At 35.4% G+C, this 72,089-nt stretch overlaps 2 protein-coding genes across 3 annotated transcripts; both read right to left on the minus strand.

The window, feature by feature from the left end:
- Positions 1 to 31,156: 31,156 nt before the first annotated feature.
- On the minus strand, positions 31,157 to 34,089 carry LOC110927730 (protein FAR1-RELATED SEQUENCE 5-like). Its single transcript, XM_022171178.1, has 4 exons — positions 33,993 to 34,089; positions 32,915 to 33,531; positions 31,762 to 31,893; positions 31,157 to 31,672 (listed from the first exon to the last, which is right to left on the minus strand). The coding sequence occupies exons 1-4, from the start codon at positions 34,087 to 34,089 to the stop codon at positions 31,157 to 31,159; spliced, it is 1,362 nt and encodes a 453-aa protein (XP_022026870.1).
- Positions 34,090 to 40,627: 6,538 nt separating this feature from the next.
- LOC110872638 lies at positions 40,628 to 44,608 on the minus strand. 2 transcript variants are annotated; one of them, XM_022121484.2, is made up of 3 exons: positions 44,036 to 44,600; positions 41,076 to 41,261; positions 40,628 to 40,997 (listed from the first exon to the last, which is right to left on the minus strand). In XM_022121484.2, the coding sequence occupies exons 1-3, from the start codon at positions 44,537 to 44,539 to the stop codon at positions 40,707 to 40,709; spliced, it is 981 nt and encodes a 326-aa protein (XP_021977176.1). In that variant the 5' UTR covers positions 44,540 to 44,600; the 3' UTR covers positions 40,628 to 40,706. The 2 variants fall into 2 exon arrangements, with proteins under 2 accessions (XP_021977176.1, XP_021977184.1); XM_022121492.2 differs by lacking the exon at positions 41,076 to 41,261 and having other exon boundaries at positions 44,036 to 44,608.
- Between the last annotated feature and the right edge of the window lie 27,481 nt (positions 44,609 to 72,089).

Raw genomic sequence — 72,089 nt, forward strand, 5'->3', positions numbered from 1 at the left:
TTATTTTATCAAAATTCAATCAATTTATTCAACCTTATTTACGTATGATCAATTTATATAAACAATGTAGTAAATAACTCCAGAAACTTTAACTAATAATTCATCGATTAATTTGGTTCGAGCTCGTTTGTCACGTAAGTATTTAAAAAGATATAAATAACGATATTATTCACGCCATTAAAATTTTTTACCAAAGCTCTCGCGTCGACCTTTCGAGTAGGCTGACTGAGTTGTCCGAGTCAACAGGGTTAACCGAGTTGACTCACTGAGTTGACCGAGTCAACCAGTTAATTGAGTTAACCGGGTTTGACCCGAGTTGAGTTGACTTGTAAGCTGAGTTGACCCGTAAGCAGACCCGAACCGAACTATGACTCGAGCCGAACCAAAACCTCCTGTTGACCATGTTTGATTGATTCTGACCGAAACCCGAAAATTCTAAGCTGAAACTGAAACCCGAACCAAACTCAAGTCGTCATCACCACTTCCGCCTCCGTCGCCGGTAGTGGTGTCGGCCACCAGCACCAACATCATTATCATTAATCATCATCAACATCACCTCGATCATCATAATCATCCTGAAACACCACCAAAAACAACGGAACCGGCCGAAGTATTTGTGGATCTAGAGAGATCTGAAAGAGTGAAGCCTAGAACTTACCGGAAAAGTTTAGTACGACCACCGCTGTCGTTGGTCAGAACCACCGCCGCCGCATCTCTCGGCGGCGCTGTCGTCGGCTGCTCCGCCGTTTCCTCTCGTCGACGCCTCAACTTCTTCAGTCATCTTCTCCGTCTTCATCAGCGAGCAGCTGACATCATCATCATCATCATCATCATCATCACCATCATCATCATCATCATCGTCTTCACGACACAATCAACGTCGGAACAACACACCACCGCCGCAGTCATCGAGAAGAGAGGGGGGGTCGTTGGAGCACGTAGATCGGAGAGGTCGGAGGAGGTGTTCGCCGGCAGCCTCCGGCTTGCCGGCTCCTCTTTGGGGTCCGCCGGATCTTGCATCGAGAGGGAGAGGGAGGTGTGGCTGGGTGAGTTGGCTTGTGGTTTGTCTATGTTATACAGGTGTGTAGGAAGAGAGATGGATGTGTTTTGATTTCCATTCGTGTGTTTATTGTATGTTTATAAGTTACAGACAAGTATTTGGGAGGGGGGTATGGACCCTTTTATAAGGATGTTGAGGAAATCTTGTAAAGATCTTGTGGCTTCCATTTTTTAGACAAGAATCTCTACAAGATTTTGTAGAGATTTTAGAGAGATTTTGTAAGATTTTAAAGAGATCTTGTATAGATCTTCAAGCAACCAAAAATATAAAGTTTGGTTGTGTGTATGTATAGTATAAATGAGAGAGAGTGAGGAAAAATAAAAGAATTGTTTGCTTTCTCTTAACCATTATATATGTGTTCCTTTTCGTGATTTAAAATCTATAAATAAATGTGTAGTCACATGATAAATTATATAAAGCCATGAAATGATACACTAGGCACAAAATCACCAAGGTTTGCGTCTTACACATTATTTATTATCGTTTAAAGCATCTGTTGATCGCGTAATTAAGAGCCATAAAGCACTGGTTGTCACAACAGAGTTCAGAAATAGGGAGTTGGATGAGTTTTGTGTGTCTAAAGGAATTGTAAGGTAGTACAGCATTCCAAGGACACCAGAGCAAAAATGGAGTTGTTGAAAGAAAGAACAGAACATTGATTGAGGCTGCTAGAACCATGTTTGCTGATTCAGGTTTGCCATTAACTTTCTGGGCAGAGGCAGTATAGACTGCTTGCTATGTTCAGAACAGAGTTTTAATCAACCCCAGGCATCAAAAGACTACCTGAACTGCTGTATAAAATCAAACCACTGATCTCATACTTTAAAGTATTTGGCTGCCCATGCTTCATTTTGAATTTAAAAGACTCAATTTCAAATTTTCAGCCAAAGTAGACAGTGGATATCATTTGGGATACTCAACCACTGCTAAGGCCTACGAAGTGTTTAACACAAGGACCAAAACAGTGGAAGAGACTTTGAATGTAAAGTTCAATGAACTTTCTTCGATGAAAATCCCTGCAAACCCTGTAGATTTGTTTGATCTTGATAAATTTACTTTTGAAAATGTTTCTGTCAAGACTAACAGTGCAAGTCCATCTCAAACTACTCCATCAGACAATGGGTATGAAGTGATCCTTCCACAACAAACCTTCAAATCCATTGCCAGAGCAGCAGATGTTCAAAACAGCTGTCAGAGCTCAACCACTGCTACCTCAACAGTTGTTGACCAAAGTAACCCTTTAACCTCTACTTCTACATCATCAAACACTGTTGATAAAAGTCCTCAAATAGTGGATAAAAGTCAACATGTTTCCATACCAATTCTACCTATTCCTCCACCTCCATTTCAAGACATTGTTGGATCATCAAAGTCACCAACAGTTGTTAGCTCAGATGATTCGCATCTGCAACCCTCACCATTAAATGCCATTGTTCCATACAAAGGAGATCTGATCTTCTTGAAATCTCATGCACCAGACCAAATCATTGGCAACATCAGTGAAGGGGTGCTCACAAGAAGCCAATCCCAGAACATCTATCTTTTTGCTGGTTTTCTATCTCTCTATCAGCCAGTCAAGTACCAAGAGGCACTAAAATACAACAGCTGGGTAGAAGCCATGCAAGAGGAGCTCCAACAGTTTAAAAGACAACAAGTATGGGAGCTTGTACCACTGCCAGAAGGTGTGAGTCCTATTAGCACAAAGTGGGTCTTCAAAAATAAAACTGATGAAAGGGGCATTGTTGTCAAGAATAAAGCAAGGCTAGTGGTTCAAGGTTTCAGACAGGAAGAGGGCATTGATTATGATGAAACTTTTGCCCCTGTAGCAAGATTAAAAGCTATCAGACTGTTCCTGGCCTTTGTTGTCAACCACAACATAAAGGTGTTTCAAATGGATATTAAATGTGCATTCCTCTATGGTAAGATTCAAGAAGAGGTATATGTTTGTCAACCTCCTGGTTTTGAGGATCCATTTAATCCAAATCATGTCTATAAGCTAACTAAAGCTTTGTATGGATTGAAACAAGTACCTAGAGCCTGGTATGAAACTCTTTCCACCTTTCTTCTCTCTATTGGTTTCACAAGAGGTAAAATAGACAAAACACTGTTTTCAAAATGGAGAGGGAAAGACTTGATGATTGTCCAGATTTATGTGGATGACATCATTTTTGGAAGCACATGTTTTAAAATGTGTGAAGAGTTTAGACAACTCATGACAGCTGAGTTTGAGATGAGTGCAATGGGTGAACTACAGTGTTTCCTTGGTCTCCAAGAGAAACAACAACAAAATGGAACATTCATTCATCAAAGCAAATATGCTAAATAACTTTTAAACAAATTTGAGATGAATGATTGTAAACCATGTAGTACACCCATGGCAACCACCAAGCTAGTCATAACTGATGAGAAGGATGATTTGGTGGATCAAACATTATACAGAAGCATGATTGGGTCTTTATTGTACCTAACTGCATATAGGCCAGACATCATGTTTGCAACATGTGTTTGTGCAAGATCCCAATCAGCCCCTAGAAAGTCTAACCTAATAGCTGTGCAAAGGATACTCAGATACATAAAAAAGTGCTCCTACACTTGGTATCTGGTACCCTGCTAATGGGAATATTAAGCTTTCAGGTTTCACAGATAGTGACTTTGCTGGGTGCAATGCAACAAGGAAGTCCACATCAGGAGGGTGCCAATTTCTAGGTGATTGCTTAGTATCTTGGCAAAGCAAAAAGCAAGCAGTTGTTTCAACATCCACTGCTGAAGCAGAGTATATAGCTGCTGCAAGCTGCACAGCTCAACTGTTATGGCTTCAAAATCAATTGCTGGATTTTGGTATCACTGCCTTAAAGACACCTCTCATGCTGGACGGTCAGGCAGCAGAAAATATCATCAGAAATCCAGTTTCTCACTCAGCCACTAAACACATTGATATCAGACATCACTTTGTGAGGGATTGCCATGAAAAAGGTTTGATTTCTCTGCATCATGTTCATACCAAGGATCAGGTGGCAGATGTGCTAACCAAAGCATTAGACACATCTATCTTTGATAGCTTGATCTCTAGGATTGGCATGCTTAACATGGAATAACATGCAAAATCCTGCTGTTGTATGAATAAAAAGCATTAAAATATTTTCAGAAAATCAAAAATTCATCCTTAAAAATAGCTAAAAATGAAAATTTTCATTAATCCTTAAACGTCTGCCATAACCAATGTTTTTTGGTTTAAAAATCTGTTCTGTTCCTACTATCCACTGCTGAAAGTCAACCTCTGTTTTCTCATCTCTTTGATAATCACTGTTGTCAAACCTCAGTGTTTTAATCCACTGCTAGGCTATCCACTGATAGCTTAAAGTCAGCCACTGTTTTCATTCTAACCGCTGCAAACCACTAATATTGCTTCATCAGTGGTTTCCTAAACAACTGTCTTCCATTACTCATCAGAGGTTGGCACGTGGACAGTACATAGCAGTCAGATCTTTTGTAACCGCTGCCACGTCAGCATTCATTTTTTCCACCTATAAAACCCTGATCCAAACCCCAAACAGGGTTTTCACTGTCGAATCGAATTCAAAATTCCTTTCTCAGAGCAGTTACCATCAATTTCTCTCGAATCACTCATCTTCTTCATCCGTTCTTCATCACCTTCAAATCACCATGGCTCTTCCTTTCAAAACTCCACATAACTACATGTGTACACTTGCAAAAACAAGTCAAAACACTGATTTTCACTCTATCATTGACGCACTCTCGTCCTCAAAGTACAAAACTTTGTTGACTTGCAATGAAGCCATTTTCATGGAAACCCAGCAAGAATTCTGGAAAAATGCAAAAATCGAGTCTAAGGACAAAAAGCCCTTAGCCATCAATTCTTCAATAAAGGGTGTTCTAGTCACAATAACACCTCAAACAATTTCAGAGGTATTTGAACTCAACGATCTGCAAGGTAAAAACTCATTCCCAAAGTCTGAGTATCAAACTGATTTTCTTGAGAGAGGGTATAAAGAGGAAATGAAAAAAGATACTTTGCAAAAAGGCAGTTTTCCTCCTGCCGTGAGATTTTTGTTTCATACCCTTCTCATGTGTGTTTCCAATAAAACAACAGCTTTTAATGAAATACCATTGAAAATCCAATACCTGGGTTATGCTATTATGTCTGAGGAAAACTTTAACTACTCCCAGGAAATTTTCAATGATATGGTAAAAAATGTTAATAAAAAATCATTTTTGTTGTTTCCCAGATTTCTAAGTTTTTACTTACAAAAGAAATTTTCAAAGGATAATGCACATGTGCTTATCCAGGGAAACCCCATCCAAATAAACAGCCTTTCATCTGAAACATTTACAAGGCTGTCAAAACCTTCTAAAACACAAACAGAGGTTCCTGAGCAGAATTTAGCAGCTACCACTGCTCCTCAGGCATCTGTTGTTGAGCCCACTGCTCAAGGTGATCACAGCAGCACAACCACTGCTGTGAAACCCACACCTAAAACCACCAAAAGACCTAAAAAGAAAAATATCCAAAAGCCCCCCAAACCCAGAAAAACACCACCAACCTCTCCTAAGCAAAAAAGGAGAAGGGTAACCAATGTTGTACTGGAAGATACCTCCTCAACTCAAACATCCACACAACCACTATCCCTTGTCACCATCCCAAACCCTGTTCCATTATTATCAGCACAAGTTCTGAATACAAACACTGCTATTGTTCCTGTGGGCTTACAATACCCATTGGATCTTCTAGCAATCAAAGAGGAGATAAAGTCTTTTTACTCTGAAGATGACCCTGCAAAAAGGAAACTTCCTTCCATCCAAGGTTATCCTTTCCCAAGAAACATTGAAGAGTATCTTAAAATAAAAGCTCAACCAGCAGAAGACATATCTAAAAGAGATACAGGGGGAAAGTCTGATAAAGAGATTCAGAGAAATCTGCAATACCTGCTCACCAAGGTCAGAACTTTAGAACAGTTCTCAAAAGACCTTTGTCAAAAACTATCTGAAAGAGATGATGAAAGCATGAGGAAAGACTATCTTAAATATATCATGGCTTACAAAAAGTACAGGGCAGAAAAGCACCAGTACAAGGAATGGACCATCAGTGAGTTAGAAAAAGAAACAGCCAGAATTCAAGATATGATCAAAAACAAGGTAAAGCAAACTCCTCCAATCTGGGCCAAATATAAGAAAAATATGCCAAAAAGAACCTTGCAGCTGAAGAGAATGAAAGAAGAGCTAATAACAGCTGATTATGGGTCAAAGAACCAAGTAACAAGGTGGTCAGAGGATAAAGTGTTGGCCACTAATAAAAAGTTGGAAGAGTTGAGAAAAAGGGATCCTACTGCTCCTCAAAATCCTGATTACCCTGAAGCAGTGGTTCCAGTCAAGCCACAAAAGTTACCCATCAGAAAACCCACGGTTCCACCTGCTGCTATCCTTTATCAAAGAAGGAAACAAAAGCAGATGGATACAACACCAATATCAAAGGAAGACCAAGTTTCAGAAGAGTATATCATGAAGATGGTTCTTCAGACACTTATGGCAGAGAAACAAGTTTCTACTCAATCTCAAGACACTGCCCAAGTTGTCATCACCAGGCCACAATCTCCAAACTCATCAGCAATAAAAACTCTCCCAAGAAACCCAAAGGATTCAAAAACACTAAAGTGGAAGTCTTATCAAAAGACCCACGTATTGACTTTGCTCAGATCCAATGGAGAAGTGAAGCACATATCAAGGGAACAAGCACTTCTCCTGGGTGTTGAAGATCTACAGGATCTCGTTGAGCTTCCACTTTGTAGGGATGAGGATGACATAGATTCCATGAACTTTGAATTACAATTCAAAGGATAAGTCAGGGAATATTTGATGAGGCAATAAAAATCCAAAATAATGAAGGGTTTTGGCATCATCTTTTCCAGGGGGAGATTGTTGGGATTGAACCCTACAAAGGAACAGTTGATTAAAGCCAAAACTGCATCAGATCAGTGGATTCAGAATAAGCAGATGTTTGCATCAGTCTTTCCCCTTGGAAGTGGCCCTAACATCTGATGACCTCCATCCACTGTTCGTCTACAACAACTGCTGGTCTTCAACAACTGATAAAGACTGCTAAAGACTATTGAAGGCTAAGCACTGATGCTCAATCTACTGTCATGGTTCAGGTACTGCTGAAGACACAAGCACTGCTGGGAGTATAACAGTGGAATGGGAAGCAGTAGTTTAGTTTACTTCTTTGTATTGTATTGTAATCAGTGGTTAGATAACAGTGCTTATATAGATCAGTGGTTGTAGGTTGTTAGGAGGTTAGATGTCACTTTCATGGTGATGTCAGCAAAGATGCTTCAGTGGTTTGTTCGGTACTATAAATAGAGCAGTACCTTGTACTGTTCTATTAGCTCTTTCTTCACAAGTCATTCTGTACGAACAAACCAGTGTGAGCTCAAGCTGAGGGGGAGATTGTATTACATACATGCAAGTGTAATTGAATTATTGTGATGAATATAATCATTCGATTTCATGACAAACATGTGTGTTGAAAGCAATTCTTCCATTTGATTGTGTGTTGAAAGTTTATTTCCATTTTAATTCCGCTGCACTTAATACTCATTCATATTCATAATTATCAAACAAAAACACAATCATAAGAAACTCAGATCCTAACAATATCCGATGAGTTGATTCTATCTTTTTTTAAAGTTGATTCCTTCTTTTTTAAGTTCTACCATTAACAGCTCTTGAAACTGAGAGCTCAATGTTTGTTTTTAGACTATTTAATATAAGAACTTCATGTTCTTTTATTGATTTCTATTTCACATTACACTCGTATGCGGTTAAGCAAAAATTAATTGTTGAATCGTTTTGCATTACGGTATTGTGCAGATTTCTTTTATTGATCTGAAAGATTATGTGTTTCTTTTGAGACAATTTATATTATGTTATATGTTATTTTGGTACAATGGATTGTGTTCGATTCAATTTTTTTGAACATCAGATGTTTAATTTGATGTTTGCTGTGTTGGAAAAGTAGGAACTTTAATTTTGAATTTTTTCTTTAAGAATTTTGGATATCCGTTTCATTGTCTGAATCTGTATCCGAATTTTCGGACATCCAAAATTCGGACATCCGAAAATTCGGATACGGATTCAGATAGCGAAATCCACTATCCGAAATGTTCGGATATCCGAATTTTCAGATATCCGGTTTTGAACACCCCTAACCTCCACATCACCACCTTCCTATTCCCCTTCCCCTTCACCCATCAAGGGGTGTGTCAGCAGCATCCAAAAATCTTAAGAGAGGGAGAGAGAAGCATAACAGAGATAGATAAATAAGCATTTCGGGGAGGACGGGAATGGAGCCCCGATTGTACCGATGACACACCCCATAGTCTTATCACTTTATGATGACTCTCATTCGTTTTACCCTTTGTAAAATAATTTAACAATATAAAATAAAATAGTTAATTACTCTCTCACTTTCTCTCTATTCACACACATGTATGTATAAGAGATAGATTAAAAAAGGATATACTAATAAGAGCACCTGTAGCGGGGTGCTATATGCCTCAAATATCCAAACATAACGTCCAATGGCACCGGGCTTTATGGGAGAAGAAAATGGTGGGGGTGGTATGGTGATAGCGCCGGTATGGAGGGGAGTTTCAAATCTTCCACCAATTAAAAATAATTAATGTTTTTAATTAATTAATAAAAATAAAAATTAATAATTAGGTAATGATGGGTAGGGGTTTTATGACTACGGGCTCTACTGATATAACGCCCCATAAAGCCCCTGTGTGACGTGGCACGACACGTGTCGCATAACGCCCATCCGGAGACTTTATGACCACGAATGACCTAAGATGTTGAGATGTACCCAGTAAGAACTTTCGCCATGGAACTTAGGGTGTCCGGAGTGGGGGCGGTAAACCCACCCGGCACCGCTTAGCATCCCACCGCCAACATGTTGCCGAAAATAGTTTGCCGAAAAGGTGTAGAAAATCGGTGAGGGAACACCGATTCGGGAAGAGGGAGGAAGGAGAGAGAGGGAGGGTATTGTGGTTTGGATCCATTCCTATCTCAACTAATCACACCTTTTTCTTTTTTTAAAAAAAAATAGTTTACCACTTCACCAAGTGTCTAACCACTGCCAACACTTTTCACCAAAGTTTAAACACTTTTGACTCTGATTGGCCGGTTTTTTGGTTTGTCACTCAAAGTGTTTAACCACTTCCTACACCTTTAAGAATGTTGCTGACTTCTTATTGGTTAGAACCTTTTAAAATGCAGAGGGTACAAATCAACAAAACAAAAACAATTTGAATAGTAAAACTTTGGGTGTGAACGTTTTGCAAATTGATGATATGTTCATAATTAATGAGCGTTTCTAGGATTTTATCATATTTAAAATTAAAAAGTATAATTATGAAAGTAAATGGTCACCATAAGTTTTCTTTTAATATGTGAAGTGTCAAGTGTATACTTTATAATCTTGTACCTTTGTATGGGTGTAATGCTATAGTTATTTTAGTTTACCAATCATATATTATATTTTAGGCGTATGGGGGTAATGCTATAGTTGCCAATCATATATTATATTTTAGGCAACCTTAACAAAGTGTCTAACTTTACGAACGAAATGGTTCTTTCTGTAAAATAGAAAAACAATCGTGCTCATAGTTTATATAAAATTAATAATTTTGTTCCTAACTTCTTTTTGTTACTTATATTTTATTCTTAAAAGTGACATTGTTAGGACATATTTGTATTTATGTCAATTTGATAACAACTAAAATTTGTATATTTTGAAACTAGGTTAGAACCCCGTGTATTACACGGGTTGAATAAATATAACTTTATATACTAAGGAATAAAATAGTTACATATTTTAAAAACTCATGTATTGCATGATTTAAATAAACACATGTCTTACACGAATAATGTAATTCGTTAACATGTTTAGTCATCAAGATGTGTTTTCTAACAAAATAAACTTTGAGGTGCTATTTACTTATCCACTATCGTAACATCTCACTTTATTTTTATTAGGTTAGAGAGTTGTGTATTATATGGTTTATAACATTTTACTTTGTTTTTTTATTTATTATTAGGTTAGAAACTTAGGTATTACCTGATAATCAGTAGAAAAAAAAAGAAGAAAAGAAATATTTTAGTAAAAAATATTAAATATACAAGAGATAAGCTGGATATTATGATTTAATATTATTACTTCATTGGAGTGTAAAACGAGATAATGAGATCCTTTATTAAAGTAAGATTCTAAATATATATAGAGTTAATTGCCAAAATCGTCCCTGGGGTTTGGACATGTTTGCCATTTTCATCCAAAATGACTTTCTTGTACTATATTGCCCCCCACATTTGTAACTTTTTGTCATTTTCATCTAAATGTTTTGGGGTATTTTTTGAAATTTATAAATTATAAGGGAGGTAATTTGTAATTATATGATTATAATAATTAATATATTATTATCAGTTATCTTTGTCTTTATCATTAAAATATCTTCTACAAATTTTAAATTTAATATTATCAATAATTGAATTTTCATAATAAATATTTAAAAAAATAATTAAGACCGCCTCATAGAGCGACATGTGTCCCTAACATGGTTTCTTTTATTATATAGTATAGATTAACATAAAAGTAGAGTAAACGTTGGAGACTTGAAGGTATCAATCACTTAGAATTGAGTTTCTTTTTCTCCCAAATATATGTTGTTAGAAAAACAGTATTTACTAAAATTGATGGTTTAAAAAATATTTACCAAAATAAGTGTTTTTTTATTGAGTCCGTTAATGTTGTTTGTTGTTCGATTCCGTTACTGATGAGGGTATAATTCAATTGTTTATTGTTTGTTTCCCTCAACACATTATAAAAAATACTATGGTGGCAATTTGATTTGAAATCCTGTAACGATTTGATTCCAATACAATCCCCATAACAATTTATCTCAATTCAATGGGTACGCAGTTTTGGTTTCCTTTTAATTTGCTCAAGAATTCTATGGGTACATGGTTTTAGACTATTATCTAGTGAAACAACAATGAATTTATTATCCTATAACTTTTAAGATTAGTTGTTGAATATAAATTATTATGCTCTGGTTTGAGCTGTAAACGAATCGAACGTTTAGCGAACAGTTCATGAACCGTTCGGCGAGATGTTCGTTTAGGTTCGTTCGATTAGCTTAACGAACGAACACGAACAAAAAATTTTGTTCGGTTAGCTTAGCGAACGAACACGAACGAAGGTTTCATTCGTTCAACTGCGTTCGTAAACGTTCGGTAATATGTTCGGTTACGTCCGTTCATGTTCGTTTGTTTACCTCTATTCGTGTTTGTTTAATTATAGTAAAAAAAATAATAGACCTTCTAACTAAATATATTGAAAACTTGAAACCGTATTTTTTTTCTAAGTTAGCTAAAATTTGGACATTCAATACATTTTTTAGGATATTTATGTCTAAGTAATTATGGATAATTATGTCTAAGTTAGTTAAATTTGATTCATCGTTTGGTGGTTGTAATAGACTTCTTGTGTTTTGATTTTTCATTTGATGGTTATATTTAACTACTTATGTCAAATGTTTAAGGTTAATAATGTTTTTATTTTTTATTTTCATGCAATGACGGATCTAGAAAATCCTTATAGAGGCAACGTTTAAAAAAGGGGGTAACGAAATCTAAAAAAACGTCAATTTTTTCCAAAATTTATATTACCGTCGGAGCGTCAAGGGCCGCTACCCCTATTAACAAGCTAGGCACGCCCCTGTTTTCGTGTTAAACCTTCATTTACGTTCGTTTGTGTTCGAGACCAGTGTTCACGAACTGTTCGTGAACAACAAAATTTCCTTAGCGAACGAACACGAACATAAAGTTATGTTCGATATGCGTTCGTGAACAGTTCGCGAACATGTTAGTTTCCTTAATGAACGAACATGAACATGGCCTTGTTAATATGCGTTCGGTTCGATTACAACCCTACCTCTGACTTTTAAAACCCACAATTTCTATCCATAGTTGTTAACCCAAAATTTCTAATGTGTTACCTAAAGAGAATTTAAACTGCAAAAGTTGGATTGAATCTAATAGAAATAGTTTAACTGGTCCAACCTAGTGAAGAAACCTTAATGACATTGAACAGAAACCTCTACGGAAGAATTGAGCGACAAGAACCGAACAATGAACTTACGTGATAAACCTTCAATGGCTTAATTGAACAAAAACCTTTAGTGATAAAATTTTGATGTTGATGGTTGAATTGAGCGACAAGAGTCGAACAATGAACTTACGTAGAATTGAACAGAAACCTCTACGGAAGAATTAACTGCAGAAAGTGTATGGAAGAATCGAACAACCAGAAACCTTGATGGCAGAACCAAACAACAAGAATTGAAGGTAAACTCGTTGAACTGAGTTGAGACCGTTTGAACAGAATCGATGAAAAACCGAATCGTCTCCTTAGCTAAAAGAATAATATATTAATAAATAAACAAAGAAATGTAAAACACCCATTTTGGTAAATATTTTTTAAAACACCAATTTTGATAAATATTTTTCAATCAACACTTCAACGGATATTTGAAAAAAGAAAACACATGAGTAAAATGCACGGATAGTCTCTGTGGTTTTGCAAAATAACACATATAGTCTCCAACTTTTAGAAATTACACCAGTGCTCCCTGTAGTTTGACAATTTGTTACTCGGATAATCCCTGGAGTGGACGACGGTTAGTTTTCTCCGTTAAGTGGATGTGAAATGACAAATTTATCCTTTATCTTCTCCACTCTATAAAAACAAAACAACCCCACCCCAACCCCACCTTTCTATCTGTTTCCACCAGATTAAAGTCATCGGCACATTCAGAAAAACACTAGTTCCTGCCTCACAAATTATATTAGGGGTTTTTTTCAAAAATAAGAAACAAATGAGTGTGTGCATATTATACCTTTCTTATATGAAGGAGAAGAGAGATAAAGTGAGGTCTAGCGAATTCCAACTTCCGATGAGGTTGTAGGTTCTCCGGTGAGACTTGCAGAACAGAACCTGAAATGATTTTAAGGTGTGATTCAGAGTGTAAACGTTCAAAGAGGTGCAAGGGGTGCTTTACTTTTATCAAATACTGAACCGGCATCTTTGATTCGCGTTTAGATGAGAAATTCCGATCTTGAAGATTTGGTTTCCCTATTCGATGAATATTCGATAATTAAATGTTGTAATACAGTTCGATTTGAGGTCCAGGTTCATGTGATTGTAATAGGAAACACGATTTCACGTTTCCTACCAAATATTGAACAAGATTTGCATAGTTTTTTGCGTTGGGTCACTATGCATCACTTGGGCGGAAAGCTTTTAAAGTTCTAAAACAGCTTTAGATTTAGGTTAAAATTAATGTTCATAAACACCCAACTAGTGGAGTGTTATATGTGGATGCTTTGGTTTAGTGAGACCCGATGGCGGGAGCTGGACACATCAGCAGCGGCGGAAGAGAAACACGGCGGCTGACCGGTGACTTTAATCTGGGGGGAAACAGAGAGAAAGGTGGGGGTGGGTGGGGTTGGGGTGGGGTTGTTTTGTTCTTATAGAGTGGGTAAGATGAAGGGTAAATTTGTCATTTCATATCCACTTAACGGAGAAAACTAACCGTCATCCACTCCAGGGAATATCTGAGTAACAAAATGTCAAACCACAGGGAGCACCGGTGTAATTTCCAAAAGTTAGGGACTATAGGTGTTATTTTGCAAAACCATAGGGACTATCCGTGCATTTTACTCAAAAAACCTTTTATAACGTATCGAGTTCTTGAGTATTAGTTTCTAGACCCAAGCACTAAATATATGTTAATTCAATGCTTAACTAATATATGTTAATTCAATGCTTAACTCTTTCTATTTTGCTAAATCTTATATCTTGAATTGAGATTCAGTTTTAACAAAATAAAAGCTAAAGTCTAGCATAGTGTATTGAACAACTTGTGACTGCATCTAGATTTAAATACATCCAATGCAAAATCTAAACGACGATAAAACTTGACCCCTTTAGTTGATGGTAACACATTAAACATAACTTCAAGGTGAAAATATAAAATTTGCAAAGCCTAAATATGAAGACCAAGCTTGGTACTCTTAAGTGGTTAAATATCGAGACTTCCTAACAACATTGATAAGTCAATATTAATCTTCCCAACAATCCTAAACATATATGGATAATAGATCATAATGAGTGTCGGATGCGATTATGCGAAGATATGTATTTGTCTATAAAAGCTCATATTCTTCATGAAACAGATAAATCTCTATGTGGTTGTCTAACGTTTCGTATTTTTCATTCTTTTTCATTTTTAATGTAATTCGTATTCTCCATTCAGTCCCTTGTAATTAGAGACTTGATCTTACTGGAAGTCACCTTTTATATTATTTTTGCCTAATTATTCTTGCATGATATGTAAACAATCACGGATACACATTTTTAACTCACAACTGAGCCATACATCGAGATTATATTTTCTTTGAAATGTTATTCATACGTGTTTTATTATAATACATGCTTACATACACCCTAAAATACCATAAACATGCTTAGATATAGTGTTTATGGAGTAAAATGACAACAAAACAACCACAAGGACCAAAACTGATTTTTTTGAAGGATTAGAGGTCCTTGCAGACCGTATGACTCCCCCTTGTGGCAAGGGATCCATCTGCTGTAGAATACGCGAATTTCTTGTTAATTTTGAAGGACTTGTGCTAAAGCCTCAAAGTAACCTACAAACAACAATGTGAGTGAAGCCACACCAAGCCTCCAATCACGCAATGTTGGAAGACTTGTGTTAAGGTGTAAATGTTGTTGTTGAGAACATTGGTTCTACAAATAAGCTTCCCCCATATCTCACTTGGTTACTTAGCAAAATAGTTAGTTACTTATGCATTTTCTTTACTTGTATTCATGACCATCCGAATCGTCAACTATGTTGGTGATTTTATGCAATGGTGAAACTCTTGAGGTTAGTGGATTACTCTACCTCTAATCCTTTACAAATACTTGACTAGACATATAATAATTTCTATATGATACTTATCCAAAACCAAACCATAATATCAACCAATCCATGGTTGAATGTCATGTGTTAAGGTGGAAAATATCCTAGTCTTGGATTCCTTATTTGGATTTCTAATGGGTGTTTAACACTCATGAAAAACACACACCAATCATAGTGTTCAAATAAGTGTCTAAGTGAGATATGTTTTATGTATTTCATACTCATAAATTTCCATTTGTTTATTCCAATCTTCAAATCCATATACTCATACACCTCTGTTTACCATTTTAGGGTGACCTTGGTGTTCCATCCTCCAAACTCGATCACTCGCGTTTTGTGGATTTTCTTCGCAAAACAGTAAGTTCATACTAGACCCTTTTACGCTTTAAACACTATTTGGGTTGCAACATGTATCCATATTAAACACACTTACACACCTACAATCAAACTAAATCAAAAACTCAATCCTTAAACATGCTTATTTGTTATGCTAACTATGATTACATGCTGGATTGTACTTATGCTTAGACATCTATCATTAACCTTGCAACCTTAACATGTATAGCGTTATAGGATTAGCACACCACCTGTTTTGTGGGTCATTGTTAAGTTATTCTTTACAGCCTTATTTACTTCGGTGATAAGATTATGCTGATAAGGTTACGCTAGTGCAAAACTTTGGATTCATATTTAGTCTATTGTATGCTAGTATGTTACATGATTTAGTATGCGATAAACATGCGGATTTGAGACTTATTCTTACTTATGCTATGTAACCAAACTAGTATGCTCACCGACATATTTTTGTATTGCCGGATATTTTATACATGTTGCGGGAAATGTTTGATGATGCTATTACAAGAAAACTACTTAGGGAGGATTTAGATACTCACCAAATTTACTTATGCATTTGATGATTTAGTTATGAAATTTCAAATTGTTTTACTTCTTTTCTTTGAACAATGTAATGTTTAATTCGATGAAATGAAAAGAAAATGAAAATGAAACTTTGAATCTTATTATATATCGCAATTTAGTGTCATGATGTCTTTGAGCAATCTCTTATGTCTCGCCTCAATGTTTCCGCCGTCAGTTGGGTGTAACTGGTTGGTTGTCATCTCATACCATTTGATATATGTTGGGTAATCTTTATGTGAATTCGTTATGTAGCTTGACCCTTCATTAATGCTAAACTTGGGTAATCTTTATGTGAGAGTGTTTAGTAAACTGAGGGGCATGCTGATGAGAATCATTGTCCATTATAATGTTTTATTTTGCAATGAAAGTCAATAACATACAACAAATTATAACGGACCCCTATTATAAATCTTCCCCCATGAAGGTCTTTACAAGTATAATCAAGCAATAACAACCAAATCGTGTTCATCGAAAACAAACCTTATGGACCTTGGTAGACTCGTTGGTGTAGTAGATGAATGACCAGGAGCTTTCAGATAAGAGTCTCCATATATGGCCCAAGGAGTTGCTATTCAAAACCACTGACGTGAAGAAATCGCCTAATAAAACTAGATGTGTTGTTCCTTTCTCTCCAAGCTACATGAGTATATGTGTTGGTTTTATGACTTCTAAAATTCCATCTCTAGTATTGTATTATTTGAAACCATTAGCCAAATGAGAAATTTCAATAAACATTTATTAGAGTTAGTAGGTGTGGAGTACACGCTCGATTAAAACTATTCTGATTTCAAGCATAATAGATACACGATGGTTCTAACTTCAAGCACAATAGATACTCGATGGTTCTGATTCCAAGGTAGTTCCCTCTTGGCGCGGTTCAGGAGAGCCCCCTTGGCAGGATCTAAGGGGCTGAGTGTCGAGGGTCCTCGTTACCTAGTCAGCATGGGAAAAACATTGTTTATGCCTTATACTAACTTCACTGGAAATGCTTCGGATTTGCAAGGCAGGTGGAAAAGTACGTAGAAAATGATATTCGATAGTAACTAAGATAAGTGGTAACCTAGATCATCAATGGCAAGAAAGCTCGGTATTAAGTTAGTACCGAGCAATGACACATCAATGGTTAGTGGTAAATACTAACGAGTACTGGTAACTTAGTTTAGTACTATTGATGCTCAATAGTAACTATGATAGTACTAATACTTAGTTACTACGGAGCAGTGTTGCGCTTATACCGAAGCTTTCCACTAATGCACCTCATAACTGCAAGCAATGATAATTTCCCTCTATTGTGCTCTTTTCATGATTCATAAAGAATTGTTATGTTTCAACCCAGTATTGTGATGGTTCGACCATTATATAAAGGTATTCTCAAGGTCTGTTTAATGTACAAATTTCACAATTGCGTTTTCATAGAAAAGAACATCCTCATTCTTGCAAAAATCCTTTTATCTTATTCAATTATTGATTTCTTATATACACGAAATACTTGAATCTCATAGTAGAACTATACATGATTAAAAATGGTGTCCATGAATTTAAAATACGAAATGTGCAACTCTTGAACAAATGGGTAATTCCAAAGATTGTCGGTAATTAGATGATGTTCAATCTTAGCTTGTATATTTAAAACATTAGACGACTTGTTGGGAATCTAGAATGCTCGCAACAAACTCATATCTTTTGCTAAGCCACTTCAGTTGGAAGTCATAATCGAAGACACAAAATATTAGTCTTTCATCTGGGTTAAAAACAGGTCAAAGATAGCCATAATAGAGTGGGAATCTTAGTGTAAGCTGAATTTCATATAGTTGGCCATTTGTATTCTGTTTTATGTTAGCGTATGTAATGGGTCGGTTTCTAGCTACTTGCTAGTGCCGACTGATCTTGTGTTTGAATGAAATGATTTCGTCGTTAAAAAAAACATTAGACAAAGGAATTCTAGAACAATAGTTAATATCATTAAACAAAATAATTAATAAGGTTTTATCTAGAATTCTACTAAATTTGATACTAAATAAACCATTAATAAGCTTTTATCTAGAATTCTACTAAATTTGATACTAAATAAACCAGATAATGGTTAGTTCTTGATTTGTTGAATCGAAATTAAATAATATTTTTGTTGCAACACATTGTATCCTTTAGGAACTTGTTTTTTAACTGTCCAAATTTATGTTAGCAAGATCCGAGTAGAGACATTATACGTAGGGCTGGCAATTTTACACGAATACACGACACGAACCTACACGAAGTTAACAGGTATCTTGTATCAAACAGGTAGACACGAGATTACCTGTTAATTTTCGTGTATAAACAGGTTAAATACCTGTTTACCTGTTAATACCTATTAGTACACGATAAGAAATTAAATTAAATAAAATTCATCAGCCATGTGCGTGTGTGTTCCTTAATTACTTTCTATATTCATTCCTCATTCAATTAAAAAAAAATAAAACCCTAAACTCCCTCTATAACGCTCAGATAAGATGTTGTGTTCGTGTTTTTGTTCGTGTTTTTGTTCGTGTTTTTGTTCGTGTTAACAGGTATTAACAGGTAATTTTCGTGTATAACAGTCGAACAGTCGTGTTAACAGGTATTAACAGGTAATTTTCGTGTATACGTGTCGTGTTCGTGTTCGTGTTTGAAAAAAAAGACACGATAAGTTATCGTGCCGTGTTCGTGTATGGGATTTCATGTATCGCGTCTTATCGTGTACGGGTATACACGATATGCCAAAATTGTTTTTTTTTGTTTCAACGTCAATATGATAAAATCACACTATGAAAGCATATCAAACTTTACTTTTTTTGAACCGCATATCAAACTTTCGGTTTATTAGTTATTATGTATTAAAAGTTAAGAAATTTCTCCATTGATATATATTTAATTAAATGTGTATATAATTTGTACACTTTACCTAATTATTTTCTACGGAAAGGAATAAAATTAGTTGCCTCATATAATATCAGTACGTAATTGGGGGATGACACTTCATAAATAATTATTTAAACTAAATGGAGTGTGCCACACACAAGCGAGAAAATATAAATTGATATGGCGACAATAATATATTTATCACGTGGTTCCTTTTCTAGAACTTACTTTATAATAAAAGCATGTTGAGACTTTATAAATTGTTAAAAGTTATTTTATATCTCAATACAAATAATAGGAAAAGTATATTTTTATTGAAAGACAAATTTACTTTGATCATATTGTATACCTGGAATTTGAACCCAAGATTTTAAAACATAGGTGTTCTAAGGCTATATAGTGCGGTCATGACCTAAATGACCACCACCACCCTCCATGTCAACGCGATGACACCTCCCCCTTATCCACCAACCTATATTGTGTAGTCATGACCCAAATCACCATCCACTTTCTATTTTTTTAATTTATTTTGTTTCGTCTAATTCATCAAAATCATCAAAGACGGGTCGTGGTTGTCGTGGATTGAACCACGCGAACCATGGTGGTATACCACGAGAAATGTGTCCCGCGTGGCAATTCACGAACCAACCCATGTCCCCCACAGCCCATTGCCTAAAGATTTTACCTTTGCCAATGAGCAACTAACCCCATTAGTAATATGAAAAATATGTAAATCACATTGTAAGTTCATTTTATAATTATCTAAATTTGCATATTGATGACGTGGGTGCTCGAAAGCTCCAACTCAACGAAGGTGGAAGCTACAAGCAGGAAGCAATCACACGAATGACTAGCAGCGGGAAGCTCGGTTAATGTACACATGTTAAGTCCCAAGAGTGCAAAGTCAACTTCATGGGGCTCTATCCAAAAGTATACATAAGTAACCTTACGACACACTGTTGGTGCAGTCATCTGTCGCCTTCGTCTTAGTTTCGAGTCTCGTTCTCGTTGCGGTTCCGGTCAGCCATGACATCACATGTGACATCATCTTGTTGACATCACATGTGATGTCATCACATGTCATCATATGTCAAAAAGACAACAAACGACAAAAGTCATTTAAGAAATGGATATTTTGTGTTCCTTGATGGTGATAGGACCAATATTTGGTCCAATGAGATTTCACCAAACAATCAAACCAATGGTTCATTATGGAGGTTCACTAAAGACAAATTAATATGGAGGACATGAAGATGGTCAACTGTTGGAATCGTATATATGGCATTTGTGTCAAACCGCTTATATGGTCAAGTTGTCAGATCGCGTTTAAGGCTTCATGTGGAACCGCCTTTACGGTTTAGTGTAGGATCGCCTTTATGGCATGTCCTTTTGAGCGGTTCCTAGCATACTATATATAGGCCTGATTGTCAATTCATTTGTAACGTTGTTCGAAACTGCTACCGAGGTGCTGCCGGTATTTCCTCTTACTGTAATTGCTGTTATATCAATATAAAAGAGGATTAAAGTGTAAAACAAGCTGTGTATACGTCCGTTTCTTTGTTTCCGCCGCTGAAACGGATTTGAGCTCTTCCGAACTACTCATTTAGATCGAAGTCCGATCCTACAATTGGTATCAGAGCCAAGGAGGAGGAGATCTCGCATATACAGCTCGTGTTTATCATTTTTTCTGCTTCTACACCTTTCTTTTTCGAAAAACGCAACTTTTTACGGTCAAAATCGCTCCAAATTCTCACAATATGTGCGGAATCATGATTTAACAAAACCTGGAAATTTTCAGACCTTAATTCGGCTTAAATTTGATTAAAATTGAATTTTTGCTTAAAAGCGGTTCGTGTTTGCTGACATCACCTCTGGAACCGCTCGAAAATACTGTCTGGAACCGCTCGAAAATATTGATGTGGAACCGCTCAAAAGTCTCTTTGAATCGCTCATGAAAACATCATGAACCGCTCATATGTTCACATAACATACGTGGATCGCTCATAAGACATCGTTATAACATACGTGGATCGCTCATAAGGATTTTACCACCACCCAATTAATGTGTATTTGACAGATCATTAAAAACAAAAATAACCGCCCCACTTACATTTTTTACCCAATAGAATTTGTTAAGTACCGCCGCCTTGTTTGTTCATATGTTGTCATTATAGAATATGTTGTCAAACTCTTTCATTAAATAGTCCACCGTCCCATATAGCTTTTATTTGCCGCCCACTTTACAACAACCCAACCCTTACGGCCCAATCACATCCTCCACCGCCCATTTGTTGTTTCTTTATTAGTTTTAGTTGCCGCCAATTATGTCACCCAAGATCCATTTGGCCTTATCAAATCACTGATATTCACCACCCTTGAAAAGTTGTTATACTCACTAATTCAACAGCTAATAAAAAAAAATATGTCAATTAGTGGTTAAGTTTTTTACATATGTTAGTTGTACTTTGTGAGAAAGGTTTTAGGGTCATTTGATAGTGTTGATTCGGTTCACACGGGGTGAATTCAAGGAGGGAACATGAAGTGAATATAGGTTTCAAAGCGTCAAGTCGATTGAAGGACGGGCAAAGTTGTTTGAACAGTCAGTTTGTTTAGTGTGGTCAGTTAGAGTGAAATTGTCAGTTGATACAGTTTGGAGTTAAAAAGACTCAAAGGTTCAGTTTGTTTGAAAGTTCCTCAGTTTGTACGAAAAAATGTCAAGTCATCTGTATTTGATTCGAGTCATCGCTGTCCGCTCTATGTGTCAACCCTCAATCCGTACAGAATTGATCATCAGTTCGAGTACCAGTTCGCTTCTATTAATTGATAATACTTTAAACTGATTGTTGTTTTATTTGTGTGTTTGTCAGGTTTCTTACGAGGTGAACCAGTTCGTTTGAAAGCTCGTTTGAGAAATTTTTCATTACCAAATCATGGATACGATTTTCTTTAATATGAATCAAGAAACAATTGACAGGATAAATGTCTTAACGAAAGAATTTGGTTTGTTTTCAGGTTATCCAGGAGAAAAAACAAAGAGTATCATTGAAAGGTATAAACATCTTGTTCGCTCAATGTCTGAAAAAGGTATTCGGAAAAATCCAAGCGAATGGGTTGAAGGATTAGCCAATTCCATACCTCAACAAGAATGGGGTACATATCTGTTGGAGTTAAAAAGAAATGGAGAATACTCTAGATTGTCAATTTGTCAATTCATTAAGAAGCTTGAAGAACAAATGGAGAACAATGATGTGAATAAGAAGAATCAAGAAGAAAAATCCGTTTCATCCGATGAAAGTTCAGAAGAATCAATTGTTGTTGATCAAACATCAACTGATTCTGGTTCTTCAGATGAAAGTTCCGAAAGAGCATTCGTTTTTGATCAAACATCATCTAACTCTGGTTCTTCGGATGATAGTTCTGACAAATTAGTAGAGTTTATTGAAGCAGAGACTGAAGCTGAGAAAGTTGTTGAAGTTGAAAAAATAATAGAGATCGAAAAGATTGTTGAAGTCACAAAACCTTGTCTTACATGTTTAGAGTCTTGTAAACAATGTATAGAAAAAGATGAGAGGTTTAGTGAGTTAGAAAAGTTGAAAGAACAATTGTTATTTGATGTAAAGAACTTGAAAAAGTCGTATGATGTATTGAACAGGCATGTGAATGGTCTGGAAAAGACTAACTCAGAAAGAGAGAAAGCTATGAAGATGTTGAATGCTACCATGATGACAAAGCAAAAAGAGATCAACATGTACATAGAAGAATGTGCAAAGTTGAAGAAAGAGTTGGAGAATGAAGCAGCTGAGAATGAAAGAATCAGAAGATTGCTGCAAAGTTACAAAGGTTGTGACTACGTAATGGATAGAATTTATCCGACAGTTGAAGGTTTCGAGGCATTTAAAGATGAACAACCAAAGAAGAAATCGGATACTGGTAAGAAACAGGGTGTCTGTTATAATAGGTGTCCGCCTCCGATTTGGGAAGGGTACTCGCCTAGAAAACCTAACGAGGAAGAACTAAAACAGGCGGTCAATATTAAACTAGAATCCGAGATAACCGATGTTTTACCGGACAATATTGACGTCACGTTCACAGCGTCCGACACAGATCATGAGTCCGAACTGATAAAACGAGTGGTCGATCAGGTGTTGGATAAGGATGAGGAGTCAGAGTCAAAGTCCGAGTCCGAAAGTGCGTGTCAGTCAGTCAGGAGTTCGAGTTTGTCCGAAAAGAGTTCGAAATCGTCGGGAAAACGGGTGTATAGTAAAGAATTTTTGCTTTCAAAATCTAATTTGAATGACGAAACGTTTGAAGTTGCATATACTTTGAATGGTTCTGACAAATTATATTTTGATAAAGAGTTTCCAATAAGAGGTGTTAAACCAGAAATGCTTAAAAAGGTTTTCAAACTAAAAGAAATTAATATTTCTGAAATAAAAGATGAAAATCTTATTGTAAAACCTAAATTTTACACCTCAAGAGTTCAACAACGACTAAACAAGAAAAAAGGTTACAATTCTGGTTCGGGTTTTCAAAAGAAACCAAACCAATATCGTAGCTACAAAAAGAAAGGTCTTGGTTTTACTCCACCAGAAAATTATAAAAATGAAAAATTTTCTAAAACAAATACACAATTCGTTTCAGGTACAAGCTCGGAAGAGGAGAAGAAGTGCTCATTCTGGAAACAATCTAACCAAGAGTTTCTAGCTGAGAAAAGAAAGAATGGAGCTTACGTGAAGAAAGAAACCAGAACCTGTTTCCGATGCAATGAAGCCGGTCACATTGCATGGAATTGTCCGAAAGCGACGAACACAAAACAGGGAGTTTCTGGAAAATTGAAACAAGTTGTAGTTGATAAAACCGAACCTCCAACTGAACAATTTAAAGTTTTCAAAAATTCGACATTTGAAGTTGGTGAATGTTCGAAGAGATTTTACAAGCGAAGTGTAAAACTTGACAACCAAAAATGGGTTGTTAAGAAATCTGAGGTAAAATCTGGCGATGAATCTGATTCCACAAAATCAGAGGAGCCACAGTTTGATGAGAGAGATGAAAACTCAGTTCCTTCAATGGATGACGAGAACTTTCCACCATTGAAGACTGAGAATTTTAAAAGAAAAGTTGGAAAGACTGAAGTCTCATATCAGAATTATTCTGAAAAGGATAATTTTGATGTTGAGAAAGCTTTTAACGGGAATGTAAAGAAAATTTTCAGTAAAATGGTTGATGGGAAAGTGAAAGGGGTAAAAGACTTCTATGCTAAAAAGACAGCAACATACACCCCAACTAAATCTGAATTGAAATCACCCAAGGCTGGTCAGGCTTGGGTGGACATTTTCTTTGCTTAAAAAACCTGACTTGCCGGAGATCCCAAGTTTGTAATCGTGGATCAGGTATCGGCATCATTCATGTATTTTGAGTTTGTATGAAAAATTCTTAAAATTGTAAAACTTTACAGGTTGAATGACTACGCCGGAGCTTCCAGGTTGGTAAGTGTGAAGCAGGAATCGGCATTTTGTATATACATACAAGTGGTATTGTATGGTTATTTTACAAGTGGTACATGTTGCTTGATTGCAAAATAGTAAATCAGGGACATTGAGTTGTACTTGATTTACTACATTTGATATTACAAAGAACAAGATGATGAACCATATCCCCGATTTTAAACAAGTGATAAACCTACACGTGGTTTTATCTTAACAAACTCATTTTCCGGAAAAATCATTTTGATTAAAACAAACTTAAGTGTTTTGAAATCTAAATGAGAAAATGGTTTGTGACAGGGGGAGTTCAGATTGTTTATGCCTAGTGAATGGCGAATTGAGGCGATTTGATGTTAGTTGTCAAGTTTCTGTACAGTTTGTGTTGTTTTCTATGTTTTCAAGTGGGTCAAGAATCTAGTTATTTTCAAATTTCCTTTGAAATGTGTTTGCATTTTAGGGGGAGTAGGGAAATTTCAGAAAATCCAAAAACATTAGAAAATTTGAAAAAAATCAAAAACATGATAAAATGAAAAATGAGTTTCGTTGTGAAAAGAGGAAATGATAGTACATCAGTGGACTGTCACAACATGCTAAAGAAATGTAAAGATAAAATGTGATAAACAATCTCACTGAGGATGTGCCAGTAGGTTTTTACACATTTAGTAGATTGTGACGAGATATAAACCTAAAATTCAAACTTGCTTGTTATGTGGGTTAACACAAACTTGGATATATAGGTAACCCCTGAAATCTTGTTTGAAAGGTCCCTTATTCTGAGATACTAGGTCTTTATGCTCAGTGATATCTGGGGTATTATCCCGGGACTTCTGCTGTATGGAAGTACTGACCTAGTCCCCGGATAATGCTTTCCGCAAATGCTTGAAACATAGCATCGCCCTCAGCAAGCTGATGAAACAATAAAATTGATAGTCGCTGCTGTTGAAATTAAAAGATCCTCTAAAGGGGACACACCGAAAAGTCGAAGCCGTCATCTCTCTGCGTATACGGAAGTATCGACCTGAGCTCTCACGGCCCTCGCATTTAACCCCTGAACAGATATCATCTGTGGTATACTCACCTGTAAGACTGAATATTGGGATCTGGATACGGGAGTATATTCAAGTAGTGGGACACACGGATAAGTTTAAGTTTTTAAGACATTAATATCGTATCTCGGATCAGTTGAAATTTGTGTGAAAATTTAAGTGGACAAACATACTGACAATCTAGGTGAATTGTTTAGAACTTAAAATGAAATGAAGCTTAACGGTGTTAGTGACATGTCTCATTAACTGATATGATCCTCTTACACGAACTCACAAAAATATTGTTTGTAAATATTTCTTTACTGCATTTTATTTCTCTTATGTCAAAAATCCAAAAAGATTTTCAGTGTGTTTTAGCATAAATTTTTAAAAAATTCAAAAAGATTTTCGACAACTGATATTGAAAAGTTGATTTTCAAAATTCCGAGTGCTAAACATGATGAACTGATGGTTTGGGAGAGTGTGTTGATTTTTTTTAAAACAAAAATGATATATATCTTCAAGTGGTTCTTCAAATTGTAAAATCATTCCGTGATTGTATAATTTCTGTGAATGATTCATTAGATATTTTCATATTATCATCGGGAGATTTATTTTTGGGTAGAGGATGTGCAGGTTTTGAAGACCAGGTTCCGATACCTGAAGTCTTTGTGATTACAACATGCCAGACTGCGATCCCAGCATATCGAAAGGGGGAGTCTGAAGACATCTGAGTGGAGATTGTGCGAGAAGAGTCTGTTGGTGATGATGAAAAGAGAAGAGAAAGATTTGAGGATGCTTTCACTGATAAAGACTGAAGTCGTTGAAGACTCGACACTTAAGACTCGTCAACATCTGAGGGGGAGTCTGTTGGTGCAGTCATCTGTCGCCTTCGTCTTAGTTTCGAGTCTCGTTCTCGTTGCGGTTCCGGTCAGCCATGACATCACATGTGACATCATCTTGTTGACATCACATGTGATGTCATCACATGTCATCATATGTCAAAAAGACAACAAACGACAAAAGTCATTTAAGAAATGGATATTTTGTGTTCCTTGATGGTGATAGGACCAATATTTGGTCCAATGAGATTTCACCAAACAATCAAACCAATGGTTCATTATGGAGGTTCACTAAAGACAAATTAATATGGAGGACATGAAGATGGTCAACTGTTGGAATCGTATATATGGCATTTGTGTCAAACCGCTTATATGGTCAAGTTGTCAGATCGCGTTTAAGGCTTCATGTGGAACCGCCTTTACGGTTTAGTGTAGGATCGCCTTTATGGCATGTCCTTTTGAGCGGTTCCTAGCATACTATATATAGGCCTGATTGTCAATTCATTTGTAACGTTGTTCGAAACTGCTACCGAGGTGCTGCCGGTATTTCCTCTTACTGTAATTGCTGTTATATCAATATAAAAGAGGATTAAAGTGTAAAACAAGCTGTGTATACGTCCGTTTCTTTGTTTCCGCCGCTGAAACGGATTTGAGCTCTTCCGAACTACTCATTTAGATCGAAGTCCGATCCTACACACACAATTCAAACTTACACCAAAAAGGCAAGGCAACCTGCATAAGCAACACCTTGAAGGATAAGACTTACTCCACTGGGTAGATGATCTGCAAGGGAGGCTTCCCCAAAGGTCGAAAGCTCTACCTATATAAAGGGGGATCCACACAAATCTTAAAGGTGTTCTATCTTTCACTCATTCTCTCTCTCTTTCTGGAACTCTCAATTCTTATATATTGACTCTTAAAAACCCTTACTTATACTCACATTGGAGTCCAAACGCAGGAGACCACTCCTGCGTTAAGGCTAACAGTGCTTCTTTGACTGCAGATATCTCCGAGGAAGCTTCTACTGAGGCGGATGCAGGACCTTCCCCCAGCCATACTCTTGTTGTTTTAACAAGTGGTGCACAGCATGGGACTGTCGGTTCTTAAAATAGTTTTGATCTTTTAGTTCCAGTGCATGTTCCTAAGCTTCCACTATTCTTACGGATGGAAAGGAGCCCCATCCGAAAGAAAGTGGGGAACAACGGGGAACCGACTCAAACGAACTCCGATTGGACTCATTCCAACGGCGTTGGAACCTGCTCGTCGAACCCTAATTAGGATCTCTTAACCCTAAACCCTAAATCTTAACTCCTAAACTCTCAACCCTAAAACTAAAAATAAGGCTAAAACCTAATCTAAACTATAAACCCTAAAAGCTAAACCCTAAAGGCTAAACCTAAAGCTAAACCCTAAACCCTAAAGCTAAACCCTAAAAGCCAAAACCTAATATATTTAGGGTTTAGGGGTTATGATTTAGGGTTTAAGGTTAAGAGATCCTAGTTAGGGTTCGACAAGCCGGTTCCAACGCCACTGGAATGAGTCCAATCGGAGTTCGTTTGAGTCGGTTCCCCATTGTTCCCCACTTTTTTAGTGTTCTCCAATGAACCTCACATTATATATATATATATATATATATATATATATATATATATATATATATATAGGGGAAGGTTCATTGGGGAACACTAAAAACGTGGGGAATAGAGGGGAACCGACTCAAATGAACTCCGATTGGTTCCAGCGGCGTTGGAACCGGCTCATCGAACCCTAACTAGGATCTTTTAACCCTAAACCCTAAATCTAACTCCTAAACTCTAAACCCTAAAGCTAAAAAATAAGGCTAAAACCTAAGCTAAACCGTAAAATCTAAACTATAAACCCTAAAGGCTAAACGTAAAACTAAACCCTAAAGCTAAACCCTAAAGTTAAACCCTAAAGCTAAACCCTAAACCCTAAAGCTAAACCCTAAAAGCCAAACCCTAATATATTTAGGGTTTAGGGGTTATGATGTAGGGTTTAGGGTTAAGAGATCCTAGTTAGGGTTCGACAAGCCGATTCCAACGCCGCTGGAATAGTCCAATCGGAGTTCGTTTGAGTCGGTTCCCCACTATTTCCCACTTTTTTAGTGTTCCCCAATGAACCTCACACTATATATATTATATATATATATATATAGAGAGAGAGAGAATATATATATATATATATATATATATATATAGAGAGAGAGAGAGAGAGGCTGGTTAATGTACTATACCACTTATCCTACATTACGTACGCGATATTCTCAGCCGTAGGATCTTCAATCCATCAAACCAATTTAAATCATTAAACTAATCAAATTAATGTATTCATATATTGAAAAAAGGTTAAAATCGTCATTACGATATCTTAATCTCTGTAACCGACGGAGATTTGAATATTAATTTCAAAATCATATTCGAAAATCCAATGATTAATCAAAATTCGATCCATAAATCAAATACAACAACGTAAGATTCTTATTCACCAACCTCCTTCTGCGATTTCATTATCTGCTGATTTTGGAAGTTCATAACTGAAACAAATCGATAGACCGTCTATCGAAGAAGATGATGCAGGATGAAAATTAAAAATATGCGAAATACATATTGAACGTGCGAAAAACCATTGCAGACAAAAAGAAAGGTTTTGTTTTTTACAGTGTGCGAAATCATGTTTAATAAACATGCGATTTTAAAAAAAAAAGGTAATAATGTTTAACATTTCTTATAGTGTGCGACTTCTTGTTTTATATACATGCGATTTTAAAAAAAAAAAGTTAATAATGTTTGAGATTTCTTATAGTATGCGAATTCTATTTTACAGACATGCGATTTAGAAAGTGATGTTGTCTGTGGTTTCTTAAAGTGTGCGAATTCGTTTTCGAATCATATGCGATTTTGAAAAAAATGCTACTGATGATTTCATGTAACTTTGTCCTAAAATGCAAAAACAAAAAATTATGAATTCATAACTAAAATAAATAAAAATTAACTATTTTATATAAAAAAATTAATTTACTACTGATGTGACTGTAATGTGACTTGTAATGATCAATTTTACCGTAAATACTACTGAACTTATCACCCTACCTACATAGTAAATTTACTATTTTAATATAAAATACCCAGGGATAACTACCTTCCATATTAAGACACTGAACATAAAAACACACCAACAAAATGTCATCTGAAGATTCAGAACAAATCAAAAACATTGCAATAAAGGAACTATTGTCAACTCGCACGTTGACTGAAATAAGCACCGATGTCACCTCTTCTCATTTGATTCTTGATGTGCAGGGGAAGATTCTTGAAGAAATCAAGAAAAATCAAGAGATGTGGGAGAGACTACTTGAAGAACCACCATCAAGCTTCAGAGACGCAGCTTTGGATCACATAAAGGAATAGTCTCGAGCTGATGACTTAGCCTTCTCTTTCCTGAAAGATGCTCTAAACACTGTGAAAGAGAAGATGGAGTTCAGCTCGGCTGAACATGAAAAAATCTTTGCTTCAAGTAACTAGAGATCTGTTTAATCGTTTTATGGTTTTAGCTGTGTTAGACAATAACAACTACTTTATATTTATGTTTTGGGTACAAGTTTTGAATATATCTTATGCTTCATTATAATATAAATCGCATGAATGATTTAGACATCTTTGTCACAAAAAAAACAAGATAACTCAAAATCGCATGTACTAAAATGAGAAACAAAGTGAAATCGCATGTTAGACTACTTATAAACTGATGCATATGAAATCGCGTGTTTACATACTAAACCGCATGAATGTATGATATAAACTGATGAATATAAAATCGCATGTTTCTCGTATAAAATCGCATGTACAGTTAACAAATTTAATCTTCCCCGTCTGAAACCTCCTCCCACTCATCTTCTTCACTGCCATCATCACTACCACCACTGTAATCTTCAAACTCATCTTCCTCTTCATTGTCTTCGACCTCGTTGGCTTTATGCCTGGGATCTTTTTCAATCTGGACTCCCTTCATCTTCTTTTGTTATTTGCGTTTCAGTATCTCGCAAATCCGAATATCATGACCTTTTTCGTTGCATACACTACATGTCCTTGACCTTTTTCCTTTGCGGCTGATCATTTGTTCCATCTTCGATTTAATCCTTTTATGTGAGCCACGTCCTTTGTTTCTTACACCAGCCGGCACACGGACCGTAGGAGGTGCATTAGTTACTGGTTGTTGGTAACCAATGAGCTTTGAAAACCGGTCAAACTTTGGATCAAGCTGCTTGGTTATACGACTCTGATCAACTTTTTCTTTAATTCGCTTCATTTGATCCCTGACTAAAACAAGTTGATCAAGGTCAGATATCAAATTGCTAACCAAATACTCCCCTGCGTAGATGATTTCACGAGCAATCTGTTTAGCCTTGTGTTGCTCATCCTTATCATCCACCTTTACATCGAGCGTCGCGTTTAATTCATTCGGGACCACATCCTTTGTCCATCTCTTCATAACATATTTGTTTTGTATTTCTTTAACACCAAACATCTTGAAAAGAAAATAGATATGTTTACATAGCAGCCCATATTGCTCAAAAGCAAACAACTACACTGTGCAGTTACATCATTTTCAAGATTCTTGAACCAAACCTAAGAAAACCAAAAAAAAATTAATTTCGCATGTACACATCAACAATTTCGCATGTCTAAAAAATCATTTTATTGAATTAATTTAAAATCGCATGCGTTCAACACAAAATCGCATATGCAAAATCATGTTCTGTATGAAATTCGCATATGGGTTTTCAAAATCGCATGTTTCAAATATATATGCTATATTACCTCTAACAACCCATCTCCATGAGCTTTAAAGTCTTTCAACGATATCCTTATCTGTGGACCCTCGATTTTGGTGTCCTCGGCAGGCATTCAGTAATAGTTCCATATATCTCTGTTTGCTGATCAAAAAATATAGACCTGGTGTATATCTTAGCAGCATCTTTTTCCAAAGTAGTTTTGCTCCAATCATCAGGCTCAGTATATCTTGAAATATGATCATTCTTTCTGTGACTGAACCTTTGGACATCCATTGCTCCATCAAAATGATTCATAAACTCTACAAGAGTGAGTTGTGAATTTGTCATTTGGCAAAAAAAATGATTATCGCTCTCTGATCTCGAAGTTGTTCGCATGAGTCCAGACATGGACTCATGCAGGTAAAAAGCCGAAATCCACATGTATCTCATCGAAAACATATCATCAATCCATTTATTTTGAGTGAGACCGTACTCAATCATCACCAACTTCCACTGTCTCTCAAATTCTTCAGGTTCAATGGAACCAATCCATACAATATCGCACATCCTCCTTTTAAAATCATCATTATTGCACAACTCGTGTCCAACCTATACCGATAAATGCTTTTTATATCAGCCTATAACGAATCTATATTGTAAAAAAAAACGCTAACGAAAGACAATATAGCATGCTATACATTATCTGCCACTTTTTTCATTATGTGCCACATGCACAATCTGTGTCTGTTGGTAGAAAAAACCTCCTCAATAGCCTGTTTCATCGCAGGGTCTTGGTCCGTTACTACAACCTTTGGCTGCCGCCCAAATGACTTTAAGAATGAAATGAGAAGCCATTTATAAGAGTCAATGCTCTCCGATGCCAACAACCCAGCTCCAAGGGTTACATTCGACAGTGGTTGTCAATCCCAGTGAACGGAACAAACACCATCTTGTACCTGAAATTCCATAATATTAAGGATTTAGTACACATGCGAAGTACAAATTATAACATACGAATTAGACATAATATAACATGCGAAATAGACAGTATAACATGCGATATATTCAACACCTAATATCCAATGTATATTAGCATGCGATATTGCAAGTTTAGGAAATCTTATAACATGCAAAAAAAATTAAAAACCATTTTATGTAATACTTACTTGTTTGTCTTGAAAGTTGCATCGAACGATATCACATTCCCGAACTCCATAAAGTTACGCTTAGGGCTGCAAACGAACCGAACGAACATGAACAAGACCTTGTTCGTATTCGTTTGATAAGGAAAAATATGTGTTCAAGAACACTTACCGAACGAGATTTTCTGTTCGTGTTCGTTTGTTAAGGAAATGAACGTGTTCGTGTTCGTTTGTTAATTTTAGGTAACGAACGTTCATGAACACAAACGAACACAAACTAATGTTCAAGAATACAAACGAACACAAAAAAGCGTTCATGAACAGAATATATAGTACACTGATACTTATTAAATATTTAATTTGTCAGAATTTTGAAGTATTTAAATAAAATATAAAGTTAAAACCACTAACGAACTATCAAATATAAACGAACACGTTACCGAACATTCACGAACATAAATGAACAAACGCAGCCTATGTTCATGTTTGTTCATTTAACTAAACGAACGAAATTTATTGTCCGTGTTCGTTCATTTACTAAACGAACGAACACAAACAAACTTCCCGCCGAACGGTTCACGAACAGTTCGCTGAACGTTCGGTTCGTTTGCAACCCTAGTTACGCTTGCATAACCCATCGGCCCAGAACAAACCAGTTAACCGTTTGTCGTCGTCAACAGAATATTCAAATGAAAAATCAACTAAATACTGTTTTTTTGTCGGTTAACCTATTGATGACCATGTCAGCATCATATTCTCCTATATAGCTGTTAATTCGAGTCCTAAAGTTTTTGCAATCATCAACCGTGGCGCCAACATTCTCAAAACCACCGTAACGTTTTCTCATTATATGAAAAGCTTTCACAGGGCCAAGGTATAGAGTGCCTAGTTCCCATATCATCTCCTCCTGGACATCTGACAACTGCCTGTACGCTGGCAGCATATGAATATCGTGTGGACATACAAACTTATGATTATGGCCATCAACAAATTTCTTTACAGTATATGATCTACCATCCACAGTGCAAATCATAAGTTGAGCTTTGCAGCCAGTTCTAATGGTCCCCCTGTTCCTTGATTTGAATGGCTTTTTTGACTTTGAATAAGCATCATCAATAAACAATGGCATATATCCCTCTTTAGAACAAACAAAATACTTAGTTTTGGTTGTACCACCACTGTGTACTTCACCACCTTTCCGAGTAGAAAAACCAGCTAACTTAGCATATGTTTGGTAAAAGACGTATGCTTGTTCGATAGAGGTAAATTGCATTCCAACCACAGGTATAGCTGATAGTTCAAACTCAGGAGTGTAAATCCTTTCATCTACAAAAAACAAATAAAAAAGGTAAACACATGCGATTTATCGGACTCATAACATGCGATATATTAAAAACTCCATAATTTCATCATAAAAAAACAACACGTGCGAATTGTTTGACTCGTAACATGCGAAAATCACCATTTTGATAAATATGGTTTACACATGCGATTTATATCATCATAACATGCGAAATCAGCATTTAAAATAAACATCACATGCGAATTGCCAGACTCATAACATGTGAAATTATACAGATTGCTTTCATATCAATTATGGTCAACATTCAAACTTCAAATCAGTTACAACAATGCAAAATCATTAATACGATTAAACAAAACATATCTACGAACAATTTAAAGATCTGAATTAACATAATGACCATTCGAACACTCATTTACACCACTTGTATTTGCATTTCGATTTGGATTTGCAGGTTCCGGATTTAAAAAATCGTCAATCATACCTCTCTGATACGCAGATAACTGAACCTGATCACCGATCGATCGAGCTTCTTCAAAATCAACATCTGTGTTTCGTGCGGTGCTGCTCTGTGGATCCATTGAAAAAAACAATTGAATCAAACCCTAACGCAGAAGAACGAAAACTGCAATTTGAGAATTATGAAAAATTTGAAACTGATTCGAATGATAATTACCTAGGTATTAGTGTAACGAACTTCGCGCTGATTGAATGAACAGACGATTTGCCCTCAGATGTTTGAATGAATTGTCTGATTTAACCTTATGAGTGAAAAACGAATCAAGACACGCGTAGGGCTGAGAATATCGCGTATATAATGTACGATTAGAGGATTTGTATCCTACACTTCCTATATATATATATATATATATATATATATATATATAGGGGAAGGTTCAAATGAAAACCACTAGTTATTGTGAAAACTCGAAAACTAATTAAAAAAAGCCAAAAAAACATACAAAAATTTTTTTTTTAATTTCTTTTTTGCAATCAAAATTTCGCAGGTTTTTTAATATAAAAAAATTTTTTTTGTGTAGTGCACATGTGTAATACTGCACATATGTATGTGTACTACACATGTGTATTATTACACATGTGCACTACACAAATTTTTTTTTTTTTTTTTTTGAAAATTTTTTTTTATATATAAAAACTAGCGATTTTTATAAAAAAAAAAATTGAAAAAAAAAATTTTGTGTGTTTTTTAGGCTTTTTTTAGTTAGTTTTCGAGTTTTCACAATAAAAGTGGTTTTCATTTGAACCATCCCCTATATATATATATATATATATATATATATATATATATATATATATATATATATATATATATATATATATATATATATATAGGGAGCCGCTAAAATGAAAACCACCTCCAGTTGTAAGAACCGCAAGAACCAGTCTCAACCAATCAGGTAATGCCAACATAAAGGGTATGTTGATCATTTACCCCAAATGTCAATTCCCCTTATCACTCTTCATTTAAAGTTATTCTCTCTGCTTTTTCATTTGTCAGTTTCATCTTCTACAATCTACACTCTCCATTTATCTCTCATTTCTCTATCTCTTGAAAATGCTTCGACAGATTCTTCATTTGGAGAAGCCCAAATCAAAACTCAAAAACAAACCACCACACACCCTCATCTCCGGCCCCCTCCCCCCACCACACACCGCTGTTCACCGCCACCCAACCGTTCACCACCCAACCACCGCCCAATTCTGGATTTGATGAATACTTGCGTGGGAAACAGTGACAAAACCACGGCCCAAAGCTCCGATTTGGGGTAGTGAGATCCGATTTGGAGTTTAGGGTTAGATGGTGGTGGTTTGACGGTGAACGATGGGTTAGATGGTGGGTTAGGGTTGCTCAGATCTGAACCGGTGGCCCCAAACAGAGGCGGAAGGCGGTGGTGGGGGCAGTGGTTTGGTGGGAGTTATGCAGAGGCGGAAGGCGGTGGTGGTTTTGTGGGGAGACCGGTGGGGTTTTTGTGCAGAGATCGGTGGTGGTTTTTTGGACGACTGGACCTTTTGTCACCACTTGTTGATTTATCTGCTTCAATTGTGATTTTGATGATTTTTGGTAAAGTTGTGAATGCTATTTCTTTTTGGGTTTGTTGTTACTGTCATTTTGTTGCTACTGCCATTTTGAATGTTTAAATCGGTTTGAATGATGTTCAAGTTCCTTTTGAATGTTAAATCGGTTTGAATGATGTCCAAGGTCCTTCTGGGTTTGAATGATGTTCATCTTCCTTTTGAATGTTTAAATCGGTTGAATCTGGTGCCTTTTTGAATCGGCGGTGATGATGCAAAAAAAAACCGGACGATGGCGCGGCAAGGATGGTGGAGGGTAGGTTTTTGAACCCGCAACCCCACTTTGTAGCCTCTGATTATCGGAAAATATCAGCCAAAACTTCGTTTTTTTTCCAGAATCCACTCGTTCTTTTTTATTTTTGTTTGTTGGGTTTATATATATATATTTTTTTGAGGCGTCGATGATGATAGCAAACTATCTGAGACACCTACCGAGTAACGATTTTCTGGGTGCGTTCGTTTTTGTGTAAAAAAAGTTTTTGTAAAAAAAAAGTTAAACCGTAAACTTTTTAACGTAAAACGTAAAATGTAAAAAGTTTACCTAAAACGTAAAAAGTTTTTCGTAAAACGTAAAAAGTTTTAGGTAAAACGTAAAACGTAAAATTTTTTTTAGCAAAACGTAAAAAGTTTTACGTAAAACGTAAAAACCCGGCGCGTAAAACGTAAAAAAACGTTAACGTAAAAAACCGACGCGTAAAACGTAAAAACGTAAAAAACGTTAACGTAAAAAACGTTAACGTAAAAAACCGGCACGTAAAACATAAAAAACGTTAACGTAAAAAACCGGCGCGTAAAACGTAAATAAAGTTAACGTAAAAATGGCGCGTGAAAAAGCCGAGTGTAAAAACGGCGCGTCAAAAAACGGGGCGTGAAAAGGCCGGGCGTAAAAACGTAAAACGTTAAACGTAAAAAACCGGCGCGTAAAACGTAAAAACGTAAAAAATGTTAACGTAAAAAACTGGCGCTTAAAACGTAAAAAAAAAACGTTAACCTAAAAAACCGGCGCGTAAAACGTAAAAAACGGCGTTAAAAATGCTTAAATTGTAAAAAACGGCTTGTTAACTTGTAAAAAACGGCGTGTTAAAAAACGGCGCGTTAAAAAAACGGCGCGTAAAAAACAGCGTTAAAAAAACGGCGCGTTAAAAAAAGGCGCGTAAAAAACGGAAACGGCGCGTAAAAAACGGCGCGTAAGAAACGCCGCGTTAAAAAAACGGCGCGTAAAAAACGGCGTGTAAAAAACGGCGCGTTAAAAAAACGACGTGTTAAAAAAACGACGCTTGAAAAAATCCGGCGTAAAAACGGCGCGCCAAAAAAACGTAAAACGTAAAAAGTTTAACGTAAAACTTAAATTGTAAAAAGTATAAAAAATCTTAAAAAAAAATCTGAATTCAAAAATATTTTTAATAAAAAAATTATGTTTAAAAAATAAAAAGTAATATAATAATACAAAAAACTAATAAAAAACAATAAAGACAAAAAGACAAAATAGAGTCATTTTACTAAATTACCCTTTTAGATTATAATATTAAAGACATAATAAGAAAAAAAGCATTTAATATTATTTTTGGTTATTTTTAATCTCATCCATTGATGTTGAAGATCTAATGGCTAGAAAGTGGTTCTCTCGGTTCTTACAACTGGAGGTGATTTTCATTTTAGTGGTCCCCTATATATATATACTAGGTTATAACTCCGTGTATTATACGGGTTGAATAAATAAATTTTATATACTAAATAATAAAACAATATATCTTTAAAAACCTTCTTTATTGCATGAGTTGAATAAATATAATTTTATATATTAAATAATAAAAAGTTATATCTATAAGAACAATATTGTACAGGTTGAATAAATGTCATTTTATATAATAAATGTAATTTTATATACCAAATAAAAGTTATATCTTTAAAACCACATGTATTACACGAGTTGAATAAATGTAATATTATTTACCAAATAATAAAATAATACATCTTTAAAAAACCTTATTTATTACACGGGTTTAATAAATGTAATTTTATATACTAAATAATAAAAAAAATTACATCTTTAAAAATATGCGTATTACACTGTTTGAATAAATGTAATTTTCTGTACTAAATAATAAAAAAAATATATATATCCTTAAAAAGGCTCGTGTATTGTACGGATTGAATAAATCCAATTTTATACATCAAATAATAAAATTACGTTTTTGGACCCCGTGGTTATATCACTTTTACCTTTTTAACCTAAAAAAGATTTTTTTAACAACTAAGCCCCCAACGTCTTTTTTTCTAACATTTTTGGCCCCTAACATCTTTTTAACCCTTTTGGCCCCTAACATTTAATGGATGAGGTTAGTGTTAGGGGCCAAAAGGGTTAGAAAAGAAGACGTTGGGGCTCAGATGTTAAAAGATTCTTTTTTTGGGCTAAAAGGGTAAAAGCGATATAACCACAGGGGCCAAAATCGTAATTTTCTCTAAATAATAATTATTCATAAGATATTAAACTAAATAATATTTGATAGGAGGATTATCAATAATTAATTAGAAAATATTAAATTAAAATAATAATTATCTATAAGAGATGCCCTAATATAATGACAAGTGTCCCTAAAGTGGTTTCTTTTATTATAACACTATATATAATACTATATAACACCATATAAACACCGTATAACAATATTTAACACCATATAGTACCATATAACACTTTGTAACACTATATGTCATTATATAATAAATATAACACTATAGGTTGTCTGATAGCATGTCTATGATAGATGTATAGTGTTATATTTGTTATATAATGATATATAGTGTTACATAGTGTTATATGCTATTATATGGTGTTACATATTGTTATACGGTGTTTATATGGTGTTATATACTATTATATATAGTGTTATAATACACTTCTCACACTTTAGGCCCTTTTTACACTATCCTTACCCCTATATATATATATATATATATATATATATATATATATATATATATATATAAAAGTTGAAACAAGTTTGGAAACTGATTTTTGAACTGCCTGTTAGAGAGTTGTCCACAAGAAATACACGAGGAAAAATAACAATGGTACTATCAGTCCCACTTACCACACAAGAACTAGCTTGCGAAGAAGAGCTACACAACAATGTTTTGATGACGACTAAACTCCAAACAACGATGACGAAGATCTCGTATAGAATATTTTTGGGTTATGTTTTTAAATGATGACGAAGATCTCGTTTAGAATATTTTTGTTTTATATTTGTAAGCTTAATAATGTGTTGCAATTTTTCTTTCCTAATTTCCAAAATATTTTTGATGATAAAATATTATTGGCTTTTCAAACTGGTTTCATTCAATTCCGATCTGATCCGATTTTAGTCGATTTAGATTTTTTTCTCTTAGAAACAAATTTCAAATTGAGTTAATAGCCAAAATGGTCCCTGAGGTTTGCTCACTTTTGCCACTTTAGTTCAAAATCCAAATTTTTTTACAACTGGGTCCCTGAGGTTAGCATTTTGTTGCCATTTTGGTCCAAATCTCAAATCAGATCAGATTTTTGTCCTTTTCCTCAGGGGTATTTTAGTCATTTTAAGTATTAATATACCCAAACACCCCTAAAATCACTCTGCACACACACACACACACACACACTCTCTCTCTCTCCAAACACCCTTCTTTCTCTTCTCTCTCTCTCATCTCTGTCGAACACCACCATCACCACCACACCGCCACCGCCACCACCACCATCGCCACAGCACCTCCACCACCGCAACCATCTCTGTCTCTCTCTCTTCTCCCTCTCTCTCTTCCGCAACCACCACAACCAACCACCACAAATCAAAAGAAACCCTAAAATTCTCTAATCAGCCGCCACTAATCGGCTATTGATGATTATCTCCAACTATTTAATGAAAGGAGAACACCACAACACTTCCAACAGTTTAAACTTTCAATAACACAATCAAATCAGGAAAACTTTACCGGTCTTCTTCATCAATCATGGCTTCAATGGCTTAGGATCACCACCAACACTTCCCACCGGCAATATCCATCAAATCTGCACCACCACCTCATCCCCCCACCGACCTTCTCTCCACCACCACCGCAACCACCACTTTAATCCTCCGCAGTCGTTCTTCTCTCTCCACCAAGGGGTTTGAATTCAGATGCAGCAACAGACGATGACTGAACAGAAACATCACATATCCAATAGCTCTAGCGACGGTGATGGCAGTTTATAATGGTGGATGGACCGTGGTTGGTGGAGTTTCTTATCTTGCGGTGGTGGTTGTGGTGGTTGCGGAAGAGAGAAAGGGAGAAGATAGAGAGACAGAGATGGTTGCGGTGGTGGCGGTGCTGTGGCGATGGTGGTGGTGGCGGTGCGGTGGTGGTGGTGGTGGTGTTCGACAGAGATGAGAGAGAGAGAAGATAAAGAAGGGTGTTTGGAGAGAGAGAGAGAGAGAGAGTGTGTGTGTGTGTGCAAAGTGATTTTAGGGGTGTTTGGGTATACTAATACTTAAAATGATTAAAATACCCCTGAGGAAAAGGACAAAAATCTGACCTGATTTGAATTTGGACCAATATGGCAACAAAATGCAAACCTCAGAGACCCAGATGTAAAAAAATTGGATTTTGGACTAAAGTGACAAAAGTGAGCAAACCTGGCTATTAACTCTTTCAAATTAAATTAGTTAGGCTAGAATCCAATTTTGAATTCCATTGACCCAATCTGAACTAGTTTTAAAATCAACCTTGTTTGCCCAAAAATCTGGTTTATGCGCCTTTACCAAATTTTAAACCACATCTGGATGAAGTTGAAAAACTTAATCAATTAGATTCGTTAAATGAACAGGATGTGTTCGAGTTAACCTATTTATTAAACGCTTCATGTTTAGGCCAACCTATTTAATAAAACATGTTATGTTAGGTGACCTAAAATCTAATTATTTTCGAGTGTTCGTGTCATGCTTTGGTTCATGTCTTTATAGCCATCCCTGTTTAAGTTAATTGCTATAGGAGAAGACAATGTGATGCTAATTGCTAAAACCAAAAACTTCATATGCTTGATTAAATATATTATTCTGAAGACGGATTACTTTTGCACACTTGCTTGCAATCATAACAAATTACAGAGATTATCAAAAATTAGGGTTTTATGTTGTATATCGTGTGATTTTTTGAGGATTAATATGCACTTGGCACGGTGATGATATTTAAGCCGAATAAGCTTCCCAACAACATGAAATCTTGAACTAAACTTCACATGAATGACCAAAGACAGTCCCTTTCCGGAGTCTAAAATGTCTTGCATACTTCTTCCTGCACCATACATTGGCTTATTTGTTATCCCTGAGTATAACAAGAAAGAAGTTGGGCCATTACTTGATGCATAGAGTGAGTGTTTCTCCTGCCAAAACAAAGTTTAGTCGATCATGGTTAACATTAGTTATGATGGTTTGATTCCCAGGTTGAATAAGTGACTTACGATCGAGTTTGCAAAAGGGATATCGTCAAATGACATAGTTAAGACCACTGGATGAATGTGAAGACCGTAGAGTCTCGATTTGATGTTTACAAGTAGATTTATTGAACAATTACACGTGAGAAATTTGGTGGTAACACCTGTGTTATCTACACCTTCCCCTAGCCGAAACTCGTTCATTCGTTCAATCTATAATCATAAAGATGATATCAACGAAAAAATCCCTTTAAGTCGACGAACTAACAAAAAAAATTATTTTCACTAGAAAAATATAATATATTTTCAAGGGCCTTTGTTATAATATTCTAGAAAATTTGCAACAGAAAAATATTATGTTTTGTTCTCTTTAATTGAGCTCTGTACACAAATGAAGAAACAACCAGATCTCACTTTTTATGTTGATCTTAGTATGCAATGTATGGCACTATATGGATCTGAATTTCTAACATTATTGTTCTATTATTCCTATTGGATCATAAATGAATCAAGTCAAATTGGGCTAAGCCAATATTGTCTAGTATTCTTATTGGATCATAAATAAATCAAGCCAAATTGGGCTAAGCCTATATAACAACACATTAAAAGTTTAATTCCCATGAGACCATGACCCTTGATTGGTTCAAATACAATCATCAAAATCTGGGCTTTGGTTAGTCCTCCATTATCATCATTTTTAGTTTTATAATTTTTTAGGGTGATATACATTTATAAGGTGGGGGTTGTCTACAAAGTCCATTTTTTTACAAAGTGTAAAAAGTCATAAAACACCTAATGTCAACCATAAAACACATTCAGAACCCACAAATAACAAAGTGAAGATTACTAAAACGCAATATTTGTGGGTTTTGTGTTGTGTTTTGGCTGATAAGGCTTTGATTATCGAATGACTAACATTAGTCTGTTTTATGTTGATTATTATGTCGTGATCTATATTCATAGTTCAAAGATGATGTGTTTGATGTTTTTATGGACTGTCAGGGTTTGGATATTGTATTTTAGTTATCTCCACCCTGTTATTTATGAGTTTTGAGTGTGTTTTAAGGCTGAAATTGTGGTGTTTTATGACTTTGTACACTTTGTAGGAAAAATGGACTTTGTAGCCAAACCTCACCTTACATTTATAATCCCCTTGTATCTAATTAGCTATAAGTGGAGGGCTCAAATGAGAAGAATTTTTTTGTAAGAAGAAAAAAGAAGAAGTTTCAACCAATAAGAATGCTTCATTTTACTTCCTTAATATTTGCATTTAATTTTAATATAAGGGTATATTGGTAAACTTACATAAATCATTAATTTGTATTCTTCACCTTTAATATCTAACTAAATTAAATTTGTAACTCCTTTTCAAAATATATACTTTTTCCAAATTAAAAAAAAAACAACTTAATTTAAAGTGTAGAATAAATTACTAGTTGTGTAGGATAAATTACGAGTTTTGTAGGATATATTTCGGGGTGTGTAGGATAAATTTCGGCTGTGTAGGATAAAATTGTATAATGTGTAGGGTATATGTAAGAAAATTTTGATATGTATAGGTTTTGTAGATTGTATGTAGAATAATTAATGATTAGTTGACTAATTAATTAAAGAGAGAAAAATTAATGATATGAGTTATAGATGAAATAGTATTTTACTAATATGTCCTTTCTTTTTTTTTCTTTTCACATTAAATTTTTTCTCAAATGAATCTTCCCCTTAGCTATAAAACAAGTTATAGTACGAAAACCGGGGCGGTATAAACCTTTGAATCAAATTCAATTGGTTAAGTCTTTATATCATCATATGATTAATTAAATACTATTAATCATACACACATATATAATAGATGGAGAATGAGAGTTGGAAACACAACATAATTTGTTTTTGTTTTAGGTCCGGAAAAAGGTTAAGCCGCACTAGCAAAAATATGCTTTAATTAATTAACAGTATACTCGATTGATTTCCGTCTTTAATAATAATGTTTTGCATTCTTTTGTTTTTTTAATTAATGAAATATTGTTTAGAAATTTAAATTAAATATATTCTTTAATTTCGTTAGATGAAAGTCGTACTATTATTAATTGAGGTAGATAACCTAAAACTTTTCTAGGCCAAAAGTAGCTTATAAAAATAAGTTTTTTTTTTTAACTCTAAACAATAAGTCTACTTTTTTTTGTTTATTTTCTTGTAGCATCTTGCTTTTTTTCGGTTGTGAACTTGTGATATAACAGAGGTTCCCATTGACATTCAAAAAGAAAACAATAAGTCTAAACAACTATAAAAGCATAAAGTATTTGGTTTATATTAAGTAAAAAAAATCCTATTATGAAAAATATCTTGAATTTAATTTAAATTTCCTTTAGTTTATCAGCTAACTCACATTTACTCTATTCATATTTCTAAAATTGTCAATTTTAATTTCGTTTTAGATATCAAAATAGATTCAGTCGCTTGCATTAACCACACTAGACCATTCATTCACATTGGAAACTATATCTTCATTTCTAAAAAAATCACATATTTCTTTAAATTTTGTTTAACTTTTAATATCCCTTTCTCCAACTCCATCTCTACACGCTGATTTTTAATTGTCTTACTCTTTCTTTCGTAATATGATTGATATACAAACCGAAATACTTAAGTTACAAACTAAAAATTCTAGTGAATTTCAATATATAGATCTTCACTGTACCAAAATCTTTATTTTTTGGAGATGTAGATTTCATCGAGCCTGGGGTCTCACTGGAAGCAGCCCCTCTATTCATACGAGGTACAGGTAAGGTTGTCTACATCCTACTCTCCTCAGACCCTATCGTAGCTTTGCTATTAGTGGGATTTACTGAGTATAATGATGATGATGAGATGGAGATTTCAATGTGATCAATCTTATCTAATCTTGACTAAATTAACTAATATCAATAAATAATTCAGTTCAAGAAAACCAAGAATCTTGTGTGTGAGAGAGAGAATGAGAGAGATGTGACCTTAACAGAGACAATGGGAGAAGGAGGCTTAGTAATAACATAGAAGAACAACAATGCCACTCCAAAGCTAACCACAAGTCTTAAGCTTATCTGAAATAGTATCCACACACAAGGATCAGAGCGCGAAAACGACACAAAATCCCACATCCTCTTCCTCGTCCCGACGCGATTCTCTTCCTCCTCTTCCTCCTCACTCTCCACACCACCACCACCTTTGCCAAGCACATTCCCTCCACCACCAAAATCACCACACTTTTCACCAAGTTTCACCACCACCCCACCCCCAACACCTCCATGGTCAGGGCTCTCTAGAGGACCATAGGATATCTTCTTCTCATGCAAAGAGTTGTTGGTGGATCCACGAGATGAGGAGTAGTGAGAGAGAGTGAGGCGACGTTGGGTGGTCGGAGAATGAAATGAGACAGTGGTGGTTGGACTTTGGACGAAGTATAGGGTGGTGTATTGTTGTGATCGGAACAGTGCTTCTTCCTCCGATGATTCCATCAAAAGGTTCACAATCCAGACAGAGAGAATGTTATGATATATTATGGTGATATAGGAATGTGAGGGTTTTTATTGGTTTAAAAATTGGCACAAAAGTGGAGAACAGGGTGGTATAGTTTTATTTTTAAAGATTTACCAAAAAAGTGCAACTCGTGACTTCAATTAAAAGTTTGAAGTCGCCATATACACTGTGGTAGGTAGCTTGATATTTATAGTTATAATTATGCTACTTCTCTACACATCCCTATAATCTTATTTTTACATTTTTAGTGTATATGGGTCGTATAAGGTTATACGGCTTGTATAGAATGTTTTTGCACAGAAATAAATGCAGTGAAATCTTTTTTTTTGTTTTACATATATACGAGCCGTATAACCATATACGAGCCGTATACAATCGTATACGAGCAATATAATGTTATACGACCAAATGTGTTTATTTTTGTGAGTTTTGATGAGATTTTTGGGTTTTTAAGATCTGTATACGGGCCGTATAATGCTATACGACCAATATGTAAGGTTTTTTTTTTGTGTAAAACCGAACGACTGCTTAATAAATTTTAGTAATTCTTTAGATAGCATTTTCAGTCTCCGGAGTTTGTTGGGTGGCGACGATGGTGGGTGTAAGAGTGTACTGAGAGTATGATTGCTGAAGGTTTTCGGTATCTGGAGTTTGTTGGGTTGTTTGTAGCTAGGGTTCAAAATGCTTGAATATGGTGATATTAGAACACTGAACACTGCATATAAACACAGGGGCTTTGTGATGATATCTTACAAATTAGGAACCACATATTCGTATGTTGCAGTTTGGAAAGATGACCGAATAGAGATCATAGCCAACCTAAATCCATGAATTCCTACGTCTTGTATTAATCAACAATGTTCTGATATCGAGTTATACGTTCCTTGTAAAAGTTTTCCTAGCTCGCTACCGATGTATGTCGTGTGGGTTGTCGCCAGAACCCTGCCGATGTTCGTTTGTTAACTATTGGATGGAGTACTTTCGTGAACCTAAAAAAGCTTATTACTGGTAATTCCATTGTGTTCATGCGAGCAGATAACGGTGAACTTTATGTCGGAATTAGACGTGCTAAAAGAGCGGGAATCAGTGGGAATAAGTTGATTAACAGAGGATTCATCGTGTATAAGTTGGGTTATGGGAACCGTTTCTAGCTAGGGTTTGGTTGGGTTGTTTGAAGCTAGAGTTCAGAATGCTTGAAGTTTTATTATAAACACCTTGGTGAAAGTTATCATCTTTTGGGTCAAGTGAAGTAATGAATGGAGGAATATATTTTACTTATTTTATGTTTAATGAAGCATATTATATAAGTTTTTAGATGGTGTTTGTAGGGTTTAAATGCCTTTTGTAACTTTGATTGACATCTATCATTAACATCTATCATTGACATCTATATACGGAACGAGATTCTTCGAGAACTAAAAAAGGAGAGAATACCGAACGCGATTCTTTGAGAACTAGAAAAGGAGAAAATACGTTACGAGATTCTTCGAGAACTAGGTATGAAATCGGGTAGCAAGAAGATGAATTGATGAATAGGACTTTCTTATGGTTTGGTATGTTTTATTTTGAAACGTTGTATTTAAGGTTTCTTGCTATGAAAACTCTTTGTTTTGAAGTCTAATCTTGGGTGGAAATGATTTCAGCATTAATTAATGTCCTTGAACCATGAAACAACTCATCCCCCTTTTGTTACACATATATACCCAGCCACCCATCCACACACACCATTTCACCCACACTCTTCACCTTCTTCCACTGGAAAATCAACATTCTTCTGCCGAAAAACAAACTGTCATGGCTGAAGTTTTTGGTATTTATATAATATCCATTATCCCCTTGTTGGCGTCTAAACCCTTGAATCCCAACGCTTCTCCTAACATTCCTTATCATTTCCTGAATTCGAGTTCATTAAGAAGTAATGACTGCTAACTAATTGCAAGACTGTTTGTCGGGCTTCCAATGCTCACACAGGGTGATAAACAACGCTGATCTGGAATTGGAGAACCGTTGTGGTTGATAGTTAACCAGTCATCTCCCGCCTTGGTAGTTGTTACCATATCTATTATCCTGTTGGTAGTTGTTACCATATCCATTATCCCCTTGGTAGTTGTTACCATATCCATTAATTCATTACGTTAAGCTTGATATTATTTCATATTCTGACAATTTATAATGATGTTAGGTAATTAAATGCATGTATGGACATATTATACGAACATTTTTTGATTGTATATAGCTCGTATAAAGTTATACGGGTCGTATACAACATTTATTAGTTTTTTATTCGCTCGTATATTAAATATATGAGCACTGTTTTATGTCTTGTATACGGGTCGTATCACGTTATACGACCCGTATACAATTAACCAACTTTTTTTAATTAGTATATGTGGAACTGACGAAAACGCAGTAACGTTGAGGATTTAGAACTACGAACTTTGTTTGAGTTAGTTAATATTACACCAATCTATACTATATAATAAAAAAAACCATTTGTGGGACACATGTCACCTATTGGAGCTATCTATTTTTTTATTTTTCCCATCTATCTATTTTACCTATTTAATAATAACTAATTTAATTAAAAGATAATTATACAATTGAATTTAATATAAATTTAATTATTAATTTTACACTCATATCTTAACTTCATAAAAACAATTCGTATAGAAGGTAATATAATATTTTAAAATTTTCATCAGATTTAATTTATCCTTGAAATCTAATATTATGTTATTCAATTAATATAAACATGATATAATCACAAATTTCAAATCATCGTTTAGCAATCCTTCGATATTATTATTATTATTATTATTATTATTATTATTATTATTATTATTATTATCTAATCTAATATTTTGTTAAAATAATATAAATATAAATATAATATTCAAATATACATAATTGTGTAATTTTATCTTCATGCACGTTAATATTAACCAAAAACTATAAAAAAAATTAATACCATAGTCCCATGTTAACATAAACATTGTGTATCCTCATTATTGTTAATTTAGTTTTTGGAAAGTGTAATGACATACAAATATAAAAAAAATCAAGAACTATCCACGCAATCACTATATCTATCATGTATCGAGTATATCCGTTAGTTTTTTTTTAAAGATATAACTTTTTTATTATCTTATCTGGTATATAAAATTAGATTATTCAACAGGTGTAATGCACAAGGTTTTTTTAAAGATATAACTTCTTTTATTATTTACTATACAAAATTACATATTTTCAACCCGTGTAATATTTGGGGGTTTTAAAAATAAAACTTTTTATAATTATTATTTGGTGTATAAAATTAGTTTTATTCAACTTGTGAAATATACGTGGCTTTTAATTATTTAATATGTAAAATTATATTTATTCAACCCGTGTAACACACGGGATTCTAACCTCGTATGGTGATATTAGAACACTATACACTACATGTAAACAAAGGGGCTTTGTGATGACATCTGACAAATTGGGAACTACATATTCCTGTGTTACAGTTTGGAAAGATAACCGAATAGAGATCATAGCCAACCTAAATCCACGAATTCCTGCGTTTACCGTGGAATGCATCCTTAAACTTGATAGCAGCTTTTGCATTTATAAAGTTTACAAAAGCAAACCTAGCATTCACTCGACTCCTACCATCCCAAAAGGAACTGAATAACCAATACAGCCCATTTCTAACCCAACTAAAATTTCGTAACTGTGAATCTTTTCCCTCTAAAACCACCACCTTGTCGCGTATGGTCTCCTTGAGCCTAGATTGTTTCTTAAACGATGTTTTGATATCGACTTATAAGTTACTTGTAAAAGTTTTTTGGGTCTGTTAAGAATTTGGGTGATGATGAAGGCTCGTTTGGGGATAATATTCTAGAAATTGAAGGAAAAGGAAGGTTGAAACTGTACAATAATAATGATTCAACTGCTGCCATTGATTCTTCCATTCTTGTTGATTGATGAATGGTTGAAACTGTACCATAATAATGATTCAACTGCTGCTATTGAGTCTTCCATGCTTGTTGATTGATGTACGGTTGAAACTATACAATAATAATGATTCAACTGCTCCCATTGAGTCTTCCATGCTTGTTGATTGTTAAACGGTTGAAACTGTACAATAATAATGATTCAACTGCGGGCAATTTAGTCTTCCATGCTTGTTGATTGATGATCCGTGGGTTTTTTTGTTGTTGTGAAACCCTTGTTTCTTCGTCTTCATGTTTATAAACTGCTTTTGTTGTTGTTAAACCCCCGTTTCTTCGTATAAATGGTAACAAAAATGCACTACTGCTTTTGTTCCTGGCATAGCCTTTGTCAGTTGATTTTATTCTATACGGGTCGTATAACCTTATACAGCCCGTATACACCATGTGAGAATAAGATTTTACCATGTGTTATTTTTAACTTCCTATAATTATAATAAGTAAGGGTGGAACTTCCTAATATGATTTGAAAGACTTAAAAACACACAGGATTTTAGTCAATTAACATGACTCATCTATCTACTATACTAAAAGAATACATCTTAGCCACATGGCCTATTATTAGCCAATCATTTTGTTGATGTGGACACCCTCTTAGGCCAGATAATTGTTGATGAGCGCCAAACTCTTTTCCTCCATTTTCCTTTCACGCAGCTTCTTAGACACGCTTTTCATCCATATCATTCAACAACCCTAATTTTTTCTTTAATCCTCCTGAACATCTCTCCCTAAATCTCTTTCGTTTTCTTACATGGAGATATCATTTGTGGGTTCTAATCGTGTAATTCGATTTACAGAGCATGCCGATGAAGTTTAAACCAAGGGCTTCATCAGATTGGCTTGACAAATCATACGACGGAGAGACAGTGTGTTGGGGCGATTCCTGCTGCTGAAGAAGACGACGGCAGGAAACACTCCGGCGGCGCGTTTAGGGTTTTACCGGGAACCCTAACAGCGCCATTTTGTGCTCCGACTATGTGGAACTACGGCGGTAGCGATGTTTTGGCAGGGGCTAGGGTTCAATTTCTACGATGGTAAGTCTTCAGTTCCGATTTTGGTTATAGGTAACTGATTTTGTATACATAGGCAGCACGAGTTGTATATGGGTTTGTATCTCATGTGGCCCTCAATTTATTCATGTACTTCTACAGTATTGTGTTCACAATGGTTATGTTTCTACTCTGACATCAGTTGTATCTCAGGTTTGTATCCCTGTAAATACTTCTACACAAAGCAATCTCAAGTTATCTTTGACATTTGTAATATGTGGACATTTAAAACTATCCCCTTCATGGGTTAAATCTGTGGTAAACCTAACCATTGTGTGTATGCAGGTTTCTATAACAACTGAAGGTGGTAAAATGGGTGAGCCAAGTGATGCAGGCTACATATAGGTAAAAGGGGTATATTTTGGTACGATTTGGGTTGACCTGAAACAGTTTTGCTAAAACTTTTTCCTTACCTTAACCCTTGAAGGTCACCTGCCTAACTCAAAACATAAGGTTTGATCTATGTATTAGCGTATATAATAGCAATATCTTAGTTGTTTTTGGTAAAATTTGATTATATGCCTGATGTATTGATGTTTTAGCTAGGTTTAGGGAAATATGTATGATTATGATTTTATTAAAAGTGTTAGTTGAGTTGTAATGAATTAACAATGTTTGATTGAAAGTTTGTTTTCTATTACAATGTTGCAGTCCAAGTTGATGGTTCACTTGCTAGCCTCACACCGCCCGTATTAAACGCTCATTCCTGGTGCTAATAATTTTAAGTTTTATCATTGCAGTTGGGACTTCATTTATGCTGAAGATGTTATGGTTGCTGGATATCATCATATGTGTATAGTTTGGCAGGTATTGTTCTTGCTGAGTCCTATCATATTTTATTGTCCTTTCTTTGTTATTCAACAAATAAGTTCTATAACTTTTTTGTTAATTATCATTTTCTGGGTTTTAAACCTTTAATTGGTCACACTTTGGATCAATTTTAGGGTTGGGAACCATAAATCTGCTTACTCGATCAACTTTTTGGCTGCGATGAAGATACTAAATTTTTGTTTGGGTATACATAAATAATCTCGATTCAAACTTATTTAGGGGGTCAAATGATTACTATTATATAATTAAATTCATTCTAGCTAGCTGCTAAGATTGAGGATTTTCATGTTCTTCCAAATTGTTTGATCTTTTATCTGAACATGTATTATTGAGTAGGTGTGAACTCCTAGATTTCCTTATTAAGTGTTACTTCTGTATTATGGTTTAAGTCACTTAAGGTTTATTAGTCACCCCTATAAAGGGTTTTAATTGATAAACCGATCGAATTGGCCTGAGGATTATGTTTTCCGAATGTTTTATTTCTAATAATTAGCCACATTCGACTGCGTATCATTTGCAAACCTCAAAGATCGTATCTTATACATGGGTGAGTTATTTTTGTGTACCGGTCTTCTGTTGGGTTTGACCCAAACTCCTATTATCGAATCTCATAAAAACAATTCTACATGTAGTCTCTTCTTTTCTAAAACCCTAGGTTTTGTTCCTCATTATGGATATTTGTGTGTTACCCATATGGACCTTTTTTTATGCAGGGGATTTTTCACATGCTTTGGGTATCCGGTGATGCTTTTGGCGCTTTTTGCATAGGTGAGTTATCATTGTGTACCGGACTTTAGTTGGGTTTGACCCGAACTCCTATTATCAAATCTTATAAAAACAATTCTACCCGTAGTCTCTTATTTTATCGAAATTTATATAGGGAAGCCACCTTTGAACCCATACCCGAATTTGGTTTCCCTTTCCACCATTTCGACTGCGTATCTTATGCAAATCTCAAAGATCGTATCAATGAGGATACTATCCTGACATTTATATCTCTCTTTTTCAGTGGCCTTTTAATCATGCCAAATTCCATATATAAGCTGTTAAAAAATTTAAACAACTCAAGATAACAATTCTGTATGTTTAATACAATATGTAAAATTTAGATTTCATATGGATTTCTTTCACTTTTTATGTTCATCATACCTGACACCTGTTTGCTATTTAATTTAGGTTTTCAAATTGCAATAAGAGTACAAAAACTGAAATTGGAAGATTGCTTTACTAATTCGATGGATTTGTAAAGTTGTAACTTAAGAAGTAACAATATCATCTTACAGGTTAAGCGTTCACGGGCCATTGAAGTGGAATATTAAAGGTTCTAATTATCTATTTTATGCGATACAGTGATTTTGGGCGGCAAGATCATTTCAACTTGCAGATCTACATATTCAATTGGTCTTGAAGAATGTAGCTTCATTACTAGATGACAACGATCCAACAAACTTAGGAGCCGTGGCTAAGCTCAGATATCTAGAAAGGTACTTTACAACTTTAATAATAATAAGGTCAAAATTGGGGGTTTAGATTATAGAATTTGGGATCACGTATGGCATTTGTCGACCCTTCCAAGACAAACACCATACACACCTGTTTTAAGTGAGAAATTATGTTTTGATTATGCTTTTTAGCCATTAGTACTTTACACTCTTGATACTTTTCTGCAAGTTATTACTATAATATCTTATGTGAATGTATTAGTTTGATTTTTATATTGCAAATTGATGTACTGCATTACTAAATTGCTGACTTTGTGAACATATTGTGTTTGAAGATGTATGTTGTGCTCAAGAGTTAAGCTCTTAGAGCGGTTGTGCCGAATTATTTAACGAAAACAACTCAATTAAGCTCAAGAGTTAAGCACTTAGAGCGCTGATGTTCCCCAACGTTTTAACCACCGGTGTGTCAAGATCCAAGTTCAAATTGGCTGCAGAGATCACTATGTTCGCACCGGCGATACAACAAAAAAAAAACAAAGTAGCGGTCTCTTTAATTTCTTTCCACTATGAAGCACAATATGCAGGATTCATGGCGACATAGGTAAGCTATCTTCACAAAAATTTTACTATTTTGAATTGAGTTTTATTATTATTTAAATAAGATGAAGTTTTATAATATTGGGACTTTATGATTATAAACACCTCTATAAAGTACATGAAATGGAAGGGGTTGGTTATGCCACCTGTCAACTTAAGGGCCTGCTAGGTAATGGGTCAAAGTGGTTTTTAGCCTAAAACAAATAATTTTTCAATACGAGTGAATCAAGACATGGATTGTTATGTGGAGGATTTGGCTGGAAAATATAACAATATATGGCTAAAAATGGGACTGTTAAATAGTGGTTTACAGGTGGAAAATGCAACAATTTGGGCTGTAAAAATGGGACTGTTATGTTGTATTTTATGGCTGGAAAATACAGTTGTACATGGCTGTAAATAGGGCTGTTATACAACCCTATATGGCCGAAAAACCACAGCTGCGTAGGGTTGTGAATTAAGCATGTATAGGGCTTCGAATATTCATGCTTAGGATATTACTATGATACATCATGAAAACATAAATATACGTTTTATATTATCTAACTAACACTAAGTAATAAAAATACATGGCCTGATTGGATGAGTCTTCCATAGTAAGGTAGTTGTTTTTGAAAATTCAGAAAAATAAAAAGTAGAAAACACTAAACTTTGTTACTGAAAGCAATGCAAAATGAACAATTGTACTTGGTATATTTTGCACACATAAATACACACATAAATGGTTTAAGTTTGATTTTTGAGATCGAATAGATTTTATTAAATATGAGTTTTAAACATAATTAACAAAATTGTGATCATCTTTGTTGCTAATAATGCATGTTAGGCTATTTTTGTTTATGTTAGGAAGGAACAAAAGGTGCAAAATTATAGATTGGTTTAGATGGATTAACTTTGACATCTAATGGAAGTGGGATTGGAGGAGACCCCGAGCACGCTTGAGGAGGTCACGGAGTGGGAAAAGTGTATTAAGGTGATTACAGTGATTTGTTGGAAAAGGTCTAAGGACACATGGGTTTGGATTCTGTTAAATCGGTAAGAAAACTGCTAATCTAGAATAAGAATTATAGCCAGAATTATGTTATAAAATGTGGCAAGTGAGTGCCTTTAAAGTGTACTATTTTTATGTGGAGGACGGAGTTGAACGTTGGCTAAAAGCAAAATCCAAGTTTATGCGCGACTGTGATGTGGAGTCTACAGACCATTTATTCACAGCATGGTAGTTGTGGTTTGCCAAGCAGTGAGTCACTAGTGCAAAGTGCTTCAAATGCATTGTATAATGAAATCCTTTACAACTTGTGATTTTTTCGTAGTCATTTCTTTTCGTGCATTGTAATTAAAATATTTACCTTAGTAATGGAATGTTGCTTTCGATTAAAAGTTTATGTCAAAACTGTTAAATAATATAATTTATTGTGAGACCACTCGGGTAACACACGAGATCTTAAACTAGTTTTTATTAAACAAGTTGACCTGAACATGACATCTTTAATATATGTGTTAACTTGAATGTAGCCTGTTGAAAAAAGTGGGTTAACCTATCAACCCGTTTAAGGGAATTTAAAAATGTATATATTAAGATTTTAGAAATGTAAAGTGTTACTATTAAAACTTAGAGTAAATTGCCATTTTAGTCTCTAGGGTTTGTCCCAAATTGCCATTTTAGTCCAAATAGTTTTTTTCTCCTCTGGGTCCCTAAGTTTCCTAATTTTTGCCATTTTAGTCCAACCCAATAACTTGGTTAAAAATGTAAGTTAACTCACACTAAATAATTTGGTAGTTGCCATTTTCATCCAAAAACCACTTTTTTTCTTTTATTAAGTTATATATATATATAGGGGATGGTTCAAATGAAAACCACTTTTATTGTGAAAACTCGAAAACTAACTAAAAAAAGCCTAAAAAACACACAAAAATTTTTTTTTCAATTTTTTTTATAAAAATCGCTAGTTTATATATATAAAAAAAAATTTTCAAAAAAAAAAAAAATTTTTGTGTAGTGCACATGTGTAATAATACACATGTGTAGTACACATACATATGTGCAGTATTACACATGTGCACTACACAAAATTTTTTTTTTTTTTTTGCAAATTTTTTTTATATTAAAAAACCTGCGAAATTTTGATTAGAGGGACCTTATGTAAAATTGAAGGGTAATAGTGTCTTTTTCAATGTTTGAAATATGGTAACCATATCATACACGACCAAGTAACTCCTACATTCACTCCTTTTTCCTTAAATATAGGAATTAATGATTCATCTTAATTGTAAGAGGTCTTTGGTTGCATATTCTTCATACATTATCATAAAGAGAACTGTAATCAGGTTCATGGCATGGTGTTTTATAACAACTGGATAAATTGACTATGATTCAAGTCATGGTGTTTTATCTGGAGACATTGTTCATGGCGTGGTGTTTTAAACATCTATGATTCAAGTCATGGTGTTTTATCTGGAGACATTGTATACAAATCGTAAACACCATGACTATGATTCAAGTCATGGTGTTTTATCTGGAGACATTGTTCATGGCGTGGTGTTTTAAACATCTATGATTCAAAGTCATGGTGTTTTATCTGGAGACATTGTTCATGGCGTGGTGTTTTAAACATCTATGATTCAAGTCATGGTGTTTTATCAATACACAACATTCCCATAACATCTATGATTCAAGTCATGGTGTTTTATCAATACAAAAATATTCCCAGATTTTAAAACACCATGACTATGATTCAAGTCATGGTGTTTTATCTGGAATCCAAAAAACATTGTAAATCATCAAACAAATAGACGATTCAAGTCATGGTGTTTTATCTGGAATTCAAGTCAGATAAAACACCATGACTTGAATCATAGTCAATGTCTCCAGATGTTTAAAACACCACGCCATGAACAATGTCTCCAGATGTTTAAAACACCACGCCATGAACAATGTCTCCTGATAAAACACCATGACTTGAATCATAGTCAATATCTCCAGATGTTTAAAACACCACGCCATGAACAATGTATGCAGATGTTTAAAACACCACGTCATGAATAATATATGATTAAAAGATGTTGCGATTAAAAAATGATGAAGAAGATAAAACAATCAGATGTATAATGTTTCCTAAAATTTCTCCTAATTCAAAATTCGATTCATCCCTATAAAAACTCATCGCAAGTTTTTTTTTTGGAAATTATCTTTGAAATCAATTAAATGATAAGAAAGTCAAATTACTAATATACCCTTTTGAATTAATTAGGATAAAGGACACTTGTCACTCCCAAATTATTTCTCACACTTCTTACAAAAGTCCCACTTTGTACAGGATCCTCTACCTATATATATATATATATATAAACTTTAACTAAAAAACCCGTAAACTAAAAAAATAAAAATACATATTAATTTATAAAAAACTCTTTAATTTTTTTTAAAAAAATTTTTATATATAATAAAAATCCACCCCTTGTTCGGGCAAAACGCGTTATGGTAGAAAAGATTTTCACCCCTTATAAGAAAGGTTTAATTTTCCCTCTTAACTGATATGGGACTTACAATGTTCTATTAGGAAATAGTATATATTTGTTTTTATGAAAAGAAACTAAAGAAATTGAAAATATTTACAATTTTTTAGAATTCAAAGTTTTGGCAAAATTTAGGATGGTTATTTATGAAACAAAAATTTACAAAATTAGCAATATTTTTTTCTGTAAATTAAAATCTACAATAATAAGTATTGTATGTGACATAATACATTTTAATATTATACATTTCTTTTTTTATTCATTTGTAATATGATAAATTCACCATTAGTTATGAACAATGTTTTTAGACCCGGACACCAGTCGGTCAGATCGGAAATCGGATGTTGAGCTGGCCCGGGTCATGGTATCGGGCCGGAAATGCATTGAACCGGAGTTGAACCGACGACCCGGCGGTTGGACCGGAAAACCGGCTGGTCGGACCGGCTTTTGGAAGGATTGGACCGGTTTTTTATATATTTTTTCAGATTTAACCCTACTAATTTTTATAATATTTATGATACCTTCCGGTTCTTACGTCCGGTCCGATCGGTCAGACCATTGAACCGGTAAGAAGAGCGGTTCGACGTCCAGACCGGTTCTAAAAACATTGGTTATAAAAATATTTTATTTTGTCATATATACCCATTAACTTAAATCATTGTTTTAATAACTAATTGTTAACTAAATCCACATAACAATCATTAATAAGAATAACAAATCTAACTTTTAACATACTTGTAATTATTTCCATTTATCGTAAATAAATTATATTTAAAAGGTACGTAATTAAAAAAACAATATGATTTATACATTATTATATGTAATGTAACACATAATTTAAGCCATATAAAGAATATATATTTATGTATTACATATTTTTCAATATTCAATCCGTGTAATACACAGACTATAATGGTATTTTAATGCATTAGTGCATATTGTGTGTGTCCGTCACTGTACGAATAGGTTAGATAGAGCGTGTGTTGAATATTGTATAATTGAGATACGAACACATGACATTTTGGAGAGGATCAGTCATCCGCATGGATGAGTAATTCGTCCCAAATCATCATGTCTATAAATAGGTGTTATGTGTTCAAAGTTGATAAGTTTTGGGAACGGCTGGAGAGACCTCAGATTTCTCTCCAGCTTGTAAAATGATGTATACTCTTTCGGTATGAAATGGAATCTTTTACTTTTGCTTCTTCTTAATAAATTTCTACTAAATTTCTACTGAATTAGTCTTTATCTTATCCAAACTTCAGTCTAAACCGCCGCCCCGGATCCTACAAGTAGTATCAAAGCTACGGTACCGATTCAGTCAATCTAACAGTTGATTGAATCACCAACGCTCATGTTTATGGGTTTTCAGACGTAAGACATCAAATTGAAGGTCAATTAATGGATGGAATTTGAAATGGAAGACATCATTACATTCAAAATTGATATTTGTTCATGTCTATGGAAGAATCATCATCAAATTCGAAAAATAAAGATTTCGGATCGAAAAATGTGAACAACAGTGTTTGGGTGTATGAGACGGTTTCGAGCACAGGAATTATTCATCCACATGAATGAGTCTTGATCCGTTTGAAAAATTGTGTTCATCCGCACGAACTAGTCAATCATTCACACCAATTAACTTTCATCCGCACGGATCAAGCTTTCATCCGCACAAAAGGCTCTCATCCGCATGAACCAGTATCATTCGTTCCAAATCAATTCAGTCATCCGTGTGAAGAAGTCATCCGCGAGAATGAGTCATCCGCATTGAATTTTTTTCGAGATTTTAACGTTAAATATGGGTTGTTCAGGGACACCGTCGGAGGCTTCGGAGAATGATTAAGATGATGAAGATTATAGAGTTGTGAAGATAGTGGGGTAGTCATGATGACCGGTGTATAACATGTATCATTTGGTTAAGTGACTATTAATGGGCCAAACTAGAAAAATCCGCATTGATGAAAACGAACTTTTGTGGAGCAAAATGGCACATATTCCAGATAGTTTAGTTTTTCAGAGAAAAGAGTTACCAGAATTGGCATATTTTGAGGGGAAATTCAGTGATGAGCTTAAAGAGGTCAGAATTTACCAAAAATGAGGGGGAATAAAATTTTTCAAATATTAGAACATTTTTAGAAATTCAGACAAGAAAACGTGCAACAGTATTCGGATGGTTCAGATTCAAATTGACAAGGGATGCATAGGATCTTCGATATGTTAGTCCGTGATCATATGAAGTTCCGATTCTTTAAGATCGTGATCAGATTGATGTCTGAGGGTTTGAGTCCCGAGTCTTCGAGTCCCGAGTCTTCGTACAAGCCGATTAGTAGGATTAGCGTCAGTAGGATGCATCAGTATTGTTGATATTTAAAAGATATCATAGGGCTTTTAAAAATGTACCTGATAGTTCTAGGATAATCTAAAGTGTCAGAATGGTTAATCTACAAGCAATTGAGTTATTTTCTAGACTAACGCCCGGGGAATGATGATGTTTGTTGATTAAGTTGCTGTCGGGACTAACGGAGAAGGCTATACATCTGGTATCGTGACTGAAGAGGAAGAATGTGAATTTGATCGTGGAAGAATGTTTCTTTGATCATAATGTGTTACCAGATGATTTGTTATCCGATAAAGATTTGCTGATTGTGGAAATTACTGTATACACTGATCAATCATTCAAGTTGGGAATACAGATGATTACGGAAGACGGGATTTCAGATTTTTGTGGGTGTTCACAGACTTGTAGTTTGCCAGTGTGGTGTTTGAAGTTTCTATCAATCGCTGGTTGGGTTTTTGAAGATTAAGAGACTGAGCTATTAGAGGTAAATCAGAAAACCGAATGTGGATGTGGTGAAAGTGGAAATAGAGAAGCTACATTATGTCCTTTCAAGTTGGTGATTATTCATGAAGATTGCAGTTAAACAAATCAGAGGAGGTCAAGAACTGTGCAAATAAAGACCTAAAGTATAGATTTATTTCAAGGGGAATATATTGGTTATAATGTAAACCCGAATCTTCATTCAAGGGGGGATTAATCGAAGAAATTCACAACACTTGATTGAAGTTGCAGAATATTCAAACATGGCGTTCATATTTGAAGATCAAGATTCGACAGTGACGTACATGGGGGAAACTGTTAGTGCATATTGTGTTTGTCCACCACTGTACGAATAGGCTAGATAGAGCGTGTGTTGAATATTGTATAGTTGAGATACGAACACATGACAATTTGGAGAGGATGAGAACTCATCCGCAAAGGTGAGTCATCCGCACGGATGAGTAATCCATCCCAAATCATCATGTCTATAAATAGGTGTTATGTGTTCAAAGTTGATAAGTTTTGGGAACGGCTGGAGAGACCTCAGATTTCTCTCCAGCTTATAAAACGATATACTCTTTCGCTATGAACTGGAATCTTCTACTTTTGCTTATTCTTAATAAATTTCTACCGAATTAGTCTTTATCTTATCCAAACTTCCGTCTAAACCGCCATTTTGGATCCACATAGTGTTACTTATTAACATAGGCTGGTTTGTGATAAATTCATGTTAGTTGTGCGAACAATCGTATAATAATAAAAATACGTCACTTATATAAAGATTTTAAGAGATTATATAATTATAACATTTCTATTATATAATCCTATTGTACCTACAAAAGAACAGATGATAATCAAAAGCCATAACATAACCCATCTGATCAAGAAATCAACAAGATATGCAGCATTCTCCTCCTAAAGATAGTGAATCTTAAACACTAATCAGAACATCTGTTAAAGACATCCTAACATTTGTTCAATCCTTGTAAACAATTGTTGAAGAAGAACCAAGCACTGATCAAGACCAAGCTGTTGTTGAAGTAACAATCTGGTCAAGAAGACCAACATCTATTCAGGCCAAACAGATATTTGATATGAAGCAACAGTGGTTTTAAGTTCAGAGGTTTCATCTATGTAATAGTATTTGCTTGTTTTTAGGATTGAACCCTACAAAGGAACACTTGATTAAAGCCAAAACCGGATCAGAGCAGTGGATCCAGAATAAGCAGATGTTTGTATTCAATCCTCTCCCTTTGAAAGTGGCTAAACAACTGATGACCTCTATCTACTGCTCTTCTACAAAAACTGTCCTTCATCAACTGCTGATGAATAAAGAACCGTTGAAGACTAACACTGATGCTCAATCTACTGATCTGGGTCAAGCACTGCTGAAGACATAAAGTACTGCTGGAGTCACAACAGTGGAATGGGAAGCAGTAGTTTGTTTATTCATTATATTGTAATGTAATCAGTAGTTAGCAAGCAGTAGTTATATTAGATCAGTAGTTACAGGTTGTTAGGAGGTTAGATGTCACTTTCATGGTGACGTCAGCTAAGATGCTTCAGTGGTTTGCTCGTGCCTATAAATAGAACAGTACCCTGTACTGTTCTATCAGCTCTTTCACCACTTGTCTTCCTGTACGAACAAATACTATGAGCTCAGGCTGAGGGGGAGTTTGTAATACATGCATGCATTGTAATTGAAGCTGGAAATAAATTCAATCTTTCGGTTCTATGTTAAACATGTGTGTTGAAAGCATTTCTCCTATTTGATTGTGTGAGAAAGTTTGTTTCATTTATATTCTGCTGTAATTGTTCTTGTTCATCTTCTTAATTATCAAACAAAACACAATCATAAGAAACTCAGATCCTAACAATTGGTATCAGAGCACGGACAGTCAAATTTGATCTAACAATCATTTTGACGTAAAAGTTCAGCTCATAATCGTTGATACTTATAATTGTCCGTTTTATTGAAAACATAGTAAGGTTTAATCACGAACAAAATTGATTAATTAGTACCTGTAAAACAACCAGGATGACGTCACACTCATAAGATGTTAACAATAACATCTGTTCACTCTTCAAACCACCCATGTTGAAGCGAAATGAGTACCACATCTGGGAGCGAAGGATGGGTCACATCCTAGCTCAACAGAACATCGGATGTTGGAAATCGGTTATTTTTGGACCACATGTTCCAATGGTGCCGAGTGCTGAGGATCTAAAGGTTTTTGTTCCTAAGAAATTAGAGAGCTACACTAATCAGGATTTTCAAAAACTAGAACTAGATGCCAAGGCATTCAGCATAGTTGCATCTGCACTACCAAATGAGATCTATGTTGGACTGTTACACTGTAACAGTGCCAAAGAATTGTGGGATGCACTTAAGGAACAATTTGGGGGAAATGAAGAAGTTATTGAAAACAACAGGGAATTTTTGAACCAACAGTATGAAACATTTTGTCACATTAAGAGTGAAACATTAACACAGCAGTTTGAGCGATTCAGCTGTCTCATAAGTGAACTTAAGCTTGTTAAAATTGAATTTCCCAAATCAACTGTTAATAACAGGTTTTTGAGATCACTTCCTGAAAAATGGGACACGATTGCTTTTGTAACCAGAAACTCTGTTGAGTTCAAAGATCTGACCCTGACCCAATTTCATGGTAGACTCCTGACCTATGAAAGGGAGATAAACCAGAAAAAGAAGTTGCAAGAGTCTGGTAAAGTTGCAGATGATTACTCATTTGGCAACACAACTCTTCTGGGTCAGGAAGAGTCTTGCAGCAGTAAGGATCAGAGTTATGATCATTTTATTGACATAACTGCTGGTGGTAACTTCAACTCTGATCCTCACTCATCCAATTTTGCTTTCACAGCAAATGGAGAAAGTCAGCACTCTGATAATCTGTGCTTTGAACTCAATGACCTTCAGCATTTTGATCTAGTTGATTTAGAAGAAATGGACATTTTGCACCAGCTTGCATTACTAAGTGTTAGAACAAGCAAGTTTTACAAAAGAACAGGGAGAAAATTCCCAGGGTTGCATGGGAATTTAAAAGTAGGGTTGGATAAGTCAAAAATTTTATCCTACAAGTGCAACAGGCTAGGTTACTTTGCTTGGGAATGCAGGAGTCAAACCAATGGACCTATTATCACTCACCCTAGTCCAAGACCACAAAATAGTCAAAGCACAGTGCAGTATTCCCATTATACCCCTGCTGCCCATGTAAACACTGCTCATTATGCAAACCCTGTTCCTGTGCATTATGTTCAAACCACTGTCCCACAAATTCAGTATGTCCGAGCTCCTGTCCCTCAGGTTCAAGTGCAACCAGTTGCACCACAACAAGATGCACCACCAGTAGTGGTTCAACCAGATCAGCAAAGCTTTTTCACTCAAGGCTTTGTTGACTGGAGCAGCTTACCTGATGAGCTAGGTGATGAAAATTTTGCACTCAATGCTACTAATGATGCTTATAATGATGAATTTTGTTTTATGGCATTAGAGTCAATACCAGAAGGTCTGGAAACTGAAGAAGGACAGTCAAGTGATGAAACAGTGGATGAAGTTGCTGAAGTCAATGTTGTAGAAGGCGCTAGGCGCTAGTCGGGCAGTGAGGTACCGCCTAGGGATTAATCGGGATTAATAGGGATTAATCGGATTGGACTTTTCAAGTATAATTTTACAGATTTATATATATATATATATATATATATATATAACTTTATACTTTTTATTAATAAATTTAAAAGTTTAGGAACGATATGTAAACTAGTGAAAGATAGAGGGGGTTAAATGTTAAAATACTTAAACTTAAATGTTAAAATAGGTTTATAACTAAAATTTGTGCTTTAAACCATGGGCTAGGTTTCAAAAATTGGGTTTTTTGAGTAAAAAAAATGGACCGATTAGTCCGATTTTGACCGCCTGGGACCGATTTTTACCGATTTTGACCATACCCGACTAATTGGACCGACTAGCTCAAAATTAGTCAGTAACTCACCGCCTAGCGCCTAGGCGCCGATTAATAGGCCGCCTAGGCCGATTTCTGCAACATTGGCTGAAGCAGTGGTTACTGCTGTTGCTGATGAAATATTGCTGGGTGAAAGTTCAGAACCCCTGTTGGAACCACTATCTAACCCCTGGTCTGAAGATGAAGAAAAGAAACATGGTGAAAAGGAAGAGAAGGTGACTGGTGAGAAAGAGCATGCTTGTGACTGCGCCATGATGGCTGCAACTATGGTATCGTCTTAGGTTCTCCAAAATCTGTGTTTAGACAAATGCATCATAGCATTTGCTAACATTAAAGAGGTGAATGAAAACCTTAGGGATAGAGTGTTAAATGATGAAGTTCAATTTGAAAAGTCTATAAAAGAACTGAAAAACAAATTGGCTGAAAAAGACAAAGAAATCTGCAGTCTAAAACAAGAGCATAGCATAACCAAGGACCAACTCCAAACCATGATAGAAAAATATCAGGTTTGCAAAAAGGAGTTGGAATCCACCCAAATCACTTATGAGAAATGGGTGGAATCCTGCAAAGGTTATGAGGTCATGCTTGAAAAACAGATCAAAAGCAATGTGAAATTTGGTGTTGGCTTTAGAAAACATGATTTAATTGAAAACACTGCTGCAAATGAATCTGTTCAATCCACTATTGAAATCATGCCCACAAACAAGGATGGCCAAGAAGTTAAAATAACTGACAAACTTGGTAACAAAATCACTCTAGAAAGATCAGTGGGATCATCAACTTTTGAGGAAATTGAGAAATACCAATTTAAACCCACATGGTCCGATGAGTGTGACATCCTTGAAAACTTATAACCAATGGACTTTACAACTGTAGATGGTGTAAAAGCTCCTAAGGCAAAGGTCATTCCTCTTAAGGACATCCCAACAGTGGTTCAAAACTCTGTTTCAAAGGAGTCTGAAAAGAGAATGAAAAGAGAAAAGATTAAAAACTTGTTTTGTGACTTTTGTGAGAAGAAAAATCACCTGACCAAAGATTGCTTTCACTTAAAAGCTTATGATCTTAACAAAACAAGTACCATTGTGCCTTCACAGAGTTGCACCATCTGTGGTAAAAACAACCATTCCACTCAGCAGTGTGTACACTTGAAATCTTTTGAGGTCAAAAAGGAAGAGTACATGTCTAAAACACCATTGAGTTCATCAAATTCATCTGTCAAGTTCACCAAGAATCAACCACTGTTTGTGCCAGTTCAAACAGCTGTTACAAAGCAGCTGAACCAAACCTATTAAAAGAGATGTTCAGGTGACTGATGCACCCCCTGCTAACCAATACCGAAGAGGTAAAGGTTAACCACCATACCATAGGATCCCACATGTTTATGAGTTTTATAAAAAAAAACCTTCTAAACCAAGAGTGAACAGGCATCCTTTTGGTTATCAGCAGATGATAGGGCAAGACCCCCAACAGTGGTTAGAGAAAAACATTCCCAAAAATGTTCAAACCCCTGAGCTAACCACTGTCCATCCACCTGAACTTAACATAGACACTGTTGAGACCCCATCCAAAGCCTTATTGGCCTTTGGAGACCCTAATGAACTAACCTTTTACTACATGTGCAGGGAGCTTCTGCATGCTTAGATAGTCTTTCGTATGTAGATAGTGGAGGCTCCAGGCACATGACAGGATGTAAAGCCCTACTCAAAGATTTCAAAACTCATGGAGGGGGTGATATATCCTTTGGTAATAATAGTAAAGGGAAGGTTCTGGGGTCTAGTACAGTTCAGTATGGTAATGTTAAGTTTGAAAATGTCAATCTAATAGACAATCTAAAATTCAACCTCCTGAGTGTCTCACAAATGAGTGATAAGGGCTATGGCTCATTCTTCACAAAGGATTATTGTAGGATTGTTGGACTAGAAATGGTTAAAAAGATTGAAGAAATAATGAAAAAATGGAAAAATCTAACCTGTTGCTCAAAGGAGTGTGTGACACCTCGAAAATTTACGTCCTATAATGTATTGACACGTGTCATAAGCTCGAACGTGTTAAAGAATACTATAGAGGGACTAAAGTTGACAAACATGGAAAGTATGTGAATTCAAGGGTTCAAAATGTCGACAAGGGATAAATATACTTTACAGTAACCCTACATGATGCTCATACCTTCAAACGAATGAATCATGGATCATACGGAACTAAATGTGGAAGAAAGTGAGGAATTACAAACTATAGGGGTTAAATGTGTCAACATGTTTAAGTTATACCTCTGAGTGACCCTTTAGCAAACCCGAGGCTTTGTAATGGTAAATTATGCTCACTAGAATGCACGATATAAATTTCATAAAGTTTCGTTATAAAATGTGAAAGTTATGATCGAATTCGTACATGAGGGGTTGAAAGCGTCAACATTGAAAGTTATGACTTTTCGGGTAGTAACAAAGTAACCGAGGACTTAACAAGATGGGTAAAAGTCTCGAGGCCCTTGTACGTAAATAAAAAGGGTTCATAATGCAAAGTTATCCCTCCGAAGAGCCAAGAGCCAACTGCGATAATGTAAAAGATTTGAAAAAATCTTACAGCAGGTCTCAGGCGGGCCGCGTAAGAGTTAGCAAGGGCTTACGCGGGCCGCGTCGGTAGTAGAATGATATGATTTCTATCAGTGAGATTCAGGCGGGCTGCGTAAGCCTTGTTAAGATCTTATGCGGGCCGCGTAAGCCTTGTTAAGATCTTACGCGGGCCGCGTCAGACTCCCAGATGCAGAAAACACGTACAGCAGCACTGTTTGGTGCTTTAACCGACTCAAAACCATTATTTCTCAGCATGGGCGACCCTAAACTGTTCCTAGGCCTTAGGGGAACTTGTAAATGATCTGGGTACACTAGTAGACCTAGTTGTCATGATCTTATGCATCAAAGATCACTATATAAGGCCCTTAAAGTTGCAACAATGTGTTCACTCATTCCATCTGCATTCTTGGAGCTTCCTGGAGCTCAAGAGTCTTCTCTAAGCCTCTCTGGTCGTGCATACTACTTCAGTAAGTATGCTTAACCTTTCTTAGTTAAGTTTTTGCTTAGTTTTAGCTTAACAGTCAAACTGTCGTAATTAACGGTTGACTTAACGATTAATCAATATTGGTCCAGTGATTAGTCGAATAAAAGGTAGTTATAAGTTGGTAATCATGTGGGCATTAAACCCTTAAAAGGGCACCCCCTGGCTCCCACTCTAACTAGTTCAAATGTCGGGTCAAAGTTGCTTAGAAAAAAGTCAACAGAACCTCAATTTCCGATTTAACACATAATTAACAATGTGGAAGGCACGCAACCTATTTTATCACTCATATAACTTGATAATAAGTATAAGAACTGGTCTAAGCTTGTTTGATCCGACCTTTTACTGTTTTGACCCGGTTCGGAACCGAAAGTTGCAAAACTTTGACTTTTGCTTTGACTTCAGTTCTGACCCGTTTTAGTAGAGTTTAGAAATGCCTTAGGACTTCCTTAGGACCAGGTTACATGATGGTATGACCCTCTGTGACTGGTTCGTTGTTTGTCCAAGTCGTTTGCACCTTTCCGTTAAATGCTCAAATGTTGACCATAATGCCCTTTTTACTTTAAAATGAGAATTTTGGATATGTGAAAGGACAATAACCTTAGTTACTGATTTCTAAACATGTCCCTAAAATTTCATGTCAATTCGAGGTCTAGAATAGGAGTTATGCTAAATAGCGCAATTTAGAAAACTTTTGTTAATTAAAGGCGCACTTAGCATAAAGCCTATCTAAACCCAAATTTCGACACTAAACCTTTTACACATTGATGAAATATAATATTTTGAGATTTTTAAATATTTTTAATTATTTTTTTACCTACTCATAACCTAAGGTTATGACCTTGATTCGGTAAATGCCGAATATACCCTTTTCGGACATAAAATGAGTTCTAGATAGTATTTTGATGCCAATCCAATTGCTAATGATTTTAAATAATAAATAAAGTATTTTGAACTATATAACCTGATCAGAAAACTCAGATTTCCTGTATAACCCGAAAATTGCTTAAAACGACTTTATACGCGTATTAAATGCATAGTTTGGGTTTAAAACCACTTTTGTCATAAAGACTTATTACCTACTGATGTAACTTGTTAAAATAAGTGGTTTTACTGATTTCTTCAGACCCGAACATCAGAAGTATAAATAATCTCTTTTATAACCTTTAAAATGACCAAAATACCCCTACGGGGCGTATTATGGGATTAAACTCGATATGGGTATAATGGAAGGTATCCTACTGATATCACAACATATTTAGAGCATATTGACTTAGGAAACCTGTTTAAGACTCTTACGTTACCCGTTACGCCATTTACGCGTTTGGTTCGGTTTTTGTAACTAGTTTACGTAAATTAGCCGAAACGGGTCAAACCTGGGTTTTTATCTCAAAATCCAGAATGTGGTTGGATTACCCATATCATACAAGTCTTCAAACTTGTCGGGTCTAAATCACATTCTATTCCGGTCTTCGCTTAATCGTGCGTTCGAACCGTATCTTTCGTTAAAACTAACCGGTCTAAGTTTAGGCTTAATTAAAGACCCGTTAGGATTCTAATAGGTTATTATAAACCTTCGTTCCAGAATAGGAGACCCGGTAAAAGCTACTTGCAATTGCTGTTTGTGAAATATACTGTGCAAAGGTAAATACTTTTAACTTATTTTCCCTTATACGGGCTTGGGGTACGGTATATAGAATACCGCTTGGTCCGGCATTGAATCTTTAATTGAATAGAGATTAAATGATATGCTTTGTTTGAAATGTTTTGTTTGCTTAAAGCCTTTGGGGGGTTAATGACCATGTCCCCGATATCCTTGGCATCATCTTACGAGATGACCACGACCTAAGCACGGGGTGTAGGCGTACACCCGTCAGTGCATAAATGAATAAATAATGTGGTGTATCTGTTGATCTTTAACCCGGTCTACGGATCGGGCTACTGAACGCATAAGAAACATGAAATTCGTTTGCAAGTATTATATTAAAATAATTATCCCAAGTTATAAATGTTTGTGCCACGTGCATTCAAATCAATTTTATTAAACCTTTCCAAAAGTGTCGGTTGAATGTATTTACCAGTGTAAACTGACGTATTTTCCCAAAAAGGTTAAGTGCAGGTACTATGCGAACTAGGCTGGCTTTCTCCTAGCATCCACAATAAGTTTCGCAAGCTTGGACGTCAACTGTTGAACAATATTTCCTATTTATTTTTGATCCCCCTGTGGATTGTTTTCAACTGTTTGTGATACATGATATTACAATAACATTCGGTTAAAATATATCTATCTTTTGCTTCCGATGTGCAATTGTGTCATTGAGATTAAACACATAAGGATAGTGTTTAATTCACTCAACGTTTGCTTTGATACCAACCTGTCACACCCCGTTTTCCACACGTTTCACCGGTGGGCCCGGTGGGGGACTATCGTGACGTAGTTGGTAACATTACAGTCAAACAACACAATATTTAAATGCACAGCGGAAGCAAAAGATAGATATATTTCAACCGAATGTTATTGTAATATCATGTATCATAAACAGTTGAAAACAATCCACAGAGGGATCAAAAATAAATAGGAAATATTGTTCAACAGTTGACATCCAAGCTTGCGAGACTTAGTGTGGATGCTAGGAGAAAGCCAGCCTAGTTCGCATAGTACCTGCACTTAACCTTTTTGGGAAAATACGTCAGTTTACACTGGTAAATACATTCAACCGACACTTTTGAAAAGGTTTAATAAAATTGATTTGAATGCACGTGGCACAAACTTTTATAACTTGGGATAATTATTTTAATATAAAACTTGTAAACGAATTACATGTTTCTTATGCGTTACGTAGCCGGATCCGTAGACCGGGTTAAAGATCATTAGACACACCACATTATTTATTCATTTATGCACTGACGGGTGTACGCCTACACCCCGTGCTCAGGTCGTGGCCATCTCATAAGATGATGCCAAGGATATCCGGGACATGGTCATTAACCCCCCAAAGGCTTTAAGCAAACAAAACATTTCAAAACAAAGCATATCATTTAATCTCTATTCGATTAAAGATTCAATGTCGGACCAAGCGGTATTCTATATACCGTACCCCAAGCCCGTATAAGGGAAAATAAGTTAAAAGTATTTACCTTTGCACAGTATATTTCACAAAAAGCAATTGCAAGTAGCTTTTACCGGGTCTCCTATTATGGAACGAAGGATTATAATAACCTATTAGAATCCTAACGGGTCTTTAATTAAGCCTAAACTTAGACCGGTTAGTTTTAACGAAAGATACGGTTCGAACGCACGATTAAGCGAAGACCGGAATAGAATGTGACTTAGACCCGACAAGTTTGAAGACTTGTATGATATGGGTAATCCAACCACATTCTGGATTTTGAGATAAAAACGACAAGGTTTGACCCGTTTCGGCTAATTTATGTAAACTAGTTATATAAACCGAACCAAACGCGTAAATGGCGTAACGGGTAACGTAAGAGTCTTAAACAGGTTTCCTAAGTCAATATGCTCTAAATATGTTGTGATATCTGTAGGATACCTTCCATTATGCCCATAACGACTTTAATCCCATAATACGCCCCGTATGGGTATTTTGGTCATTTTAAAGGTTATAAAAGAGATTATTTATACTTCTGATGTTCGGGTCTGAAGAAATCAGTAAAACCACTTATTTTAACAAGTTACATCAGTAGATAATAAGTCTTTATGACAAAAATGGTTTTAAACCCAAACTATGCGTTTAATACGCGTATAAAGTCGTTTTAAGCGATTTCCAGGTTATACCGGAAATCTGAGTTTTCTGATTAGGTTATATAGTTCAAAATACTTCATTTATTATTTAAAATCAGTAGCAATTGGATTGGCATCAAAATACTATGTAGAACTCATTTTATGTCCGAAAAGGGTATATTCGGCATTTACCGAATCAAGGTCATAACCTTAGGTTATGAGCAGGTAAAAAAAATAATTAAAAATCTTTAAAAATCTCAAAATATTATATTTCATCAGTGTGTAAAAGGTTTGGTGTCGAAATTTGGGTTTAGATAGGCTTTATGCTAAGTGCGTCGTTTAATTAACAAAAGTTTTCTAAATTGCGCTATTTAGCATAACTCCTATTCTAGACCTCGAATTGACATGAAATTTTAGGGACATGTTTAGAAATCAGTAACTAAGGTTATTGTCCTTTCGCATATCCAAAATTCTCGTTTTAAGGTAAAAAGGGCATTATGGTCAACATTTGAGCATTTAACGGAAAGGTGCAAACGACTCGGACAAACAACGAACCAGTCATAGGGGGTCATACCATCATGTAACCTGGTCCTAAGGAAGTCCTAAGGCATTTCTGAACTCTACTAAAACGGGTCAGAACTGAAGTCAAAGCAAAAGTCAAAGTTTTGCAACTTTCGGTACCGAACCGGGTCAAAACAGTAAAAGGTCGGATCAAACAAGCTTAGACCAGTTCTTAGAGTTATTATCAAGTTATATGAGTGATAAAATAGGTTACATGCCTTCCACATTGTTAATTATGTGTTAAATCGGAAATTGAGGTTCTGTTGACTTTTTCTAAGTAACTTTGCCCCGACATTTGAACTAGTTAGAGTGGGAACAGGGGGTGCCCTTTTAAGGGTTTAATGCCCACATGATTACCAACCTATAACTACCTTTTATTCGACTAATCACTGGACCAATATTGATTAATCATTAAGTCAACCGTTAATTACGACGGTTTGACTTTTAAGCTAAAACTAAGCAAAAACTTAACTAAGAAAGGTTAAGCATACTTACTGAAGTCCTATGCACGACCAGAGAGGCTTAGAGAAGACTCTTGAGCTCCAGGAAGCTCCAAGAATGCAGATGGAATGAGTGAACACATTGTTGCAACTTAAGGGCCTTATATAGTGAACTTTGATGCATAAGATCATGACAACTAGGTCTACTAGTGTACCCAGATCATTTACAAGTGCCCCTAATGCCTAGGAACAGTTTAGGGGTCGCCCATGCTGAGAAATAATGGTTTTGAGTCGGTTAAAACACCAAACAGTGCTGCTGTACGTGTTTTCTGCATCTGGGAGTCTGACACGGCCCGCGTAAGATCTTAACAAGGCTTACGCGGCCCACCTGAATCTCACTGACAGAAATCATATCATTCTACTACCGACGCGGCCCGCGTAAGCCCTTGCTAACTCTTACGCGGCCCGCCTGAGACATGCTGTAAGATTTTTTCAAATCTTTTACATTATTGCAGTTGGCTCTTGGCTCTTCGGAGGGGTAACTTTGCATTATGAACCCTTTTTATTTATGTACAAGGGCCTCGAGACTTTTACCCATCTTGTTAAGTCCTCGGTTACTTTGTTACTACCCGAAAAGTCATAACTTTCAATGTTGACGCTTTCAACCCCTCATGTACGAATTTGATCATAACTTTCACATTTTATAACGAAACTTTATGAAATTTATATCGTGCATTCTAGTGAGCATAATTTACCATTACAAAGCCTCGGGTTTGCTAAAGGGTCACTCAAAGGTATAACTTAAACATGTTGACACATTTAACCCCTGTAGTTTGTAATTCCTCACTTTCTTCCACATTTAGTTCCGTATGATCCATGATTCATTCGTTTGAAGGTATAAGCATCATGTAGGGTTACTGTAAAGTATATTTATCCCTTGTCGACATTTTTAACCCTTGAATTCACATACTTTCCATGTTTGCAACTTTAGTCCCTCTATAGTATTCTTTAAGACGTTCAAGCTTATGACACGTGTCAATACATTATAGGACGTAAATTTTCGAGGTGTTACAGAGTGGCAATGTCTATGTAGTTGATATGTAAAAAGAGAGCCCTAGGACTGATGCCTGTCTGTTCTCAGCTGCCTCTAACAAAGAGAAAGAATTATGACACAGGAGATTGGGGCACAGAAATCTCAAGACAATCACTGGTTTGTCAAAATAGGGGTTAGTAAGAGGTTTACCTCAAAAATTGTTCACCTGTCCTGAGCATTGTGTCTCCACTTAAAAGGAAAACAACATAAAAGCTCATTTAAGTCCATTGAAGAGTCGAAAACAACTAAGTGTTTGCAAATGCTGCACATGGATCTGTTTGGCCCAGTTAAAGTCATGAGTCTCAAAAAGAAAAAAATATTGTCTGGTAATTGTAGATGACTTTTCTAGGCTTACATGGACTTATTTCTTACATTCCAAAGACGAGACTGCAGGCATTTTGCAAGACTTTGTT

This window comes from Helianthus annuus, chromosome 1, assembly GCF_002127325.2.
Source record: "Helianthus annuus cultivar XRQ/B chromosome 1, HanXRQr2.0-SUNRISE, whole genome shotgun sequence".
Taxonomy (NCBI): Eukaryota; Viridiplantae; Streptophyta; class Magnoliopsida; order Asterales; family Asteraceae; genus Helianthus; species Helianthus annuus.

Coding starts and splice junctions, on each gene's coding strand:
- LOC110927730 (XM_022171178.1), bottom strand. CDS start 34,089: ATGGATCCACAGAGCAGCACCGCACGAAACACAGATGTTGATTTTGAA. Junction 33,532..33,992: donor GTTATCTGCGTATCAGAGAG/GTATGATTGACG, acceptor TGTTTTTTGTAG/ATGAAAGGATTTACACTCCT. Junction 31,673..31,761: donor TGAAAAAAGTGGCAGATAAT/GTATAGCATGCT, acceptor TTATCGGTATAG/GTTGGACACGAGTTGTGCAA.
- LOC110872638 (XM_022121484.2), bottom strand. CDS start 44,539: ATGGAATCATCGGAGGAAGAAGCACTGTTCCGATCACAACAATACACC. Junction 41,262..44,035: donor CTCCCATTGTCTCTGTTAAG/GTCACATCTCTC, acceptor TTATGATTATAG/ATTGAACGAATGAACGAGTT. Junction 40,998..41,075: donor TCCCTTTTGCAAACTCGATC/GTAAGTCACTTA, acceptor TTGTTTTGGCAG/GAGAAACACTCACTCTATGC.